This window comes from Gordionus sp. m RMFG-2023, chromosome 4 (genome assembly GCF_954871325.1).
Source record: "Gordionus sp. m RMFG-2023 chromosome 4, tfGorSpeb1-WG-v2, whole genome shotgun sequence".
NCBI lineage: Eukaryota > Metazoa > Nematomorpha > Gordioida > Chordodea > Parachordodidae > Gordionus > Gordionus sp. m RMFG-2023.
In genome coordinates this window covers 32,474,233-32,546,321 of record NC_088778.1, presented here as the reverse complement: position 1 = coordinate 32,546,321, position 72,089 = coordinate 32,474,233, and the positions used below count along the sequence as shown (strand labels likewise).

The 72,089-nt window shown below is 28.6% G+C and overlaps 3 protein-coding genes across 5 annotated transcripts; 2 read left to right on the top strand and 1 right to left on the bottom strand.

Moving 5' to 3' along the window:
• Window positions 1-25,649: 25,649 nt before the first annotated feature.
• LOC135928931 (sodium-independent sulfate anion transporter-like) lies at window positions 25,650-51,862 on the top strand. 3 transcript variants are annotated; one of them, XM_065465381.1, is made up of 21 exons: window positions 25,650-25,742; window positions 33,705-33,895; window positions 34,168-34,333; window positions 34,760-34,885; window positions 37,002-37,087; window positions 39,436-39,515; window positions 40,971-41,025; window positions 41,586-41,730; window positions 42,120-42,337; window positions 43,061-43,133; window positions 43,817-43,867; window positions 44,390-44,450; window positions 44,579-44,653; window positions 46,263-46,318; window positions 46,849-46,989; window positions 47,197-47,333; window positions 48,345-48,504; window positions 49,406-49,533; window positions 50,140-50,205; window positions 50,837-50,921; window positions 51,554-51,862. In XM_065465381.1, the coding sequence occupies exons 2-21, from the start codon at window positions 33,713-33,715 to the stop codon at window positions 51,622-51,624; spliced, it is 2,163 nt and encodes a 720-aa protein (XP_065321453.1). In that variant the 5' UTR covers window positions 25,650-25,742; window positions 33,705-33,712; the 3' UTR covers window positions 51,625-51,862. The 3 variants fall into 3 exon arrangements, with proteins under 3 accessions (XP_065321453.1, XP_065321452.1, XP_065321454.1); XM_065465380.1 differs by having other exon boundaries at window positions 48,345-48,513; XM_065465382.1 differs by lacking the exon at window positions 44,579-44,653 and having other exon boundaries at window positions 48,345-48,513.
• A 3,658-nt stretch (window positions 51,863-55,520) lies between these two features.
• On the bottom strand, window positions 55,521-62,577 carry LOC135928845 (carbonic anhydrase 7-like). The gene is made up of 8 exons (XM_065465309.1): window positions 62,565-62,577; window positions 61,411-61,611; window positions 59,896-60,014; window positions 59,173-59,268; window positions 56,853-56,967; window positions 56,665-56,781; window positions 56,042-56,115; window positions 55,521-55,646 (listed from the first exon to the last, which is right to left on the bottom strand). Exons 1-8 carry the CDS (start codon window positions 62,575-62,577, stop codon window positions 55,521-55,523), a joined length of 861 nt encoding a protein of 286 aa, XP_065321381.1.
• A 2,550-nt stretch (window positions 62,578-65,127) lies between these two features.
• LOC135928046 (WD repeat domain-containing protein 83-like) lies at window positions 65,128-71,121 on the top strand. Its single transcript, XM_065464370.1, has 7 exons — window positions 65,128-65,264; window positions 65,320-65,544; window positions 65,589-65,701; window positions 68,959-69,089; window positions 69,373-69,530; window positions 69,937-70,055; window positions 70,723-71,121. Exons 1-7 carry the CDS (start codon window positions 65,192-65,194, stop codon window positions 70,864-70,866), a joined length of 963 nt encoding a protein of 320 aa, XP_065320442.1. The 5' UTR covers window positions 65,128-65,191; the 3' UTR covers window positions 70,867-71,121.
• Window positions 71,122-72,089: the final 968 nt, after the last annotated feature.

Genomic DNA, 72,089 nt, shown 5'->3' with positions numbered 1-72,089 from the left:
GTATTAAGCACGATTACTTTCTTCTTTTTCATACCATTTGCCATAATCGCCATCTTCAAAGAGGAATATAAGCTCTGCTACATGAATTGCTATTCTACCTATTACATGTTCTCATTCACTTGTCTAATTCTTAAGCACATAATTTATCCCTAACCTAATATTATTCGGGAATTCAACACTCAGAAATTTGATAATCAGAAAAAGTTGATCTCTTTTAGACTTATAAAAATAATCTAAACCGCCAAATTAATTTCAAAAATACATTATATATTCATTGAATCTTGGTTTTCAAGAAGTATTCAACAACCACACTAATATGTATACATATATTTTGCTAATAAAAATAAAATAAAGAATTAATTTTTTTATATATATTTTGCTTAGAGTCTAAAATATTTCATCAGAAGATTTTAGAAAAACTAAGAAACTCATCAAAGACACTTTTTCAAGTTGATAAAATAACCCAATAAGATTTTAAACCACGAAGTGATAAGCCTCTATAAGTAGATGCTATAAGATATTTAATAATATTTATCGGTGTCAAAAGCAAACCTGGCCATGATATACATAAACTTAAAAAATAAATACATGGCAAACTATATCAATTATCGCTAGGTAAAAATTAAACCCAGTTCATTTTTTAATTCAGTTAAACGTACCATCAGATTACCACGATAACATAAGCGTTTAATATTATAAAGCATCTTTACTGATAAAAAGGTCAGCAAAAGGTTCTAAGGAGTGAAAGAAGTTATTTATTTTTTTATTCTTTACTTCTGTGAGATAATTGATTTTGTTTCAATCAAAAAAAACGTCTTGTCAATATTTGTATCCATAAAAACATAAAAAACACAACCAATTGTTAAATACATTTAATGTGCGATATTTTTATTTTATAACATATTCTGATTTATATACTTTTGGATACATCTTAAAAAAATATTAAATTGGTAAAAAATACGTATTTTATTCTGTCACACTAACGTTCTTAATAAAAAAGCTTAATAAAACTACAACCCTTATGGTTAATGCAATTGATTAAATAAGTCTCAATGATATCTCGGAAATATTTTCGTTCCTTTTAGGGTTGGGTTAGAATTTATTCAACCAGTATTTTTAGTCTATATGAATTGAACATTAAATGTTTATATATCTGGTATTTGGTATTTCTTATTGTTTTAATAGTAATTTTTTAAAATAAACTCTTTTCCTATATATAATGTTAAATAAACTTTATAATTAATCTAGCCAAATTGCTTCCAACTTAAAACTTTTATTTAATAGTGGGGGGGGGGGGGGGTTGTGGTGTAGAATAACTTTTTAAAATTTTTTTACATATATGGAGTTAATAACCCTGATGCGAACCATTAACTGCAACTTGTCAAGAGGATTAGTATAGTATCTTTCTGACACTCTTAAAAATTTCTACCCAAGTTTGATGAGCCAATCGTAACTCTTGTTTAATATACACAAAATAAAAAGGCAATGCGCTTAAAGGAAAGACGAATTCTTAATCGCATAGTTGAGACATCATATTTTGACCAAATTCTTTTTAGCTTATAAATAGACCTAGCTCCAGATAATATTCGCGAAATATTTTATATTGCAGATATGCCTTAGCCAATTGCGAGTTAACTATTTTGTGAATAAGGTATGGCGTCGTTAGCTATATGTTTTGGATGCTAACCCCCTACCCCCACATCCCTTTTTCAAAATTTGCATCAGTTAAATATGAATTAAGCAAATCCTATTTATCAGAGTTGTTAAAGTATCTAGATACAATCTAGATATAAAAATATGGTATCTGTATCTAGATAGATTTTTGATTAAAGTATCTGTATCTAGATATTATTTTAGAGGTATTTGTATCTATTTTTAGATACTTTAAGATACATTTTGTTATACTTTTATTTAACGCTTTTTTATATTATAAATAAATATACTTGAATGTAAAAATTATTTTATTTCATATGAGCTTATAACTTAATATTATATATATTAAAAAATTATATATATATATATGTAAAATATTAAAACTTGTATATAAAAAAGAATATAAAAATATTAATTAATTATTATGTCCGAGTTATCAATAACAAACAAATTCTGATATTACAATCCATCTCAAGGAATTTGCCATTTTTAATTGCAATGGAATTGGTATTTTATTTTATTCTATTATATTAATTTTTCAGATTAACATTGAGGACGAAAATGACGACATTCCATGGCCAATTTATAGACAATATTTTAAAATAATATCTTATAATAAAGAAAACAAATCTCTGTTAGTAAAATGTTTGCCATGTTTACCAAAAAATATACAAATTTCTGTTACCTAAACTTGCAACATTGTAAAACATTTAAGGGTATAGATACTAAATAAATGTTTACAATTTTAAATTTTAAGAGAAAACATCAAACACTCCTAATCCAAATAAAAAATGGGAAGGAGAAAAAATATATTAAGGAAAATATTGGACTAGGCTCATCGTCCATTGATTTCTTTTCCAAGAGACCTAAGATTTTAACCCAAGCCATTTTAGATGATTTAATAACCGATTTTATTATTGATAGCATTCAGCCATTTTCAGTTGTTGAAAATCCATCATTTATAAAAATGATCGAAACATTAGCTCCACAAAAAAATACAATTTGCAGACAGACAGTGGTGGCTAAAATTTCCCAAAAATGGTAAAATGAAAAGAAAGAAATTATTAAAAGTCAAATAGAACCATCGTTAATATCTACAACAGCACATTGTTGGAGTGCCTATCGCAGGTAAACATTTAAATTTGTATAATAATTTAATTACAAACAAATTATTTGAGCAGTTTTAAGAAATGTTAATTTTTAGTTCATACATAGGACTCACTGCACACTATATAGATCCAACAAGTTTGGAAAGAAAAAATGTAGCGTTGGCTTGTAAAATAATGACTGGTAGTTATTCATATGATAAAATAGCAAAAAATTTACAAGATATAGCAAAGGATTATTGCATACAAAATAAAATCTCAAAGACCATTATTGATAATGCCTAAAACTTTATCAAGTCATTTAGGTTTATTTTATAAGCCAATTGAAAATATTAGTGAATCCATTGATGATTTGGAAGATGAAGAAAAAGTTGCACCAATATCAATATCAGGTCTTTATACTACTGCTCAGGATTTTGAAATATCAGAATCATATATTTTACCTAATCATCAATGATGTGTCAGTCACATATTGAATCTTGTTGCCACTGTAGATGCAAAAAGAGCCTTGCAGTGTAAACAATATCAGAGGGTAAAACTATATTTTTAATTATAATATTTAATATTTTATTCCTTAGATGTATAGCACAACATTGTCTGAATGCCAAAATATATGGAATAGTCAAAATAAATCTCAAACTTCAGCTGAGATTATAAAAAACGATATTGGCCGATGTTTTATATGTCCCAATATAACTAGATGGAACTCCACTTATAATGCTTTACAATTAATGTCAGAAAATTATTAAGACTAAATTTGAAAAATTGGACAAGATTTGCGATGGAATAAAATTACCTAGATTTTTATCTAATTAATGTGATTTTATTCATGAATATTGTTTAGTTATAAATAAAATTTGTATATACAGAATTATTTTAAATTACTAGTTGTTGGCTCATGTAAATCAATTCGGGCAAAGGGATTTATTGCTATCAATAATCCTATATTTTTCAAGATAAATTACTTGAACGAAAAATTAAATTTTAGATGTCTATACTAAATGTCATCTCTAACTATGGGTGTCTTTTATAATGTCTCCTACCAGCCCTCATCTCTCCTAAAAAGTATATTTCTTGCTAAGAATGATCAAAAAATTTGAGATATATATTTCTTTAGGAATAACGAAATTTTTAAAACCCTTATTCAAGCTCCCTATATTTTTAATTTACAGACTTTGTACCTAAAATGTATACAAATCTTTTGCATCAAAATTTACTCCTATTGAATGGAAATCTGCAGATGAAGTATTGAGAGATGACCCTAAGTAAGAAAATAAGACAGCCTATTACTATTAAGCACAATAACTCTCTTTTCATCAATACCATTTGCCACATTAACATCATTCTTTATCCTTTTATAAGGGGTTATATATAAACTTTTCTATATAAGTGTTATTCCAACCCTTTCATTCCCCTTCTACACATTTCAATTTTTTAATTTCTTAAGCATTCGATTTATCCATGCTCATAATTACTCGGAAATCCAACAATTAGAAATTTGATATCAGAAAAAAAGTTAATTTCTTTTATGGCAGAAAGGTAGTCTCAGACTCTTACAGTCTTTATAATTTAATTCTAATAATTTAAAACACCTTCTTTGACCAAATACTGGATTTAAAATATCAAAAGAAAAAAGAACCAGTCAAAATAACTGTGTAAACTTTGAAGGGTCTTTCATATTTAAGTGTTGTTTAAAACATTTTTACTAATCGAAACGGCTGAACAAAGATACTAATCTTTCTGAAAATGTATATCCTTTTTTAAATGTTAATCTGTTATTTATTATTTAAACATTTTAAATAATGTTAATAATTAATTACGATTAAAGGTTAAATTTAACCCCATAAATATTATTTGGAAAATGGAATATTGTTTAATGATACTGTGCCTATCAATTTTATTACATATAAATATCTTTAATTAACTTTATTTTAATTTTAACGATATTTTATTCATGTTTATATTATTATATTATCAATTAATTTTTAATTATAAAAACGAAAATAATTATTTCATTTTTATTAAATATAGATTTCAGTAACTATGCTATATACGCCTAATAAAATTAATACCCGCCAAAGAAAACTAATTATTTTAAATTACAACATGCAATAGTGTTATTGGTTATATATATATTCTATTTTTTTATTTTATCTTAAAAATTTAGGGAATTTAAATCAAGATATCTTCCCTTATAATATATATATATATATATGTATATATCTAAAATTTTTAAAAAATGGATTACTTATTCGAAATATTTAGCAATGATAATGATACTATACCCGATTCACCTGTAAATTTAACGGAATTTGAAACTACGCATAGACTTTTTTTGCCCTTCTCAAAACAATTCAGTTACGGTATTTCTATTATTCTTAGCCTTTTGGTACCATTCGGCGTTTTTGGAAACTGTGTGGTCATCTACGCTTTGTTATCCGCTACGCAGAGTTCTTACGCCAAAGCGATGAAATCGATTTACAACCTCCAAAGCAGATATTACCTGATCTGGATTCATGTTATAAGTCTACTCGTTTGCGGGCTTACCGCTGTCTTGGCTTATTGGATCATAAAGTATCCCAATAACTGTTTTAACGGGGAAATGACACTTTTCGAGGTGATGTTGTTAGGTAAATCTCGTTCATTCATTACTTATAATCTCATGTTCCTATCCCACTGGTTCATGTGCGTCATGTCGGCCAGAGGATATATCGCAATCAAATATCCCATATTTTATAAGGCCAACTTCGTGGATGAAAAAAAAAACTTAGACGCCTTCATAATGTTAGCGTTGGCGGTGGTGTCCTTTATAAACTCTTTGCCGTCCCTCATGCCTAAGATTATTATTGTTGCTAAGAAAGATTACCGCATTTTGAAACACATATATTTTGTCAGGAATCGCGCATTTTCCGAACCCTTTTTCAATGTGTATTATTTCTCTACATTGGTGGTCCCTGTATTGTTACCTTGCATATTGATAATGGTTTTTAATTTACAGACTTGGCACCTGATGTATAAAAGGGATAAATCTTGCGCAACAAAGATTATTCCTGTCACAAGGAATTCTCCAGATAAAATTCCCAATGAATTTGAAATGACAATTAATAGCCCCCCACAGATTGATTTACAAGTTGACCCGTCGAGATATGATCAAGAGAAGGAGGTTAGTTTGAAAAGGACAAATAATTTTGTTAAAATTGCCAGCGTATTAAGTACAATAACTTTCCTCACCTCAATACCATTTGCCACGATGATATTCCTTAAAAATGATTATAAACTTTTCCACATAAATTGCTATTCCAACTATTACATGATCTGCTATACATTTGTAATTCTTAAACATGTAATTTATCCTTACCTAATATTATTCGGAAATCCTACACTTAGAACTTTGATAATCAGAAAAAGTTTTTTATTTTTTTAAATGGCAGATGTCCAGCGATAAGTAATTTTATAAAAAGAATTTATATTAAATTAATCGAGTCTCCTGGTCTAAAAATGATACTTATAAAATGTCATGGACCTATCAAATCAAAAATCATCAAAACTATATGGTATGTCTATATAATGAAATAAGGTTTTATTATATCTTATCATTTTAATTATTGCTTAATCTCGATGCTCAACATAAATATTATTTTAGCTAAAATCTTTTTCGGCACGTTTTGAAAAATCGACTACAAATCTGGCTTTTTAAACAACACTAATATTGATGACATTTTTTTTTGTGGGGTTTTGAAAAAAAACATATATTTAATAATATACTAATAAATTTATTAATTTTACTCATAATATTGAAAAAATGTAATATACAGTTTATATATACACTGGGGTTAGAATAATGATATTTTGAACTGAGCCTTTATATATTATTACACCATAATATCGTCATTTTAGTTTATTAGCTATTATAATTTTTAATTAAAAAAAAACTAAATAATCATTTTTTTTTAAACCTCCTGCCAAAATATTAATTAATATCGTAAATTACAACATTAAAGGTTGTTTTATTGCTTTCCATTATAAATTAATTGTCAAATTTAAATCATTCAAAATATCGCCGCAAAATATTAAATATTTTTAAAAAATGGATTACTTCTTCGAAATTTTTAATAATAATGATAACTATATTTTGACAGATGAATTCTGTAAATATTACAGAATACGAAAATACCCATAAAGTTCTGTTGCCCAACTCAAAACATATGACTTACATTTTTTATATTATTTTTATCCTTTTGGCATTCCTCGGGGTTATTGACAATAGCGTGATTATCTACGCTTTGTTATCCGCGACGCGGAGTTCGTGCGGAAAAGCGATGAAATTGACTTACAACCTTCATAGCAGATATTACCTGTTCTGGATACTCGTTATAAGTCTACTAGTTTGAGTGGTAACCGCTCTCATCACTCATTGGATCAAAAATTCTACCGATAACTGCTAACGGGGAAACGAATCTTGTCCAGGTTAAGTGGATAGGCAAGTTTCGTTTATTCATTAGTTGCAACCTCGTGTTTTTATCCCATTGGTTCATGTGTGTCATGTCGGCCAGAGGATATATCGCTACCCCTTTTCAACATGTATTATATATTTTCGATAGTGGTCCCTATCATGCTACCTTGCGTACTAATAATGATTTTCAATTTACAGACCTGGTACTTGTTATACGTCATAAAAAAAGTCTGGCGTATCAAAGATTAATCCCGTTGTTACGAGAAATTCTTCGGTTAAAGTTCCCGGCAAATTTGAAAGCATAATTAATAGCCCGCAGATTGGTTTCTCTGGATAGAGGGGCTAACAAGAGAAAGAAAGAAACGTGAAAAAGACCCATAATTTTATCAAGATCGCCAACGTATTAAGCACGATTACTTTCTTCTTTTTCATACCATTTGCCATAATCGCCATCTTCAAAGAGGAATATAAGCTCTGCTACATGAATTGCTATTCTACCTATTACATGTTCTCATTCACTTGTCTAATTCTTAAGCACATAATTTATCCCTAACCTAATATTATTCGGGAATTCAACACTCAGAAATTTGATAATCAGAAAAAGTTGATCTCTTTTAGACTTATAAAAATAATCTAAACCGCCAAATTAATTTCAAAAATACATTATATATTCATTGAATCTTGGTTTTCAAGAAGTATTCAACAACCACACTAATATGTATACATATATTTTGCTAATAAAAATAAAATAAAGAATTAATTTTTTTATATATATTTTGCTTAGAGTCTAAAATATTTCATCAGAAGATTTTAGAAAAACTAAGAAACTCATCAAAGACACTTTTTCAAGTTGATAAAATAACCCAATAAGATTTTAAACCACGAAGTGATAAGCCTCTATAAGTAGATGCTATAAGATATTTAATAATATTTATCGGTGTCAAAAGCAAACCTGGCCATGATATACATAAACTTAAAAAATAAATACATGGCAAACTATATCAATTATCGCTAGGTAAAAATTAAACCCAGTTCATTTTTTAATTCAGTTAAACGTACCATCAGATTACCACGATAACATAAGCGTTTAATATTATAAAGCATCTTTACTGATAAAAAGGTCAGCAAAAGGTTCTAAGGAGTGAAAGAAGTTATTTATTTTTTTATTCTTTACTTCTGTGAGATAATTGATTTTGTTTCAATCAAAAAAAACGTCTTGTCAATATTTGTATCCATAAAAACATAAAAAACACAACCAATTGTTAAATACATTTAATGTGCGATATTTTTATTTTATAACATATTCTGATTTATATACTTTTGGATACATCTTAAAAAAATATTAAATTGGTAAAAAATACGTATTTTATTCTGTCACACTAACGTTCTTAATAAAAAAGCTTAATAAAACTACAACCCTTATGGTTAATGCAATTGATTAAATAAGTCTCAATGATATCTCGGAAATATTTTCGTTCCTTTTAGGGTTGGGTTAGAATTTATTCAACCAGTATTTTTAGTCTATATGAATTGAACATTAAATGTTTATATATCTGGTATTTGGTATTTCTTATTGTTTTAATAGTAATTTTTTAAAATAAACTCTTTTCCTATATATAATGTTAAATAAACTTTATAATTAATCTAGCCAAATTGCTTCCAACTTAAAACTTTTATTTAATAGTGGGGGGGGGGGGGGGTTGTGGTGTAGAATAACTTTTTAAAATTTTTTTACATATATGGAGTTAATAACCCTGATGCGAACCATTAACTGCAACTTGTCAAGAGGATTAGTATAGTATCTTTCTGACACTCTTAAAAATTTCTACCCAAGTTTGATGAGCCAATCGTAACTCTTGTTTAATATACACAAAATAAAAAGGCAATGCGCTTAAAGGAAAGACGAATTCTTAATCGCATAGTTGAGACATCATATTTTGACCAAATTCTTTTTAGCTTATAAATAGACCTAGCTCCAGATAATATTCGCGAAATATTTTATATTGCAGATATGCCTTAGCCAATTGCGAGTTAACTATTTTGTGAATAAGGTATGGCGTCGTTAGCTATATGTTTTGGATGCTAACCCCCTACCCCCACATCCCTTTTTCAAAATTTGCATCAGTTAAATATGAATTAAGCAAATCCTATTTATCAGAGTTGTTAAAGTATCTAGATACAATCTAGATATAAAAATATGGTATCTGTATCTAGATAGATTTTTGATTAAAGTATCTGTATCTAGATATTATTTTAGAGGTATTTGTATCTATTTTTAGATACTTTAAGATACATTTTGATATACTTTTATTTAACGCTTTTTTATATTATAAATAAATATACTTGAATGTAAAAATTATTTTATTTCATATGAGCTTATAACTTAATATTATATATATTAAAAAATTATATATATATGTAAAATATTAAAACTTATATATAAAAAATAATATAAAAATATTAATTAATTATTATGTCCGAGTTATCAATAACAAACAAATTCTGATATTACAATCCATCTCAAGGAATTTGCCATTTTTAATTGCAATGGAATTGGTATTTTATTTTATTCTATTATATTAATTTTTCAGATTAACATTGAGGACGAAAATGACGACATTCCATGGCCAATTTATAGACAATATTTTAAAATAATATCTTATAATAAAGAAAACAAATCTCTGTTAGTAAAATGTTTGCCATGTTTACCAAAAAATATACAAATTTCTGTTACCTAAACTTGCAACATTGTAAAACATTTAAGGGTATAGATACTAAATAAATGTTTACAATTTTAAATTTTAAGAGAAAACATCAAACACTCCTAATCCAAATAAAAAATGGGAAGGAGAAAAAATATATTAAGGAAAATATTGGACTAGGCTCATCGTCCATTGATTTCTTTTCCAAGAGACCTAAGATTTTAACCCAAGCCATTTTAGATGATTTAATAACCGATTTTATTATTGATAGCATTCAGCCATTTTCAGTTGTTGAAAATCCATCATTTATAAAAATGATCGAAACATTAGCTCCACAAAAAAATACAATTTGCAGACAGACAGTGGTGGCTAAAATTTCCCAAAAATGGTAAAATGAAAAGAAAGAAATTATTAAAAGTCAAATAGAACCATCGTTAATATCTACAACAGCACATTGTTGGAGTGCCTATCGCAGGTAAACATTTAAATTTGTATAATAATTTAATTACAAACAAATTATTTGAGCAGTTTTAAGAAATGTTAATTTTTAGTTCATACATAGGACTCACTGCACACTATATAGATCCAACAAGTTTGGAAAGAAAAAATGTAGCGTTGGCTTGTAAAATAATGACTGGTAGTTATTCATATGATAAAATAGCAAAAAATTTACAAGATATAGCAAAGGATTATTGCATACAAAATAAAATCTCAAAGACCATTATTGATAATGCCTAAAACTTTATCAAGTCATTTAGGTTTATTTTATAAGCCAATTGAAAATATTAGTGAATCCATTGATGATTTGGAAGATGAAGAAAAAGTTGCACCAATATCAATATCAGGTCTTTATACTACTGCTCAGGATTTTGAAATATCAGAATCATATATTTTACCTAATCATCAATGATGTGTCAGTCACATATTGAATCTTGTTGCCACTGTAGATGCAAAAAGAGCCTTGCAGTGTAAACAATATCAGAGGGTAAAACTATATTTTTAATTATAATATTTAATATTTTATTCCTTAGATGTATAGCACAACATTGTCTAAATGCCAAAATATATCGAATAGTCAAAATAAATCTCAAACTTCAGCTGAGATTATAAAAAACAATATTGGCCGATGTTTTATATGTCCCAATATAACTAGATGGAACTCCACTTATAATGCTTTACAATTAATGTCAGAAAATTATTAAGACTAAATTTGAAAAATTGGACAAGATTTGCGATGGAATAAAATTACCTAGATTTTTATCTAATTAATGTGATTTTATTCATGAATATTGTTTAGTTTTTAAAATTTGTATATACAGAATTATTTTAAATTACTAGTTGTTGCTCATGTAAATAAATTCGGCCAAAGGGATTTATTGCTATCAATAATCCCATATTTTTCAAGATAAATTACTGATGTCTATACTAAATGTCATCTCTAACTATGGGTGTCTTTTATAATGTCTCCTACCAGCCCTCATCTCTCCTAAAAAGTATATTTCTTGCTAAGAATGATCAAAAAATTTGAGATATATATTTCTTTAGGAATAACGAAATTTTTAAAACCCTTATTCAAGCTCCCTATATTTTTAATTTACAGACTTTGTACCTAAAATGTATACAAATCTTTTGCATCAAAATTTACTCCTATTGAATGGAAATCTGCAGATGAAGTATTGAGAGATGACCCTAAGTAAGAAAATAAGACAGCCTATTACTATTAAGCACAATAACTCTCTTTTCATCAATACCATTTGCCACATTAACATCATTCTTTATCCTTTTATAAGGGGTTATATATAAACTTTTCTATATAAGTGTTATTCCAACCCTTTCATTCCCCTTCTACACATTTCAATTTTTTAATTTCTTAAGCATTCGATTTATCCATGCTCATAATTACTCGGAAATCCAACAATTAGAAATTTGATATCAGAAAAAAGTTAATTTCTTTTATGGCAGAAAGGTAGTCTCAGACTCTTACAGTCTTTATAATTTAATTCTAATAATTTAAAACACCTTCTTTGACCAAATACTGGATTTAAAATATCAAAAGAAAAAAGAACCAGTCAAAATAACTGTGTAAACTTTGAAGGGTCTTTCATATTTAAGTGTTGTTTAAAACATTTTTACTAATCGAAACGGCTGAACAAAGATACTAATCTTTCTGAAAATGTATATCCTTTTTTAAATGTTAATCTGTTATTTATTATTTAAACATTTTAAATAATGTTAATAATTAATTACGATTAAAGGTTAAATTTAACCCCATAAATATTATTTGGAAAATGGAATATTGTTTAATGATACTGTGCCTATCAATTTTATTACATATAAATATCTTTAATTAACTTTATTTTAATTTTAACGATATTTTATTCATGTTTATATTATTATATTATCAATTAATTTTTAATTATAAAAACGAAAATAATTATTTCATTTTTATTAAATATAGATTTCAGTAACTATGCTATATACGCCTAATAAAATTAATACCCGCCAAAGAAAACTAATTATTTTAAATTACAACATGCAATAGTGTTATTGGTTATATATATATTCTATTTTTTTATTTTATCTTAAAAATTTAGGGAATTTAAATCAAGATATCTTCCCTTATAATATATATATATATATATGTATATATCTAAAATTTTTAAAAAATGGATTACTTATTCGAAATATTTAGCAATGATAATGATACTATACCCGATTCACCTGTAAATTTAACGGAATTTGAAAGTACGCATAGACTTTTTTTGCCCTTCTCAAAACAATTCAGTTACGGTATTTCTATTATTCTTAGCCTTTTGGTACCATTCGGCGTTTTTGGAAACTGTGTGGTCATCTACGCTTTGTTATCCGCTACGCAGAGTTCTTACGCCAAAGCGATGAAATCGATTTACAACCTCCAAAGCAGATATTACCTGATCTGGATTCATGTTATAAGTCTACTCGTTTGCGGGCTTACCGCTGTCTTGGCTTATTGGATCATAAAGTATCCCAATAACTGTTTTAACGGGGAAATGACACTTTTCGAGGTGATGTTGCTAGGTAAATCTCGTTCATTTATTACTTATAATCTCATGTTCTTATCTCACTGGTTCATGTGCGTCATGTCGGCCAGAGGATTTATTGGTATCAAATATCCCATATTTTATAAGGCCAACTTCGTGGATGAAAAAAAAAACTTAGACGCCTTCATAATGTTAGCGTTGGCGGTGGTGTCCTTTATAAACTCTTTGCCGTCCCTCATGCCTAAGATTATTATTGTTGCTAAGAAAGATTACCGCATTTTGAAACACATATATTTTGTCAGGAATCGCGCATTTTCCGAACCCTTTTTCAATGTGTATTATTTCTCTACATTGGTGGTCCCTGTATTGTTACCTTGCATATTGATAATGGTTTTTAATTTAGAGACTTGGCACCTGATGTATAAAAAAGATAAATCTTGCGCAACAAAGATTATTCCTGTCACAAGGAATTCTCCAGATAAAATTCCCAATGAATTTGAAATGACAATTAATAGCCCCCCACAGATTGATTTACAAGTTGACACGGCGAGAGATGATCAAGAGAAAGAAATTAGTTTGAAAAAGTCACATAATTTTGTTAAAATTGCCAGCGTATTAAGTACAATAACTTTCCTCACCTCAATACCATTTGCCACAATGGTATTCCTTAGAAATGATTATAAACTTTTTCACATAAATTGCTATTCTAGCTATTACATGATCTCCTATACATTTTTGATTCTCAAACATTTAATTTATCCTTACCTAATATTATTCGGAAATCCTACACTTAGAACCTTGATATCAGAAAAAGTTTATTTTTGTTAAATGGCAGATGTATTATGAACTTAAAATATTTTGCGATAGTAAATTTAAAAAAAATAAAATAAAATATTAAATTAATCGAGTCTTATTAGTCTAAAATATACCTTATTATAAAATGTCATGAACATATCAATCAAAAATCAGAATCATATGTACGTATATTCAGAAAAAGTTAAAAAAATTTTGAATGGCAGATGTATTATTAATTTAAAGTATCCAGCGATAATAAATTTTTAAAAAAAAGATAAATTAAGTATTAAATTAAACGAGTCCTATCGGTCTTATATATACCTTATTATCCTATCAATCAATAATCAGCACCATATATACATATATATCTTTGCTACATAATTTTGCTCTATATCTTAAAATCTTGACAAGTTGATGAAAATAAATATTATAAAGTTTTGTGATAGAAATTTCTAAGGTATAAAGCACAGTAAAGTCTTTAGAAGGAAAGAGGATGTAGAGGGGGGAGCTCTAGATCCCCTAAACATTTTTGATTTTATTTTTTTATTGTTACCTAAAAATGGATGATGGAAATTTTGAAAATGTCAGTTTACAAAATGGTTTTTAGTCACCCGAGATTATAATGACTATTTAAGTTTCCTGATAACACCGATGCCTTCATAAGATATGATAAAATAAAAATGATATAACTGAGGATATAACCATAGATAATCCATGATATTCCTAAAGCTAACACGATGTCATGAGCAAATTATCGTTGCCCAGTTTTCAGTTGAAATATCATAATAGGATCCCTCAATTTCGTATAACATCACAAACTTCAACCTACAAATAAAAACTGGCATCATTATATATATATTTTTTAATTCATAACAATTCCATCTACTTAGAATTTAACATAGCAGGAATGATAAACTGTTAGTGGCTAACAAAAATTTAACTGATAATATAAATATATAAAAAACTAGTGTTGCAGTCAAACCAATATTTTAATAAATACTATCTATGAGCATGCGTTATATTTTTTAGAACTGAAAATTATTATATTTTTAAATAAATAGAAGCCTTTTAACCACACTAATTACAAATCTTTCGCCCTGTTTTCTATAGTATATTCATGAATTTAATTATTTTATTTTTTTTAAACTGACTCTTATGGATATATGTTATATTAACTTATTAACTTTTTAATGATTTATTAATAAATTTATTTATTAATGTATAATTATTATTGTAACAAATATCGCTAAGTTTTTTATTATATATAAAGAAGTATGATAAATTAGGTTATACGCTTATAAACAGTATATACAAAATCTCTCAAAGACTTTAGTATAAAAAAATTTTTTGATAAATATTACATATTTAATTAAATATGTAATAGAATTAACTATAAAACTTCTTTTACAGAAAATGGATACCTAACAGTTTTAATGCGTAAAAAGAATCTTTCATAGTATAATGCTATTTGCTTTGTTTTAAAAGTGTGTAAGAGAAATTCAATCTAATTCTAATAAGGAAAATTATATTAATTGAATTAAAAACTTGATATGTCTCATCATTATTATTATTATTATTTATAATCATATATATGTTAAAAAGAGTGTTTTTTTTTGAGGTTTATATTTTTGAGCGTGTTTTTTAAAAAATTTAAAAATCTGATTTTTGTCGGAAATGTGTGCCGACATGTTTGGAATACCTAACCCTATGAATTTCAGACAATATTTCCACTAACTTTTCAACTTAATATAATTTATATTATATTTTCTATATATTATTTTTAACATTGATTTATAAATGACTCAATGGTTTACAGCAAATTTGTCTACAATTCAAAAGATAGGTTATATCAAACATGAATAGAACGTATTTCCGGTAAAATCAGATTTTTAAATTTAAAAAAAATACGCGCTCAAAAAAATGATTTAAAGTTCAATAAGACATTGCCGGAAAAAATACATTGATGCTAACATATATAATCAAATTTTCGATTAATTTTATTAATATTAGCTGAACCCCTTAATATTATTTAAAATCGGATGTATGGTAATTTAGAGTGTTTATTAATTAGGGTTGTTATGTGCTTCTTTTGAATCGAATAAAAGAATATTTAGGCCAAAGAAGTCTTGTTCTATTCTTGGAAAGAAAGTCTTTGTAAATATCTTGATTTAGTAAACCTAAAAATTCGATTATAAGTTTTTAACTAATTAAGGTATTTAATATTAATAATGTTTTTTTTTTATTTAAATGGTTTATAATATATAAATATTTATATTTTGGATTATATTAATATTAATATTAACTGAAACTCGTAATATTATTTAAAATTGGAATATAGTTTGATGGACTGGGTTAGATAAGTATATTAAAACTGATATTTTTAGCATTAACATCAGAGACCATTATGGTCCTTGATTTTTTAACAAGGCAGCTTCACAACCCCCCAGTAAAAATATTTATCAGGCGGCTCGGTTCATATTTAATATTTTTTTAAAAAAAATTCTCAAGCCTGGCACAAGCTCATAATAAGTTTTGAGAATTTTACCCAAGGCCGGCCTAAGTCTTAATCCAAAAAATTTCATTTATTTGCATTTAATAAAAAATATACAACATTTCAATGCATTTAGGCAATCATTTTGTTTTGCAATACTAAAATTTGTTATTATTAGAAGAAAGCAATATTTATATAAGTCAATATGACGTTTTTAAATAAGCTAAATTTAAATTAAAAATATTTAGGCCCAAGCTTCATTATAAAAAATAAATTTAAAAAAAACCTTGCCTAGCCCAGGCCCACAAAATACCAATTTAATAAAAATTTTATCCATGTAATAACATATGTCAAAAATGGATAACTTAGTAGAAATTAAAAATTATTATAATAACACTTTACCCGATTTATCAGTAAATTTAACTGTATTTGAACCTACCCATGAACATTTGGTGTCCTTCTTCAAGAAATTGTGCTATATTATTTCTATTATTCTTGTCCTGTTTGGTACCCTTCAAAATTTTTGGTAACGGTCTGATTATCTACGTTTTGTTATCCAAGACCCAGAGCTCTTATAGAAAAGCTAAAGCAATTTAGAGAACCCTCAAAGTCGATATTATCTGATATAGATACGTGTTATAAGTATACTTATTTGAATGCATTACCGCTGTCTTCGCTCATTGGATCATAAAATATCCAAATAACTGTTTCAATAATAAAATAAATTTTTTACGGCTGCTGATAGGTAAATTTCGTTCATTTATTACTTACTTCTCATGTTTTTACCTCATTGTTTCCTATTGGTATCAAATATTCCATATATTTCACGATCAAATTCTTGAATGAAGAATCAAATTAAGATTGTTTTATAATGTTAAATTTAACGATGGTATCCTTTATTATGCTTTACCGACCATTCTTAAGAGTATATTTCTTACTATTAATGATCAAAAGATTATTCCAACGAGAGAAGCTACCTGTTGTAAATATATATATTTTTTTTTTGGAATTATTACAAGTCATTAAGTATATTTTTTTTTATCAATATTATTTTATTATTTTTTTTGGCAATATTATTTTTCTTATTAATATTTATTTTTGTCAATATTATAATTTTGTCATTATTTTTTGGGAGATATAAAAACCTGAAAAAGGTTAAAAAATATTATTATTATAATTATATTTTTTTTTATATATTGTTTTTTTGTAAAATCCTTCTTTCTTTTATAAAAATAATAAAGACGAGATATTAATCCTTGTTGTGAAATTAATAAAAAAAAAAGGTAAAAAAAAATAAAGACTTTGCGTTTTGAAATAATAAGAACTGCTAAGTTAAACGTTTCTGTGCATTGAAACTTTGTAATTGGCTGGGTTAAACGTTTCTGTGCATTGAAACTTTGAAATTGGTGCCGTGTTTATACAAAACAACCTGGTTAGTGCGGTTGTCGTAATATCATATAGTGGTATTTGAGTCTACATCTACGGTAAAATATCATATAGTGGTATTTGAGTATTCGAGTGAAAAATATCATATAGTGGTATTTGAGTATTCGAGTGAAAAATATCATATAGTGGTATTTGAGTCTTGAAGTGAATTGTACATCGTCTTCATCATCTACATCTACGGTAAAAATATCATATAGTGGTATTTAAGTCTACATCTACGGTAAAATATCATATAGTGGTATTTAAGTCTTCGAGTGAAAAATATCATATAGTGGTATTTGAGTCTTGAAGTGAATTGTACATCGTCTTCATCATCTACATCTACGGTAAAATATCATATAGTGGTATTTGAGTCTTCGAGTGAAAAATATCATATAGTGGTATTTGAGTCTTGAAGTGAATTGTACATCGTCTTCATCATCTACATCTACGGTAAAATATCATATAGTGGTATTTGAGTCTTCGATAGCAAATTATCAGATAGTGGTATTGTAGCCTTTACCTGAATTCGACATCGTCTTCATCATCGACATCAGCTGTCCATTTATTTAATTAATTTATTTTTTTCTTCTCTTCTCTTTCAAAATTAAAAAAAAAAAGTCTTATCGTACGGAAGTGCTGTCCGAATTTTACGAGTTGTAAATCTGTTACACAAAATTTGCCCAAATTTTTGTCGTATCTTTAGACTTATTAACTGTAGATGTACATGTGTATTATTGGGTTGTTTACACTATTAATAATATCATATCTATTAACATTACAAATAACCAAAATTTTTATTTTGAAATTAATTATAAATTTTTTATAAGGTCGGAATGAAAAGTTTAAAATTTGTAAAATACTGGGAAATACAGTATAATATTTTTGGGGCATTGGTTATATTAGTAATATGGATGTGTAGCTTAATATGGGGAAGAAAGTTGAGAAGAAGTCGAAGTGTGAAAATAAAGGGGCAGACATTGACGATAGAAGGACATAATGGGGAAGAGGATGTTATGGGAAAGGTAATATATTTCCCAGTGCAGGAGTTAATTAATGGGTGGACGGATAGCGAATTAGATAAATTAACCTATAGGCCTGAAAGGAGAGATTCATATACTAATCAGAGATTGGGGACATATAGGGGACCTAGAGAAAGTTCTCAGGGAAGGAGAGGAGAAATGAGACCCAACTTTGATTCTAGAGTAAGGGGGAGAATGAATTGTTATAATTGCGGAAGACCGGGACATATGGTCAGAGATTGCGAAGAAACGAAATGTTTTGAATGTGGAAAATATGGACATATAGCCACGTTTTGTCCAGGAAGACGTGATAAGCTACGATGTGCAGGTTCTGGTCGATTTGGTCACAATAGGGAAGAATGCAATGTGGGTAATTTCAAAACTAGAGGCGGTTTTCCACATAGGGACATGGGGCAAAGTGCTCCAAATGTTAGAATTATAGAAAGTGAAAAAAATAAAGAGGTAGAAATACCATTTTTGGCTGTGAATAAAGAGCAGAATAGAATCTGTTTCCGTTGCCGGAAGGAAGGACATGGGGCGAGAGATTGCGAGTATTTGTGACTATATGATGCAAAGAGCATGCCGCAAAGGTGGGGCGCTTTGGGCGAAAGAGATGGAAAGATTAGATTATAGTGAGAAAGATTGGGTATCAAAGGGCATAAATATGATACAAGAGGAAAGGATACATGATCCTTGCCCTAGAGTTAGGATAAATTTAAATGGAAATATGATATCCATATTATTTGATACCGGGGCAGCCATATCCGTGATGGGATATGAGAAATATCAGAGTATTTGGTCGGAAGGGATAATTAAACGGGAGGACATCAAGATCCGTCAGTTGGATGGATCAGAAGTCGCAGTGATGGGAAGGGTGGAGTTAAAGGTGGTATTAGAGAATAGAGTGGAGATTTTGGACTTATGGATAGTAGATCGAAAAGTAGAGTCAGTAGTGGGATGGGATTGGACCACCCGAATTGGTCCAGATTGTGGTTTTTGGGGGGTATTCGCATGGTGTGGTGTATTTTTACCTGTTGCAAGATGTGAAGAAAATAGAGATATGAATTTGTGGTATGGAGAAAGTTTGCCAGGAATTGAAACCTTTTTGGAAGGGGAAAGGAGAGGAGAGGATAATAGGGTTGTTAGAGACTGTAGGGGAGGTTTTGGGGGGAACTATAGGGGAGATATCGGGGGGAATTATAGGGGAGGTTTTGGGGGGAACTATAGGGGAGATATCGGGGGAAATTATAGGGGAGGTTTTGGGGGAACTATAGGGGAGATATCGGGGGGAATTTTAGGGGAGGTATTGGGGAGAATTATAGGCGAGGTATCGGGGGGAATTATAGGCGAGGTATCGGGGGGAATTATAGGGGAGGTATCGGGGGGAATTATAGGGGTGGTATCGGGGGGAATTATAGGGGAGGTATTGGGGGGAATTATAGGCGAGGTATCGGGGGGAATTATAGGGGAGGTATTGGGGGAATTATAGGGGAGGTATTGGGGGGAATTTTAGGAGTTGTCGCAACTTTGGGAGAAAGGAAGAAAGAAATGATACCGAAGAACAGAAAGAAATTCATGATCAAGGAAAGTTTGAAGCGGAGCTGGAAGAATTGGCAGATGGGAAAATAATGTTGCCAGAAGAAGAAACTAGAGAAGATGATGATTGGGAACAAGGAAATACTAAGGGAACACATAGCCAACAAATGGAAATGGATGGAAAGAAAACGAGACGACGGGAAGAGAGGGAATTGCGGAATAGAGAGATAGAATTGGGTATGATCAAAGTACAAGAGGGAGTGCGAAACTTGATGAAAAATTACAAAGAGATTTTTGATGAGAAGTTGGGTTGTCTCCGAGATTATGAAGTGGATATCAAATTAAAGGAGGGATATGTGCCCAAGTTTTGTGCATTACGTCGGATACCGTTCGAATGGCGAAATGAAGTAGACAAGGAATTGGAACAGTGGGTGCAGAAGGGCATTGTTTGTCCAGTGGAATATAGCGAATGGGCAACACCGTTAGTACCCGTGAAGAAGGCCAATGGAAAGCTTCGTTTATGCGCTGATTTTCGGGTCACGCTAAACCCGTGGGTTGTGGAGATAAAATATCCGTTACCTCGGATTGAAGAAATATTAGCTAATTTGAAGGGTAGCATATATTTTTCAAAGGTGGACTTTTCGAACGCTTACTTACAATCGAAGGTGAAACCCGAGGTACAAAAGCTATTAACGATCACGACTCCGAAGGGATTGTATGCCTTCTGTAGATTGCCATTTGGACTTAGCGTGTCGGCTCCAATTTTCCAACGAACGATGGCGGCAGTTTTTCAAGGACTAGAGGGAGTATTTTACTACATGGATGACGTATTAGTGATGGAAAAGACTCCCGAGCAACACAAACGAAGATTGGAGGAGGTGTTCAAAAGGATCAAAGATAAAGGATTGCGGGCAAGCGTTGAAAAAAGTGTGCTGGGAGTTTCAAAAATCGTATATTTGGGGCATAAAATCAATGGGAAAGAGGTCAGACCTTTAGACAAAAATATGGCAAATATAACAAGCATGTTGAAGCCTAATAATAAAGTGGAAGTACAAGCTTTCTTGGGAATGGTGAATTATTATCACCGTTTTGTGGAAGGTTTCGCGCAGATAGCGGCGCCGTTGTATAAATTGTTAAAGAAAGGAGAAAGATTTGAATGGAAGTTTGAACAGGAGGAGGCTTTTTAGGAGTTGAAATTGAGGATTGGAAGGGAACCAGTACTAGTGTGTTTTGATAACGATGTGCCAGTGATATTGGCCGTTGACGCTTCGAATAGGGGTGTGGGTGGAGCGCTATTACATTGTATAGACGAATTGGAGAGACCTACTTTATTTTTCTCAAGAATCTTTAGAGAGACCGAGACAAGATATTCAGTGATCGAGCAAGAAGCGCTAGCGGTTATATTTGGATTGACTAAATGTCGGGAATACTTGATCGGACGTCGATTTGTCATATATACGGATCACAAGCCCTTGGTTCATCTTTTCAGGAAGGACAACAAGGAGCTCATGTTGTCGCCTAGGTTGCAACAATGGCTATTGCTGGTAGGCAGTTTCGACGTGCAAGTGAAATACCGGCGAGGAAGAGAAAATTACTTACCGGATATTCTTTCTAGATGTGGAGCGGGAGAGGATTGCGAAACGAGTAGGTCGAAAGATATGGATGAAGAGGATGAGCACGGGTTGATTAGAGCGATAGTCGGAATATCTAAAGGAGGACCAGTTGCATGGGAACAACTCAAAAATGCTACTTTAAAAGATCGCGAGTTGACGAGAATCAAAGCATGCATATTGGGTCGGAAGCAATGGCGAGATGGGGACAAAAAGTTCAAGCAAGTGGAGAAAGAGCTAACGATAGTGGACGAGTGTGTGGTACGAGGAAGTCGGGGAGTGGTGCCGTCCAGATTAAGGGAGGCAGTAAAGGCAATGATCCATGCTGGACATCAGGGTATGGAACGAATGAAACAATGGGGGCGGGAATACGTATGGTGGCCTGGCATGAATAAAGAAATCGAGAATATGGTGAGAAGTTGTGAAATGTGTAATTCATTGGCAAGTATGCCTCGAAAGGACAAGAAAAGTATTTGGCCTAGGGCTACTCAACCATGGGAAAGAGTGCACTTAGACTTTTTCGACTTCGAAAATAAGATATATCTCCTCGTGGTGGACGCTTACTCAAAATGGGTAGAGTATCAAGAAGTAAAGGGGTTAACAACGCAAGTAGTAATTAAGACGTTAAAAGATCTTTGGGCAAAATTTGGGGTAGCGGAAATAGTCGTGTTGGATGGAGGACCCGCTTTTATAAATAAACAATTTAAAGTTTTTTGTACTGAAACTGGGGCGAGACACATTTTGGCGCCTCCTTACCACCCAAGCTCAAATGGGCAGGCGGAAAGGATGGTGGCGGTGGTAAAGAGTTGGTTGAGGAAGTCGAAATATGGGGGTGGAGAGATTTGGACAGCGGTTGCATACTATAACAATAGTCGAAAGGGAGAGGAATTGTCCCCAGCAGAAAAGTTTTTGGACCGTAGAACTCGTATTCAGTTGGTTCAAGGCCCAAACCGGCACAGGAGGAGAATTCAATGGATAATCAGTGTGAATTTGTGGTTGGTCAGACCATATGGGCGAGAATTTTGGAGGTACCCGAAAATGGGAGTCCGGAGTAATTATACAGAACGTGGGGCATAAAATGGTGAGAGTGAAATTCGTCGACGGAAGGGAAGGAGTTAGACATGTAGAACAGATACGGAAGAGAGTAGAGTCTGAAAGGTTAAGGTCCAGCCATGACGCGGCGAGAAGAAAGGGGGTAGATATCTGAAGAATTCCGGGATTAAATCAAATTTAATTTTTAAAAAAAATCGATAATGATAATTAACACAGGATAGTAATACCTACGCAATTACGGGATTAAATCACATTTTAAAAAAAAAAGGATCAATAATGATAATGATAACCGGTGGTAATAATGTTGGGAGCCAAAATTGGACATACATTAAGTCGAGTAAAATTAGGCATCGGGACCAACTAAAAGGGGGTCTGGAGCCAGGAAGATTACGATCAGGTGTTTGAGGCGGAATGATATTATATGGCATATTATATGAAATTAAAAAGAAATGTATTTGTCTATGTAATAATACCGTGAAATATCTATGTATATATATTATTATTTAACGATTTTTTTTAAATATCATGATTAATATATCCGAAATTAATCATAGGAAATTCATATATAACATTGTTGAAATCCCATTTTGGGATAATATGTATCGTAAAGTAGCAGTATAATAATGTCCCAATCATATGATGATTAATAAATACGATTGATATATTTTTTTTCTGTTTCCCTCTCGTAATGTTATTTTTTTTAGTTATCATGTTTTTTTTATGGGGGGCGTGTTGTAAATATATATATTTTTTTTTTGGAATTATTACAAGTCATTAAGCATATTTTTTTTTATCAATATTATTTTATTATTTTTTTTGGCAATATTATTTTTCTTATTAATATTTATTTTTGTCAATATGATAATTTTGTCATTTTTTGAGAGATATAAAAACCTGAAAAAGGTTAAAAAATATTATGATTATAATTATATTTTTTTTTTATATATTGTTTTTTTGTAAAATCCTTCTTTCTTTTAAAAAAATAATAAAGACGAGATATTAATCCTTGTTGTGAAATTAATAAAAAAAAAAGGTAAAAAAAAATAAAGACTTTGGGTTTTAAAATAATAAGAACTGCTAAGTTAAACGTTTCTGTGCATTGAAACTTTGTAATTGGCTAAGTTAAACGTTTCTGTGCATTGAAACTTTGAAACTACCCTCTCTAGAGGATGCCCCTAAAAATAATAAAAATAATTAACTCACTTTATATCATCAATTAACGAGACTCTATAAACGAACATTTTATATTTGGGATACATTTTAAACTAACCTTTGCCTACCCCCTAAAAAAGTACCACCACCTTCGGCTGCGATGTCTCTTTATCATTATTTTCACCTATTTATTTATTGATACTCTTTTCAAATAATTTATAAAGGATAACTTAAATTAATCTATTTCTACTACCAACTATCGATATTTTGTGAATATAAAGAATTTATTTTTTAGATAATAAATTTAATTAAAACCTCCATTATTTACAACGAATTAATTATTATGGCATTATGAGCTTGCTGAAATATCAACCTTTTAAATTATATTTAAAAGGATAGTTTATTTGGAAAACAATGTGTATGATTGTTTGCAATATATAGATTTCGTCGATGAATTGTATTATAATAATACTATAATAAAGTATTAATTTTTACAGCAATAAATTTTCTCTTATTTAATCTCAAAATTTAATAGATAACCCCCCAAAAAATATTTATCCTACCCCCATTAGCAACTTACCCTCTAACCCCTCAAAAAAATAGGATGCAAACTGTTCCTACCCCTTAGACGCTGTATTTATCCAACAAAAATATACGATATTCAAATATAACAACAATCTATATAAATTATAATGTGTGTGTTTATATTCCAAAATAACACAATTTAACGGTAAGAAAAAAAATATAACGCAAATAGAGTTAATTTAAATACAATAAAATATAACGTTAAGAAAAATATTATAATGTGAATAGAATTAATTCAAATATAATTAAACTGAAATAATATTTCATCTAACTTGGATATATCTTATTTAAATATAATATCTTTTCCTTTATAGAGATCTTCCATGCGTAGAGAGAATCTTTCATTAAATATAACCCCTTCTTGCTTCCTAATGTGTTATTTTATAATGCGTTCGATATAAATTTTTAACATAATAATTAATTATACTTAAATATTTTATTAAATAATTTTGATTTTAAAAATGATACAGTTTACAATAAAAGATATAAACTATATATTATATTAAAAAATAATATAATGTATTAAAAAAAGGGATGATGTGGAGGTGCCTCTAGGTTATGTTTGCATCGTGAACTGATTTACTATGTGACCTACAAATTTTCATTAAAATTTGTTGACGTAGGTAAAACCTTTCTGAAGATCACCAGCAATTAAGCGCTTTTTTGGCCATATGCTTTCAAGAAATCTTTGGTTATGGGTCCAAAACACCGATTGTATCAAAAGCAATGGGAGTTGTAGTGATATTAGTTAATAAAAGAATAGGAGCTACAGAATTAACGGGATCCCACTGTTCCATATAAGTGTCATTCCGTCAGGCCTGATATTGTTCCCAAGATGATGACATAAGGTTCCAAAGTTTATGAAATATTGTTAACGGATAATTATTGTAATAATTGAATTTTTACTTGGGGGAATTTAATGTTAAAAATATTTTAATAAATTTATTACTTTGTAATAATATCTAAAATAATCAGAAAAATAATAAATTTAGTTAATTCTTACATATAATCAGATGTGTCATGTTTTGTTTTAACAAATTAGTGATAGATGACACATATACGTATTAGTCTACTTTTTTTTTGGGAGAGATCAGCTGACTTTCGCCACAAAATTTATTCAATATTCTTACCTGTAAAATGTAAAAATGCTTTTATTTATTATATATTCTCAAATAAATTTTTTTAAACAAATTGGCAATTATTTTAATCTATCTGCAGATAATATTGTTAATCTGCAAAATTTATTAAAAAAAACATTTATAACTAGGCTTAATAATTTTTACCCACTTAATTTTATTTGTAAATAAATTAAAATATATAATATACTGATTTTTTAATCTTATGTATATATTTTAAATATGCATATTTAAAATATTTTGAATTAATATAGTGCTACCCAAAGGGAGTTCATAACTGGGAGGTGGGTGGGGGCTCATCACAAATTTGCCTGTTCTCATAAACATCATGTTAGTTAATAAGATGTTCCCCTTACACCCTTCCCCCCATTAAAATATATACAATATATCTAATGAGGAATTTGAAAGAAAAATTTATAAAAGTTAATAACTTTTTAAAGTAGTGATAATTCAAGATTTTTAGAAGAAAAGCATTTTTATAAAAAAAATATCTGAAAACTCAAAATTATTTTTATAAAAATGTAATATAGCCAAAGGTTTACAATAAGTTAGTCAGTAAATATTATGGCCAAAAACTACCCTCAGTAAACCTATGACCTGAAGAAAAGTTATAAGCCAAATGGGCATCATTTGTTGGGGATCAAATGGGTGGTTAATCTTTAATTTAAAAAAAAATGGTGCCTAAAGATTTACATTATTAGCAGGACTCTAGCCTAGTCTGGACTATCCCCTCCCTATTTGATGACACTGATACTAAATACCAAGATATTTTAATAATTTTTTTATTTCCCAATAATTATTTTAATTTTGCTTTTTAAAAAACCTCATCTTAAAATTGGCTGAATAATCAGAATCAAAAATCTAAGATGTATACTAATGTTTTTTAGCTTTATTAGTGCCTATGAATATACAATTTTTTTATTACCAACTAGATTTTATGTAACCTTATGATCTTTATTCTAAAAATTTTATCAATGCCTTACTTTAATTGTATATTAATTTAATCCATTTGGTTTGGTGTTGTTTAAAATTGCAAGATTTTAGCTAAACAAATAACTGATTCTGAAACTTATAACAAGCACTTAATATGAATTGACTTTAAAATTTGATTGGTAGGTTAGGTGAAAAAAAAGGGAATTAATAGGATGAATAATATAGAAGCTCAAATTATCTGGCTTTCTTTATATTTAGTGGATTATAAATTCTTTAATCAATTTCACAAAATACCAAAAATAATATAAATATTAATAATAGATTTCATGCTTTAAACACAGCCCTGTGAATTTAGAATATTTCAAACTTCAACCTGTTTGGTAGAAATATGCATCATTCTCAAAATTAGAAATCTTGGCATCATGCTAAAACAAGAATTGTAATGCCTGATATATACTTACTAATTTGTCAATCAGTATTTCCAGTCAGTTAACACCAATTACTTGCAAAATACAATCCAATAAAATGCCTTAATATTTTATTTTCGGTTTTTTTTAAAAATGGATTAGACATAGAGAAGGAAAAAAATGATAATCTCATATTTTGTTGAATCAAGTTATATTTTCAGAAATTTGATATAAATTTGAAGTCTCATATTGAGGTGAAGTTTGAAAACACTAATACTAGAGCTTAGGCCAATACATAGTAGACATTTTATTTAAGACTTAAAAACGTTTGTTAGTATTAGACAATATAAATAAAAATTTGCAGTATAAGAACATTTTCTAAAATTGGTAACAAAATTCTAGACGATACTTGATATCTCTAGCTGAGATTGATAACTTCAATTAAATTTGTGCAATCTTTGGAAAATGTTAATAAAAAATGGATTGATTGGTTACAGTGAGATTGGAATAGATGATCTGTTATCCTCAATTACTAAAGTTGGACTAATACTTATATGAGTTGTATGAACTGAATTATGAATGTGCTTAATTATTTATATAGTTATCAAAATATGAATTCTTGTTGATAATTTTTATAACAATATAAATTAAGTTTTATTGATTAAAAAGTATTGAGGTAAATGTAAAATTTATTGACGAATAAAATGTCTGAATCAATTGTCAATCTTTTATGGTTTTCTAACGACAGCTTATAAACGATTACCGATTGATTCTAATCCTTTACAATTACGTGTTGCTTCGAATGACGCCCTGTTAATTACTAAAAATTGATGCCAATCTTTTGCCCAATATGTCCTAGGTCATTTCATCAAATCCTAACTTTAAAAAAAAATATCTTAAAATTCAACTCTCGCTCATTCATCCGAAATATTTTATTCAAATTTATAGTATAAAACAAAAATACAACCAAAAAATAATTATGTAAATTTTATTAATCAGCATTGGCATGACCACTATCCCAATTGAACCAACTACCTATTATCGTCCATTTAACTTTCAGTCTCTCTTCCGTTACGACAGCTGGTAAATCGTTAACTATTGATCCACCACATCTAATGCCATTTCCTAAATTTTCCCATTTCAAAAAAAAATCAACCATTCCACACTTATGATAAAATCAATCAGAATTTACCGTAATTTATGAAATCATTGCACACACACGTTTTTTAAATTACGTCATCGTGCTTTAGGGGATTTTCGCGCGTTTTTAAATTTTAAAAAATTTATCTTATTTTTGTCATCATCCCGATCTGGCACCACGTTTTTAAAGAATATTTGTTCTCATCACCCTTTAGGCAATGACGCAAGCGCACATTTTAACCAATCAACAATTCTTTTACCACCTTTTTTAAACCATATCAAATTTTTTTCGAAATTATTTTTTTAAAAATTTTTCTTACTTTTTAAAACAAAATCTTCTACGTTTTCAGACAAATCTTCTCCGTATATCTTAATATTAGCAATTATTATTTCAATATATTTGTGATTTTATATATATGAATCTTCGTCCATTCTCAAAGCCAGGTCTTTAGAAATTTTGCTTTGATAATTCTCAACAATTAACTTTTTAAAAATAAATATCTTTTACAATTTTCTTTTTTTAAAAAAAATTATGTCACATTATATTTTTTTTATCGCTTTTAAAAACTTAACTTATTTAACAGCCAAGATTATAAATAAATATAATATAATTTTTTAATTTTATTTTATTGCAATTGAAATACTTTTATCAACTTATTTTTTTAAAAAAACATATGTCTTTATTCATTCTTATCAGCATTTTTGTTTTGAACTTAGATCCGTAAAAACCGGGTTCGGTCCTTGTAGCCCGGCCCGTTATTTAAATGTTTGTCCTGCCCACCCAGACCCGATAATATTTTTTTTCTTACTAATTTTCCGGTTCGGTGCAGTTGATTGTGTTTTTTAGACGAATTTTTTGGCCAGCACATTTTCCCTAGTGTCAATTAATAATCTCTACTCTATGGATATCTTATTTCTATAATAATCGTTTTATGAAATAACTAGTTAGATTATAATCGTGATTATAACGTTAAATTTTTTATTGTGAATTTATTACTATTTTTTTCATTTATAAGATTTAATATTTTAGTTAAACAGTTTTTATAATTGTAAAGAAATGGGCATAATATTGAAATTTATTTTCAAATAGTTTTAATCAAAATCAATTTATAATATATTAGCTTATATCAGTATTGCCCTGCTCGATTATTTTACGAAAGATCAAAAAATTTTCGAGTTCTAACCCGGTTTTTAATGTATGAATTATCCGGCCCGGACTGTTAAATTTTTTGGCGGGGAAGTTTCGGACTGGCCAGGCTACACAGATCTTTAATCTATATCTCTAATGGTTTACCTAAGATTTGATAATTATTCTTTCTATCCTTAATTAAACACCTTCTCAAGAACATTATAAAAATATTTAATTCTAATATATATTCTTATACCCCCTTCCCCCCCCCCTCCTAACATTTTTTTACAAAAATTTCCGAATTATAGTAACGCTCACTGGCATATCCAGGATTTTTTCTATGAAGTAGGGGGAAGGGGTGATAGGCACTATTAACTCAATTTTTTCCCCATAAATTTTGTTGGAGATCTTTAGGTCCCTGTCTAAGATCACTAGGACCAGACCGTTGGCCTTCACTATTAGGAATTTGTAAAAAAAAAATTCATTAAAACATTATTTTAGGTATACTTATTTTTGGGTTAAATATTTAAAATGCGATCTTACAAATTGAGCAAAAATTACTTGTTAAATTGATATATAAATGGTTATATAAAAATTTAATTTAATATCAAAAAAAAATTATCTTATGATATGTAAATTTTGTATTTTTTTTTGGCATGAGAATTGAGAGTATAATATTATTAAATAATCAATTACCTAAATGACACGTATAAAAAGGTTTACCTATTTGACGTAGATAAAATAAAATTTATTTAATCTTGAAGGGATAGTGTGAATAACAAATTGATAAATAAAATATGCAAATTTTTTTATATAATACAACTAAAGTAAGCCAATTTTGCAACGCTCGATTTTTGGCAGTACATCTTCTATGGCCTTAGCTATTTGATTTATTTTTTGAATTTAAGTTTGTGTAAGGAATTTTTTATTCTAGTGTTTGCAACGGTCCGGTCCGGTCTTTTTTTTCTAAAATGGGACCGGACCGATAGACCGTTGAATCAAAAAGACCGGACCGTGGGAGCGTTATCCGGTCCGGTCCAGGCTGTCCGGTCCCACTTAAAAAATTTTCTATGAAGCTACAAAAGTTTTATTCTGCATTTAAATTTATTAAAAATGAATAGTTAAACTCCCTATTAATATTTCAATTATATCATCAATTCATTTTTATTATATTATACACAAAGGCCTAATCAAAAGAATATTAAAATACAAATTTATTTAATATAAATTATATCAATATGAATATGATTTACATATTTAATTAATTTTTTTGATATATATATTTGGGGTTAAAATAAATTGTATATAAATAATATAATTATTTTCTAAAAAATCAAAAATGATTCCATTTTTTATCCATGATTCAAGTGCCATCATAGATTGAACCATCTTTGGATTCATTCTATTGCGTTTTTTAGTTATTTTATCATTAGCTTTAGAAAATTGAATTTAATTGAATGAAACGGGAGAATATAAAAAGTAAACTATGAATATTGAATTTAATGAAACGGAAGAATATAAAAAGTAAACGATGAATTAGATATTATAAAGTGTTAGGCATTAAATAATCATATTTTATATGTTCATGTACATACACATTAACTATAAAGCGATTTATAGTAAACTTTTATATTCTTAAATCGGTCTTCGGTCGAACCGGACCGTGGGACCGTGTTGTTGGACGGGACCGTCTTTAGGACCGAAAGACCGGACCGTTACAAACACTAAAGTCAATCAAATTTTCGACTTAAGGTGTAAGTACTAATTTTGCTTTTAAAAATGGCATAAAAAAAATTTTAGCCTCGAGGAAACATTTATTAGCACTAGCAAATTTTTTTTTTATTTAAGGCTATGTTCAAAATCTTTTTTTCAATTTCGAAAAGTTTTAAAACTTTCAGAAGTTTAAAAATTTAAGTGAAATAGTTTGTTAAATCTTTTTAAATTTGAAAAATTTTTTTAGAGTTTTATTTTGGACGTTTTTATTCTTAGATTTTTTTTAAAAAAAAAACAACTTATTTCTTCTTTTTTTACATAAAGTTTCTAAAAGTTTTATCGAATCTAATTTTTCGATATTTTGGACGCAGTCTTTAATATTATTTACTTTTTTAAATTTTCTATTGTAACCAGTGAAATATAATAATACCTAGACTGACGATGCATTTATTAAAAATGTATATCAATGAAAAACAGCTGGGGACGCCATTTTGATTACTCAAAATTTTAAACGAGAGGCCAATTTATTCCTATGTCTGACGCAAACTTTATTAAAGAATATGCCTTATCATCAATTTAATAGTAGTTTTTAACATGAGAATAATTATTATATAATAGGTTACCAAAATGGCGGGTCCAGCTGATTTGCATTCAACGACGCTTTTCAAATGCATTATTATGAATGCATCCGATTAGCGCGAATTCGCGACGAAGTATACAAAAATATGCAGGGTTAATAGTGCACACAACGTTTTGTCGTAATTTTTAAATAGTAAAAACAACGTAACGCTTCCCTATGTTTAAATTGAGGTCATCCATTCAAAATTTTAAATCAAGTTTCTTAACAAAAAAGGGACTTGTCTTTGAAAATTAATATTATCGTCTGCCTTCTTATTTCTTTAATTTTCTAAATATTCCTTTTTTTTTAGGATTATAAGTAAGTTGTTTTAGATTACATTTTACATAATATTACAAAGCGAAGAATAAAATCAAGTAAAAGCAAACCTGTTTGCGTATTTTTTTAAAAAACATGGTTGCTAACGCCAAACGGTAGATTTGCCATGCACGAGGCCATATTTGAGATGCATTTATTTGCGCTTGCAATGCAACCGTTTGTGCGCACTTATGCCAGTTTAATCGGCTAAATATTCCTGATTCGGACAAAATATTATTCGATCTTTTTTAAGAAATGGGAAAATGACACTCATTATTTAGGGCAATATAAAAATAATTTGATACGTATTTAAAATTTTTGACAAGTTTTTAATTAATTTGGGGCAAGATTGAAAATAATTTGATAAGCATTTAAAAATTTTTTTGGCAAGCTTATTGATAATTAATTTTTTAGGCTTTTATTGACTTGTTTTCTAATTTTCCTGAAGTTGTCAATTTTAAGAAAAGAATTCGATGATAATTTCATTTAATTATTGTTTGGTCCGTTAGGGTTAGGGTTAAAACGATCGCCAAATATGGGGTATGGTTAAATACAGTTCAAAAAAAAACTTGGTTTAATCGAATTGGTTTGTTGTTTGGTAATTTCTTATTTAACTGATTATATAATTAACCTTCAATGTTTTTGGTTACAAATATAAAAAACAATAGATGCTACCTTGCGGATTAAATATTATAATATTATATTCTCCTTTATCTAATTATTTTATAAAAAACATGCTACCTTGCGGATTAAATATTATAATATTATATTCTCCTTATTCTAATTATTTTAAACAATAATTAATATTTAAATGATTTATTATTTAAACCATATATATTAATTAGAGTAAAATGAACCGAAACATGATTATTTAATTTATAATCATTTTTTAAATACGTCCAATAGTTTAATTTTTAGAGGCTTGTTTAATATTATATATAATAATAGAGAAAAATCTTTGATTTAATTAAAAATATATGCAAATAAGATGTACGTACGTCATTTTGCAGTTTACCTAAGTATTCGCAGTTTCAAACAAACAAACAAATATTTGGAATTTTAAAGAATAAATATTTATTTTAAAAAAAATGAGAAAAGTTAAAAAAAATTGATTTATTTTATATCATCTGATTGATTAATTTAAAAAATATTTTTCTTTCTCTAAAACTGTCTGATAGGTATTATATAAATAAAAAACACATTAATTATTTGATTAATGTCCACTTTGATTAATTTTACCTTCCAAAATTTTTATATACTTGCCGTAAACATTAATACCACTCATTCAATGACATGCAATAATACCTAGACTGACGATGTCATTCATTAAAAGTGTACATCAATGAAAAACAGCTGGTGACGCCATTTTTGGTTACCCATTCTTTTTTAAAAATAACGTCAATTCGGATCATAAAATTAGGATAATTTATATATTTGTTGTTTTTAAAAAATATATAGTACTTTATAACATGAGAATAATTACTATTTGGGTTACCAAAATGGCGGGTCCAGCTGACTGCATTCAACGAACGCTTTAAAATATTATGAATGCATCGTCAGTCTATGTATTATTATATGTCATTGCACTCATTATTTTAATCTAAATACTAAAATGTATCTTTTGTATCTAATATTCAAATATCCGTTACAATGCTAAAGTCTCAAACCTATTCGTTACATTAAAATACTTGTCTTCTGAAATTATATAGAAATTGGAATGTTATCTAAGCTAAAAAAGCCTCTTAAATCCAGACTTAAACGGTTTTTTCCCTTTGTGAGATGGGCCAAGAAGTACTCCAAGCTGGATTTGGTTTACGACGTGATCGCGGGTTTAACGGTTGGCATGACCGTTATTCCACAAAGCTTAGCCTACGCCACTATAGCTGGACTCCCTATCCAAGTGAGCCATATTAAATTAATATTATATTATTTAGCCAGACACACCGGAAGGCTTGCCTCGAGATGGGACTAATAAATAGTATGATTTAAAAAAACCGGTCAAGATTTAAAAATTGAAAATCCGGGTCGGGTTTTTCGGGCCTGGTATAATATTTGACCTCTACTTGTCTCTGATATTTAGGGGGAGGGGGTTACCTTTTTCTTTTAGTTTATTCTCATCTCTATTATATAATATTCTTCAACGTCAGTTTCCTAATCGAAAGTATATTTTAGTATGGCTTGTACTCTTCTTTCATGGGTCTCTTCATGTATTCCATATTCGGGACTTCCAAAGATGTCACTTATGGACCAACAGCTGTTATGTCATTACTGGTCTATCAATACACTCATTTGACGCGTTACGACAAAATCGACAACATTAGCCAAATAACATCTATAAGTGAGTGAAATTGTCATGTAAAATATGCCATTGAATAATAATGATGAGATTATCCTTAACTCTTGAGTTCATATTCTGAGGCATAGCAACGCCCCAGAGATTTTTAAATTGTTATTACACAAATAAAAACCTATGGATATTTTGACACAGCCTTCTGTTTTTAATTCTAAACTGTTAATATTTATAATTAATTTAATGATTGAGATTTCTAAAATGTCAAAGCTTTATACCGAAATTTGAATGACATATAACATTTTTAAAATGGGGGAAGGGGGTGGGGTAAGTTATGCCCCAACCAATCGCTTTATTTATTTTTATCCACCTCGCCACTCAAGGGTTAGGAAAAGGGTGAGAATGATCGAGGGAAGTAAATAAAACGAAGATTAGAGATGTATTATAAAGGTATCAAACTAATATTTTTGATAGACAGCACAACGAATATAAGTGTCACCGACTTTAAAGAGATGAGAAATATGTTGCACATGCATTACGCTATCATTCTAACGTTCGTGAGTGGAATCATGCAAGCTGTCATGGGATTTGTACATTTAGGTATTTATTTATTTTTCTAAAAAAAAAATTAATACTAATATCGAAAAATATGAGTAAGACCTGTGTGCCAAGATTTAAATCTCGGAATACGCCGCCGCCCAATAAAATTAGGGACGCGTTTAAGTTATTTGGGCACCTTTAGTTTCGTCGTTCTTATTTTTTTTGCTCCAAAATCTTTCCCCACTTGGTCCAACCCCTATATATGAATGCGTATTTCTCTATGATACTCAGTCTTTTTATCGATTTAACAGTAAAATGTGTTAGGAGGACAAAATTTGATGGTTAAACGGAATCAAAAATCGAATTTAGTTTCGATTTACGTGAAATTTTAATGAATATATACGACTTTAATCTAGAATTGGTATAAAATGGAAGTTGAAGGTGTTTTAATTCAGCAAATAAAAGATTATATCGCTGATTTAACTTGTTCGCAGTTGCGCTTAATAACGAGCTTAATTAGCTCATTTTTTTCTCCCCTTGAAAAGGATAGATGCGCACCTCGTTCTGGGCACAGTATTTTTTGACTGAGTAAAATATGACGTTCTCGTTCCAGATTGTTAACGATAATAGAATCTTTGCTTTGCCTCTTTGGCGGAATGCTTTCCAGCGATTCTCGCAAATATGCGAAATCGATGTTTGATTGAAGCCTCGTTCAAACAATTCGAAGCTCATTTTTTGCCTTTTCAAATCATTCTCAGCAAGTTTTGGATGCTTAAAAATTGAAAGCGTTTTCGCAAAAATTTCTATCAAAATAATTCGGAATCAAATTTTTTTAGATTTTGAATTCTTGGATCAAGTTAATCTTAATAATTCATTTTTTTTTCTCGATAATTTTTAAGGCAAGATTGTCAATAATCATATTTTCGTCAATTTTAAATTATAAGTTTCTTTTTGCTAAAATAATATTACGCCAAGCCTCGAAATTTTTTTTGATAGATGTCACTTATGAACGAAATCTCCAGGCATGCTTAGTAAATTTTTTTTGTGTTGATATTGAATATATCGCTTCTAAAAAAAACGAGCCGTTTAATAACACTGCACCCATTCACGCGTAACTGGTTTTGTTATTATCAGAGAGCGTTTGTTATTTTTATAGTTATACGCATTAGCATAGTAGACGACATAATCATCAAGTTCATATTTTTATCTTATTAATTTTAATATTTAAATGTAAGAAAAAAAAATAAATAATTTAATGTATAAAATGAAGTAGGGTGCGATAAACTTATTAAATTTAATATAATAAACATGATATTAAAATGATATTAAAATACGATTTAATAAGCACGCTATTGGTGACATTTACTTTTTCACGCCGAGCTGATACCATTATTAGAAATAGGCGGCGAGCGTGTTGGCGTTTTAACTTAATCAGCGGTCCGTAGCACAGGTCTCAAATGTAGGCGTTAGATCTCCGCAGGGGGTTGAAACACTCTTGTAATCTGAATATAGAAAACTTTTTGTGATTGATGGGTTTTTTATATATTAATACGATCCAAAATGTTCACCTTATATATATATATATGCATTTTGATATTTCTTCACTATTAAATAATTTCTTCTTTTATCCTTTTTTTTAATTTAAAAAGGCTCTTCTTATTATTCTTTTTAGTTGTTTAACAAAAAAAAATATTTTATCTTACGTTTATTAGCTTAAATTTTTTGGGGGAAGAAAAATTTAATATTCGCAATTGATTTCTTAATTCTTACACTTATCATCACGAATGATTGTCCCACGCGTTTATTAAAGTTTTTACTTTAAAAACAACGATATAAGAGATTGATAGTGTTGTTAAAAAAGTCCGATTCGGATCGATTCTTTAAAACGGTTCCAATTAAGATTTTAGCAGGGTGGAGATTTGGCAAATAGATGTCCAAGCATTTCTTTTGCCAGCTAAGAGCCAAAAATCTTTAGGCTTACATAATGTTATAATCTTAATCGTTACGTTTAACATAATATTTGATGGATGATTATCTCCAAAATCAGGACAATAATAATTTACTTCAAAAATGTATATATTACAATATAACTTAGATGAGGAGAACTTAAATTTTTTTTTTTTAACGACGATCATCATCATCCATTTTCATTGATATTTTACTCTTAAAAAATAAGGATTTCTGATCAGTTTTATATCTCACCCCGTTTTGAACGGATTTACGAACGCTGCCGCTATTATCATAGCCATCGGACAAATTAAAGTATATTATATAATATGAGTGAGATAAGTATTAAAAAATGAAAACATAGGAAAGAAATTTGTACTTGATCTTTGAAGTCCAACATTTCGTTTCAGGATTTAGTCTGAACATTTTTTTTTACAATCAAATATTTTCTAAGATTTTTTGACAATGTGTTTTTTCCGGAAATGAGTTTTTTTTTGCATCTTTTAATCATTTTTTTGGGCTCGTTTTATTAAAATTTAAAAATCCTATTTTTACCAGAAATATATTCTACCATGTTTGGAATACCTATCTTTATGAATTGTAGACAATTTTGCTTTTAACCTTTGAGAATCAGTTATAATTTGTAATACAAATTATATTAAGTGTAAAAATTAATGGGAAATTTTTTTGAAATTCATAGGGGTAGGCATAATTCCAAGCATGACGGCATACATTTCCTATAAATATCATATTTTTAAATTTTTTTTAAAAAAAACGCGGTCAAAAAATGATTCAAAGTTGAAAAAATAACACATTTGCTGCGAAAAAGGCACTTTGACGCTTAACAGACATATATATATTTTTTATAAAAAATTATTTATATCAATTATCAAGTATTAAAATTTATTATTTTTTTTGTTAAAAATCTAACTGATGACTGACTTTGGGTGGAATTCTATTGAATTTTTGCGAATTGATCTAAATATACCAAAGATAACAATTTGATGTCCTAAGTAACACTAAAACAACCTTCAGATTTTTTTTTTGTTTAAAAAAAATAATATTTTAATTGTGGAGTGATAGCGCATATATCTATATTAAAACAATTACGTGAAATAAAAATAGTTTTAAATATCCTCCAGGGGGTCTGAGATATTCTTTGTCTCACTCAAATGCAATTAATTTATATCCAAATTATTTTACTTAATCTCTGAAAGTGATTGGGCTTAAAAATTCATTCATTCATTGAAAAAATCGATCAACAAAAATATGAGGGATCTAAGCGAGAAGTTGCTATTAAAATGAATCAGCCATTTAAAAAAAAAAAATTTGTTACGGATTTTTTGGAACTGCGAATCACATAGACTGGCAATGCATTAAAAGTGTACATCTATGAAAACAGCTGGGGACGCCATTTTGGTTACCCGTATCATTGTTAAAAATTTTGAACGAGATGCCAATTTATTTCTATGCCTGACGCAAACTTTATTAAAGAATTTCCTGATCTTCGAGATACTAAGGAAGCAAATTATCTATTTAAAGATAGTTTTTAACATGAGAATAATTAACTCTATGGGTCACCAAAAATGGCGGGTCCAGCTGATATGCTTTCAACGACGCTTTTCAAATGCATTATTATGAATGCATCTATTGTCAGTATAGGTATTATTATATGTCATTGGACGATTTCACGCCTTAGAAATATAAATCAAGATATTTAATTTAGTAAGATTTGTGGATCCACTGTATTATTTTTAAATTTAATTTAAAGGTTGAGATATATATATATATTAAAAATAATAATATGTGTTTGAATAAGTGAATAAATTAAACACATTACACCATAATCAAAAAAAACAATTTTAATATAATAATAAATAAATGATAGTAAAGAATTTATTTTTTAAAATTTAAGCGTATACTCTCGGATAATGAATAACGAAATCTACATTTCGACCTTGTAACTTTTTTGTTTTCAAAAACAAAAATATAAAGAATTAATGAATTACACTCATTTCATTTACTGCGTCGCATTGTTCGCAGCGATAAAAGTTTACTATTCGCAACTAGGAGGGCACAATTATCCAATAAGAAATTCATATAATCATCTGATTGATTTGTAAACATTCTACGTCTTGCCACGACTCGTTTCTGGGTCGTCTTGGGCCTATTACTAAGATGGGAGTACATGGGCTTTACCAGTGGCGTCACAAACCTTTTACAATCCAAGGGGCTCAAAAATTATTTACAAAATAACCCTTTGATGAGCTAATATACTCGCCCCACCATATGGGAGGGGCATGTCTATAACTCCTAATTTGACTGACCCCTGCAGCTAATCATTAAGGGGGGGGGTTAAAGCTACAATTTATATTTTACTTAGTATTTAACAAAATATAGGTGTAAAAAAATATATATATAAGGGGGCAAAGGCTGATTTAATTGATTTATGATAGATCAATTAATTAATATATTTACCGATACTTTTTAACGATACATTCTTATATTATATTACGGTAATATATATATAAAAAAATAAATATATATATGATTAATTTATCTCTAAAAGCAAACAGACTAATTAATGTAAAAATGTTGTAGAAGGAAAATAATAGCCATCGGATATTTCATTTTAAAGTACACGTATATATATTTTTTTTCAGAATATTCTAGGGATCAAAGTTGCCAAAAGCCATTTTTTACTGGAAACCATTCACACTTTCAGGGATATCGGGAAGACGAAGTATTCTTTTTCATCTAAAATTATTTATACAAATTTTAACATTTATTTTAAATTCAATTAGTGATTTTATTTTTTGAAAGATTAGTTCCCTTTTTCAAACTCTTTTTGAAATCGATAACCTTAGAAAAATAAATGGATGTCACTCCTTCGTTGGGTGGCTCGGGTCACCCTAGTTGGTCAACTTTTCCTCTAATTTTATTTTTCCACTTTCCGCGATCCCGAGTATATCGCTACCGGTCAAATCTATCATTCCCGTGTCATTATCTGACATCATCTCTTTGGTCACCTTTTGGATCCTGTTCCCGCCACTTTCAACTAACGGCATCTACTCATACAATCGTTTTTTTTGTAGTTCTCTCATCCATCGAATCGATCTCATCTCCGTTCCTTGTAACTTGGCTTCATGTGTCACCTTAATTGTCAATATTTCGCTACATGGCTACTATAACCATTTCCGCAGCGTCGATATTTATTCGCCTTCTAATTTTTGCACCGGTTCCCTTCCATCCACTATCTTGTATGGAGCACCGATCTATCCTCTTTCTGTATTGCGCCTCAACCACTTCTCCCTCTCTTCTTGACATGCTCTCAGCATTCCACTTAGCGACACCCTTACATTATCCTTAATCAGACCGGTCCCCACAGAATCATCTTTTATGACCGTTATAAGTCTAGCTTTCACAATTTTAGGTCTATTAGGTTCCTTTCTTTGTTGTAAGGAGGTTGCCAAAGAATAGCTCGGGCTTTACCCCATCTTTATTCCTTTTACTCTAGATAAACGGATATGGAGTTATTTTTTATGATCGGGTTATCTTCTTGACATCAATCTTCTTGCTATTTTTACGAGTCATTTAGCAGATGATGATCCTATTCCACCCCCGATCACGCGAAAATTTCTAATCCTCATTAGCCATCCGAAATCTTTGTCACTCCCCGTCGCCTTGAAGCAGCTGATAGGATTTTTTTGGGGGAGAAGAATGCCATTAATTTTAGAAAGAATAGAAATAAATTTTGATAAACGAAATGGAAATGAAAATAAAAATAAACCTAAAAGAAATTTGAGAGAAAAAAAAAACAAACTTCATATAGTTCAAATGGAATTGATTCATGTTATTTTGTGAAAGTCATAATTGGACTTGGCGCCCACTACGTAGTGTAAGTAATGTTTGTCAACAACTTCTATTTTAGCCGATTATTTAAAAATGGGCGACAAGATTTTCGCCAAAAATGAGAGATTTTGCAAATAGACGACAGGAAAGTTTTACCCTCTCTTGACCGAACCTCGAGGGTTAGGGAATATTTTTTTTGACTAAAATCCTGTTTTTTCGACAACACTAATGTAAAACCATTCCAAAAAACTTTTTAAACGTGTATATTTTCATATTTGAAGTCCTTCAAATTTTAACATTGTTCTCTTTACACAACCCCATTTTTTTTTTATAATTTTTAAAATAGCCCTTGGGATTGCGCTTTGGGAATATGCAGCTTGATCCTTTTGCTCATCATGAAGGTTTGCGAACTTTTTAAGTATCGAAATAATCTTTTTTTTAGGAAATAATGTCTCTATTTAGATACATTTGAAGAGTATCTTTTTAACAACTTTGTTTTATACATGTATGTTAGCGGCGATGTGTTATTTTTTTTTTCAACTTTAAAATCAATCATTTTTTTGAGCGCGTTTTTTTTAAATTTAGGAATCTGATTTTACCGGAAATGTATTTCAGCATGTTTAGAATACCTATCTCATGAATTGTAGACAATTTTGTCTTTAACCCTTGAGTCGTATATCATTTATAATTTAAAAAAAAATCTATGTAAAAACTAATATAAATTATATTAATTTCAAAAGTTCTTAGCAAAAATTGTGTGAAATTCGTGGGGTAGTTATTTCTAAGCATGATCGCGCTCAAAAAATGATTTAAGGTTGAAAATTAACAACACATTGCCGGAAAAAAAAACATATTGACACTAGCTATAACATATATATACTATATTATTATTATATATATTTCTTTAAATTTCAAAGATTTTAAATCAAACAAATTGTTATTTTTCTTTTTTATCGCATAGAAATTAAATAGGAGTCAATGGTTAGAGCGAAAACTTTTCAGTGCTAATGGGAATAACTCCTCCAACGATTCCAATCGATACGCCAATAAGTTATGGCAAATTCTCAAGATATTGATTCATAAATCGGTCTGGCTTTTGTTGACAGGTTCACAACTTACCTTTCGAAAACATTGAATTGTCATATTGTTATTATTTATTTTGAAAAAAAATTAGTAAATTTAAACTGATAAAATATTTTTTATTTTAGCTATATTTGTAATTAACACTTTTAATAATTTTAAAAAGATATATAATCATCTTTTTATTCATCGAAAAATATCTTAATATAAAAATAATTTTTCTACCAATCAAAAATGTGAAATATTGTTGATTGACGTTTTCTTTATAAATAATCTATTTAGCAATTATGCGAGGTTATGACAAAAAATATAAAGTTAAGTTAGAAAGGACAATGATAGGTTTGGAACAAATTTTTTTTTGTTTTAAGGATAACGGCTAAAATTAATGATAATAAAAAAAAAACATTTTGAACAGGTAGGAATGCCGCAGTGATAGCCCTTTCAGCCATAGTAGCCTATTGGCTTAATCAAACGGATCGCAAGGTCAATCTGACCCCGTCTGTTCAAGGAGGACTCCCGCCCTGGACCTTCCCCCCTCGTTTTAACTTTCGCTACGATGGGACTTCCTTGAACGCTTCTTCGAATAATATTTCTTCTAACACCATATTCGTTAGCGCCAAGGAAGTCTTTCAGGTTAGTTTTTATCTAATTATTCATTAATTTTTTTTTTAAAAAAAAATAAATATCATGGTTATGCCCAATTCCGATACAGCTTCGCCCTTTAGCCCTAAAACAATTGGCTTATATTCCCGAGTTGAGCCTCAGCTTGGGATTTAGTAGCGTTGGGTATATCTAGTATGATTTGATAACAGTTAAGGTAAGAACCGAGGATGAAAATTTTTATTGTTTCATTTAATATTTAGTTTGCCTTTGCCCTTGTTTAATGCTTTTATAAAATGTTTCGAAAAGCTATTATTCGAACCATTGCAACTAGTGTTGTTAAAAACGGTTGGTTTTGGGCAGATTTTTAAAAACGGTTCACTCAATACTTCATCCAGAAAAATAAGCATGAAGATTTTGCTCATAGAAAGAACAAAGGTCTTATTTTCAAAATCTTGAGGCTTAAGGAATATTTTTCCGGCGAAAATATTGAGTTAGCCATTTTTAAAAATCGGCTCAATATGAGCCGTTTGACAACACTAATTACAACATTTAGTTCTAATTAATATATTTTAACCAGTTATGATGGTTTCATATTTATGCACAAAGATTCCATCTTTATCTAATATCAAAAACTTGAGAAGGTGTTCGCCACATACGACTTGCTGTCTAGCTTCCATTTACATAATTCGAAAGTGTAAAGGCCATATTAATTTTTTTCTTTCTTTTAAAATTAAATCTAATTGATTCAAAAAGGATATCAGTTTCGGCTTTCTAACCATATCGCTCATTGGTATATTGGAAAGTTTAGCCATAGCCAAATCTTTCGGTAAAATAATCTGTTTTTATTATAACTTATAAATATAAAACGAGCCGTCAGTTTATCAAATATCGGGTCATATGGTAGCGCATTTTAACGCCATTTTTAAGAAGAGTTTATATCAAGAGCTTTATTTATGAGGTCATTAGAGGATTTGGTAATTTTGAATAACTTTTAAGTTCGTTAAATTCAAACTTATAGGAAAAAATACCAGAGTTGTGTAAAATATCTTAGATGCTAGTAATCTGCTCGGGTCTAGGTGTATCTTTTTTATTTGTATCGGATTAGCGAATCATCTTTCCGTCACAATAATATTTAAATTTTACCTAAAGGAATTGTGGATGATAGTGAGGTATTTTTCTATTCATTTAAATTTTTTTTACTTATTGGGATTATGATAGTGAAGATACTTATACTCGGGCATACTTGCGGAGCTCTAGCATCCGTATCGATATCAAGATACATTTTAAAAGTTACTTTTAACAACTTTTTTTATATGTGGGGATTACGAGAGGAATTTAAAATAAAATCTGTTTTTTTTTATTCTCCAGCCAAACGATGACATTCCCTTATGTCATTTTTATAAAATAAAAACACCAACATATGCCACTTTTTTATTATATTATAGTAAAGTATAACCTATTTACGCATTTATAATCGGCATATCGTAATATTTTATTTATTTATTTTAGCCAGGAAACATAAGTATACCATAGATCCAACTCAGGAATTCGTGGCCTTAGGTAAATTAATAATAAATAAATTTTACAAAAATTTTTTCCCTTCAAAAATAATTTTTTTTTTAACGAACTCGTACCTCATCGATTTAAATCAATTTGATTTAATCATGCCACCCCCCCCCCCCCCCCAACTCCCACCTTCTCCCGACTAAATTTTATAATAATAATAAATGATGAAAATAAATAAAAAATAAGATAATATTGATGAATTTTATCTTTACTTTTCCTCCCCCCTCCCCCAAGGAACACTAGTGATCTGCATTGGGCCTAATTTTTCAAGCCCGGCCCGGCTCGAATTTTTTTGAAAAAATTTATCCGGCCCGAAACTGAACAAATTTTTTATATTTGTCCCGAAAAGCTCGGTCCAAGATAAAAATTATTTGTTTTTTAAAATAAACCCGGATCGGGCTGGGCCGTAATTTGCGAATCTAAAATGAACACTACATGCATTAATAATAAATGTATCGAGTATCGTCCGATATATTATCGGTATCTATATTAAGTATACAAACAAATTTTTAATAGGAATCTCAAACGTGATGAGCTCATTCGTATCTTCTTACCCCATCACCGCCAGTTTTTCCAGGTTATTTCAGAATCGTAAATATGCTTTTATAATGTTGCGAGGGGCCTTTAGAAACTGTATTTTTTTTTATCAAATTTTGAAAAAAAATCATTTTGTAAGTACGCGTTTTTTTAATTTTTTTTTGAAAGGCTCAATTATGCCCGGATCGTTTTCACTAATAGAGTATCTACTCTCTTTGAATGTAAGACCGTTTGGCCTTCAATGTAAATTTTAAATATTAAACGAAAACAAAGATTTCTGGCGAAGTCGTCTAAAATTCACTCACAGGGTAAGGTAAAACTATAAATGTTTGAGAAGTCCGTGGGGCAAAATTAGGTGTTTAGAATTATTTGATTTTTTTTAAAAAAAAGGCGCGATTATATACGATATTTAAGTTTTTAAAAATTTGCTAAAAAACCCGGGGTCTACGTAGCTTACCTCTGAATTTTCAAAACCCCGAATTACGACTAGGTGTTGTTAAAAAGCCCGATTCGGGAGCGGTCCGATTTAAAAAAATTGGTCCGATTTTAAAAAACCGGTCCGATTTAAAACCGGTTCGATTAAGATTATAACCAAAATATTATTATAGTGCGCACAAATTGAGCGTTTACGTTTTGCCCTAATTTTTTAAATAAAAAAAACGTAAAAGCGTCCTTTGTTAAAATTGAGGTTGTCTTTTTTTATTATATCCGTCGATTAAAAATTTTGAATAATTTCTAAAAAATAAAAAGAAGGATTTGTCATATTGAAAATTATATTATTGTCTGCTTTCGTTTTTTCTTTAATTTCTATAAATTTATTCCTTCTTTTTAGGATATACATAAGTAAGTTATTTATAATTACATTTTTATATAATACTCTTCTCTTCTCTTCTCTTCTCTTCTCTTCTCTTCTCTTCTCTTCTCTTCTCTCTCTCTTTCTCTTCTCTTCTCTTCTCTTCTCTTCTCTTCTCTTCTTCTTCTCTTCTCTTCTCTTCTCTTCTCTTCTCTTCTCTTCTCTTCTCTTCTCTTCTCTTCTCTTCTCTTCTCTTCTCTTCTCTTCTCTTCTCTTCTAAGAAGAATTAAAAAAATAATAATGCAAAAGCAAACCTAATTGCGTTTTTTTAAAAATGGTTTGTTTAACGCCAAACGGTAATTTTACCAATTTGACACGAGGACCACCTGAAAGGCATTAATGGCGCTTGCAACGCAACGTTTGAAAGGGCACAATTTGTTCGCACTATTGGGCAAACCTGAAGATTTTACTCGTTAGATGGGCAGGAAAGGTTTGGATATCTATTTACCAAATCTTGATGCTTACATAATATTTATTTTGGTCAAGATCTTAATCCGGCCATTTTTAGAAACCGATCCCGAATGCACGAAAATAAACTGCTATTTTTTTATTTTTTGAATTGCTAATTTTGCAATGTAGTCATTTGTAGAAAAATTAAATTCTTACAGTAATATCAGAGAACCCGTAGGTCGGTCCAGCCCGCATTTTTTTAAAAGAGTTTCCGGCCCGGATTTTTTAGCCCGACACGGCCCGGGTTTTATATTTTCGGGCCCGGCCCGTTTATTTTAAAATATACGGTCTTGCCAGGAAATTATTAGGCCCGCTGGTATTTAAAACAAAATTTTTTTATAGGCCAGGCCTGGATATATTTAAAAAAAAATTAAAATACGGCCCGACCCATGTACCCGGTCTGAGAAATATTGCGCGTTCAAACTCCTATTTAGTTTAGAAAAATAAAATTAGTTAGAATATTATAGGAGATCCAATTAATTTTTTGTGAATCTTTTTTTGTTTGAACGAGTTCCGATTTACTAATGATATTTTCAATGATTTTTCCAGAACCGCTATAAATTCTCAAACTGGCGTCAGGACCCAAGCTGGAGGAATTTTCACAGGTTTTTTTTTTTATTAAAAATTAATTAGTATGTTGCCCATTACTTCTTTGATTCTTTGCTTCTTTTAAGAGCAATTATATATTCGTCAGCTGAGTATTATAATGTTCCATATCCATTTATAAAATAGTCAAGGAGAGCATTTTGAAAGAAAAATATACATATATTTATTGCAAATAGTAAATCACGATGCAAAAATAATGATAAAAGGATAATTCTCAAATTAAATTTTAACATTTATATTGTGTAATAGCTTCAATGTGTTTTTTCCGGCAATGTGTTTTTTTTTCAACTTTAAATCATTTTTTGAGCGCGTTTTTTTTAAAAATCTGATTATACCAGGTCATGTTTGGAATACCTAACCCTGTAAACTTCAGAAAAATTTTTCCATAAACTTTTTAACTTAATATTAATTTATACTAAATTTTAAAATATATTATGGCGCTTGATTGGGCTAAAATGAATGGCAAAACCCTATCTTAGATTATTATTATTATTTATAATATTTTTTTTGTACCTATAATGGGTGACAGGTCTATTGGTGCTACTAGCCTTAAGGTATCTAACAAGCTATTTCAGATTCATACCCAAGGCATCCTTAGCCGCTATGATCATATCGGCCGTGTTAAATTTGATCGAATACAAAATATTCGTCAAAATTTGGAAAGTCAAAAGTTTTCATTATTTTCCATTATTCACTATATTTTATAAAAAAATTTAAATTATTTTTAGGTGATTATACTATTTTTTATATTTTCCCTTTTTTATTACATTTATATTTACCAATTGAGGTTGAGATTTTACCTCCGCCAATGAGAAAATTATTTTTGAATATTGATATCAATTTCAAAAAAAAATTTAAACCTTTAAAATATTGAAAGAAATGGATTTTGTGGTCGCTATTACTACGTTGATAGCTTGCTTCTTTGTGGGAGTCGAATTTGGCATCATACTCGGGATCGTTTTAGCCATGGCTTTCCTAGTTTATCCCATCTCCAAACCACATTTATATATTGAAGTAAGTTAACATTTCTTATATATTCTTATTACATATATATATATGTATATATATAAAACAAACTATTAATAAAAAACTGGTTTTATTTAAAATGTAAGGGGAAAAAAACAGGGAAAAAAATATGCTTTAAATTATATTTTGGCCAAATTTTGAAACACCAAGACATTTAAATTTATAAAATTTAAATCAACCAGATTTAATAAAATGAGCGAGTTATATAAAATTGATTGTTTATATTGAAAAACTTCCACCCAGGGATGGACATAATTATTCAGAAATTGTAATTGGTTCCTAATTTTCAATCACAAAATTTTTTGTATTTAATTATAATTAAATTATTAATTTTATTTCTAAAAACGGTAATTAATTACATGTAATCGTATTAATTATAATTACAATCCATTTTATGGTAATAAAATTAACAATTACAGTAGGATTTATTAAAAACCATAAAAAAAAATAACGAGAAACTTTATTAAAATTGCATATGATATGTAATAATATTTTATTCTTTTTACAACAATTTTCTTATGTTTGAAAAAATGTGTAAAGATTTTACTCGTTCAATGTAAAGTACAATATCATAAGGACATTTGCATAAATTTATAATTATAAACATTATATTTATATATTTGATGTTAAGAAATGCAATCGTATATGGGTTTTAACATTTTGAAGCTCTTTTTCTACCACAATTAACACAACATTTGTCATACACTTCACACCCATCCATATCCTGTCTATCTTTCACCAAGGTAGCAGAATCTCCAACGCCCAAAAAAAATGCACCATTTCAAAATCAATTACTCTTAAAATTTAGATTTTGAATGTTTACAAACATTAAAAAAAAAATTATCGTCTGCTTGCTTAATTAGTTGTATTTATACCGAATAATTTTCATAATTTAAAATATAATAAAAATGAATATATATTATAATTAATGCTTAATTTTTTTTAAACATTCTGGTGTGTACTTCTTACCTAAAGACAGCTTTTTTTTTATTTAAAAAGTTAGATGAAAATGATGCCAATGGCCTCAAATATTACATTATAAAACCGAATCAATCACTTTTCTACCCTAGCGGTGAATATTTCACGGAGACTTTAATCTCGGAATGCTTGCTGGAACCATTATTGGAACAAGAAGAGGATGAACCCAGTGAGACTAACGGTTTTATCAGTAAATACATTTTCCTAGATATTATTTTCTAACCTTTACAAAAGAAGGAGTTTCTTTCTTTTATTCTCAATCAATGTTTCTTCATTCTTTAATTATCCATGTTTTTTTTTAACAAAGATTTCTTCTCCTTTAGTAATTTTAAAAAAATATATGTTATAGTATTTTAAGGAAAAATTGAAATTTACAACAACAAAAAAAAATCCAATTTATGATATTTAAACCAGAGACCTATAGAGGTGCCATTTGCACGACCTGGTTCGAATTTTATATTTTTATGTCAGACCTGGGATTTTTTTCAAATATAATATAGTGTGCACAAATTGAGCGTTTGCGTTTTGCCGTAATTTTTTAATAAAAAAAAAGGTGTTGCCTTTTTATATATATACTCCATTCAAAATTTTTAAATAAGTTCTTAAAAATAAAAGGATTTGTCTTTGAAAATTATTATATTATCGTCTGCCTACTTATTTCTTTAATTTTCTAAATATTCCTTTTTTAGGATAATAAGTAAATTTATTTATATTATATTTTTTAATATAATTTTACAAAGCGAAGAGTAAAATAAAAAATGAAAAAGCTAACCTATTTGCGTTTTTTTTTTAAAAATGGTGGCTAACGCCAAACGATAATTTTACCAATTTGCACGAGGCCATTTGAAATGCGTTATTTGCGCTTTACAACGCAACGTATGAAACGTTCAATTTGTGCGCATGCGCACTATTAGATTTATTTATAATCTTTATAGCTAATAATCGTGATTTTAAAAATACATCTCGATCGAAGTGTGCCCGGCCCGGGAATATTTAAAATAGGGCCCGGGCCCACAGGTCCCTGATTTAAACGCTTTAATTAATTTACCATTTATTGATAATTAAATTATATATGTATAAAGGTGAAATCAAAGCTAACGGCACTATCGGTTCCTCCATTCCCACCAAGAACAAAAAATTATCCAAAATATTGGCCGACGTGATCATCGATTGTTCTCACATACAAGATTTCGATTTTACCATTATCCAAGTTCATTTTTTAAGCCCATTCGTATTTAGGTGTTGTTAAAAAAAACCCGATTTAAGATTATTAACCAAAAATAACATTAGGACAAAGCCTAATGATTTTGCACATAACTGGCTGAAATGCTTGGACACCTATTTGCCTAATCTCGATGCTTAACATAAATATCGTTTTAGCTAAAATCTTAATCGGACCATTTTGAAAAATCGGTCCAAATAGGGGGGCTTTTATTAACAACACAATTTGTATTATCATAAATCGGTAGCGTCGTTAGGAAGAGATCCTAGGAGCTCAACCCCCCCCCCCTAAAAATCTTGGTAAGCCCCCCAACCCCTCTGAGAAATATTGATTTTTTAGATGTGGCCTTTTTTAAAATTTATTTTAAGGTTTAGAATTATATATTTTTTTGTTGTGCTAATTCTATATAGAATTTCCTTTTTTTTTTGCTAATGTTAAAAAAATTTAGAAAAATGAGCCCCACCTCCCTCCACCCTTTTTAAAGTTTAAAAAGTTAACCTCACCCCATGGCTAAAAAAAAGTATAGTAAGAATATCTTATCTTGTGACAATTATCTAATAATTAATTTTATTTATTAATATTTAATTTTATCAGGAGCTCAAAGAATTGAACAAAGAGTTTAAAGCCATGAACAAACAACTTGTCTTATGCAATATCAATGTAAACAAAAATAAATAAAAAAAATTTTAATTCAAAAATTATGAAACAGATATGAGAGAAGAAAAAAAAATATATTAAATAAACAGAATGGAGAAGAATATTAGATTTATTCATTCATCACTTCTCAAAATTGCATAATTGCAATATTTCATCATTTCTGAAAGGGCTTGCGGCACATATTTTCACTAATCAATATAGATCTTATCCATGACTCCTACTATATTGAATTATAGAAAGTTGGAAAATAGCTAAAAAAAATAAGTGATCTATTAGTATTTTCTATTAAGTTCAAAGATAGTAAAGTATATCTGTCAGATGTAAATATAATAGATTAATATATTGTAATGATTTTTACACACTCCTTGTCTAGGGCATATCATCTTGGCATTTAATTGTTTGCTTTGTCTCGTTATCATTTGTCCTAAAAAATAATTCCCTTTGTATTGAACCCATCTTGGATAATTTCGTGCCGTAACCCTTACTTATTATTAGATGTGTGTCTATTATTATCACTATTTTTATTAACGTTATTTATTTATCATCCATTATTTGTTATCATTTAACGTGTCATTATTATTATTTATTTCATCATTATTTTGTTTATTTTATTTTTTTTAAATTTATTTATCAGGAAATATTGGGAGCAAACATTATGGATAATCTCAAAGACATCAAAACGTTTAAGTCATTGAACGACGCTAAGTTATATTTTTCAGGTAGATTTTTTAAAAGTATATCAAAGAAAAATTTTACATCTTCTTTACATTGTGAACCCCCCCCCCCCTTCTCATTTTAAACTAAAATTTTCTCGACTATTTCACTAAATGACCGATAGCTAGTGATGAAAAATCGGCTGATAACCTCCAGTTTCAAGTAGATATTTATGGCTCACACTCCTGAGTCATATAAGCCATAAAAATGTGCTTTAGCCTCGAGGTTGAGGCTAAAATAATTGGCTTGAAACTCCGCTAAGCCGTCATGGAGTCAGCTTGATTTGCCAATACACAAAAAAAAAACACAATTTTAAATTTTAAGTTGTTCACAAAAAAAATGGAACCACTTATATATATGTATATCAGAGACCTGCAGGCCCGGGTACACGGGCCGTATTTTTATTTTTTTAAATATACCCAGGCCGAACCGGTTATTTAAACACTCATGCTGGGCTTGAAATTTTTTATAAATAAATATCCGGGCCGAGCCATATATTTTAAAAAAATACGGGCCGAAGCCTTGCAAATGGTACCTCCGCGGGTCTCTGATATATATTTTTTTTAAAGAATGTCTTTATTTTTGATGGAACACAACGAAATTTATCATTATATTATTAATCTCTATGATATTTTAGAAATAATAGCTCCCAGTAGTATGCCTTTGCTGGTTGTGCGAAAGGAATGTGATAACGCTAACTTATGTTAGCAAACGATTTTGCCCACAAGATATATATATATATATAACCAACTTCTAGTCAATCCCAAATTATTTATTATTAGAATTTTATTATAATTTGTAAAAAAAAATTTTTATTCCTAATTTCATCTTCTTTTCATTTCCTTTAAAAAATGGAGAGAAATTTTTTTTTTATTTTTTCATTTACCAATATTTAATATATTATTGTATGAAGATATGTTAATAAATTTTGTCATATAGATATTAATTTAGAATATTTTTTTTTTTTAAATTTTTCGAATTACGCCTTAGTGACAGCATTAGCCAATGTTTTTTTCGCGGGAATTATTTTGGCATTAAAATTTTATTTTTTTTAAGATAGAAATATACCGTTTTTATATCTCCATATCTCCCAAAATATCATGAACACATAATGATAAACCTATAAACAAAATGGAAAATGAACAACCCCCTCAAAAAAAGGAGGAAAATCGTTTTGAGCTAGTTTTTTTATATTTTATAGTATATCAAACTTGAATTTTAAAATTACTCTCATTTAACTAGGCGTGATTTTATACGACCCCATATCTGGTGTCGTTAAACGGTTCGATTTGAGCCGGTTTTTAAATATGGTTAATCCGATATTTTAGCCAGAAATATAATGGATATCCAAAACTTCGTACCATCTGCTACTAAAATCTTCAGGGCTTGCGTAATATTTTTCTGGATAAAATATTGAATTCGCCGTTTTTAAAAATTGGCCTCGAATCGTGCCGTTTAACAACATTACCCATATTCTTTAAAATTTTGATTAATATCAGTTATTTTGATCAGTTGTTTTTTTAATAATAGCTATATAATTTTGCCTAAACAAATATTTAAACAAAATTTTGCATTATTTTTGATCAGATTAGTTATCATATCACTGATGATTGATAAACCTTTTTCTTGGTAAAATCAGGAATTTTTGAAGTGCACTATTTCAATAAGAATCAATATTTTTTGTTAACTATAATAAAAATTATTTTTTTTACTAATGTTAAAAATAAATTTTGTCATATATTTGGTTATTAAAATAATATTAAATTAAGATAAATTCTGTTTCTTTTTTGATAACCTGTGTAGGTATACATTTAGGGTGCTTGGATATTTTTAAGATGCTTGAGTTAGGTAGGAGTGGATTTATTAAATTACTAATGAATATGTAAATAAAGATTAGATTTAATTGCCGATATTAGAAGAACTGTCAATTTTGTGCTTTGTTTTCATAATTTTTTGCTGAAAAAATTATCAATTATATATTGGCCATGATTTTTTTTATACAGTTAATATAATTAATTGAAATTAAATAAAGATTGTGTATCTACAAATATATAATTTGATTATTAATAGAATTTAATTACTTAATAAATTTTAATTTTATAATAAATAAATTTTGTAATGAAAATAATTCATTTCATCAATTCATTGCATTTTGGTAAAAATCTGATATATAATATAAGTTTCGCCCTATATTTGAATCTAAATAAGATTGTTTTTTCCCAGTTTCAATAATTTTCAGGTGGATCAATCCAATTATAGATTAGATTGGATTGAATAAAGTTTTATAGTTTTTCAAAAAACTCCACGAGGGCAATTTTTTTTTCATGGTTAACGAAGGGCTCAGTTTGCCATTTTGACATTTCTTCATTTCTATTAATTCATGTTATTCATTCTATTTTTTAATTTGAAACATGGAATATCATTCTATCTCTGCCTGTCTGCAAATGGCAAAATTCTCAAACCCGGCCCAGTGTTAATTTGGTTTTGGTCCGGCCCGGCAAATTTTTTATAAGGGTGCCCGAACAGATTAAAGTTTCTCGGGCCGGATTTTTATAATTCGAACGGTTTTTTTAAAAAAAATATGCCTAATTATGAAATATTTGTAGTCGAAATAAATAAAATAAACAACTATTTACAATATTGGAGAGTGGTAAAATTTAAAAAAAACACTAAGCTTTATGAATTATTGTTTTCTATTGTCAGAATTCATCAAGTGAGTTCTGTTACATTACGATATGTCCTATTTCTGTCAATATATTATTAATTGTTTTTAACTTAATGACATGGAGAAAAAAAAGAAATATTGAATATTGGTTTTGATATTGATTAAAAATATTGTTTAAATTTTATATAAAAAAATAACGTAATAATAAGTATAATCACTTTATAATTATAAGCCAATACAAAAAATAATATTATTTCTAACAAAATTTAAACTTTAGAACAATTTTTTTATATTCTCAAATCTCTTATTAAGCGGGCCGGGCATCTCTACTTTTAGGTCCGGTTTAAAAAATAGTTTTCAAACCTTACCCGGGTAGGGTAGTCATGTATTGAAGCCACTAATATCCACATCAAAAAAAAAAATTTGTGTTAAGTTTTCTCTCTGGAAAAAACTCAATGACATATAATAATACCTAGACTGACGATGCATTCATAATAATGCATTTAAAAAGCAGCGTTGACTGCGAGTCAGCTGGATCCGCCATTTTGGTAACTCATATATAGTTAATTATTCTCATGTTAAAAATAACTATTAAATTGATAACTTTGCTTCCTTATTATCTCCATGATCAGGCAGTTCTTTAATAAAGCTTGCGTCAGACATAGGAATAAATTAGCCTCTCGTTTAAAATTTTTGATAATGATATGGGTAAACAAAATGGAGTCCCCAGCTGTTTTCTTTGCTGTACACTTTTAATGAATGCATCGTCAGTCTAGGTATAATTTTATGTCAATGAGAAAACTATAATTCTGTTTTGTTTGATAAATGCTTACTTATTATTCACCCCGATAATATTTTATGATAAAAAAAAAATTACTATCTTCTACTTCTTTGTTTTTTAAGATGACTGTTTTTTCGAAACTCTGTTTAAAAGCAAGTCAAAAAAAAATATTTCAACAATAAATATAACCCCCCCCCCTTATTTAATAATGAAATCACCGTTTCAAACAATATTATAAACACTTTTGCTAAATCCCTATTTTTCGGAAATGATCTCCTGAGTAATGTTTTTAAACGACTTGTTTTGAGCCGATTTTTAAAAACAACTCAGTATTTTATCCATAAAAATTATAGGCAACCCTGAAGATTTTGCTCGTAGAAGGAATAAAAGTTTAGACATATATTATTCTTCAGGCTTAAGCAAATTCTGGCTAAAAAATTGAAACAACACAACTCCTGACAATTATTAAAATATAGGGAATGAAATTAATCGCGAAAAACAATTTAATTTTTTTTTAGTGACAAATATATTATCTATATACTTATATATATAATATAAAGTTTAAAAAAATATATATATAAATATCGTAATTTACAGTTTTTCATGCATCGTTATGAAATATAAAAAATGGTGTGTTTTCTACTAAGTTATAATTGGTTATATAAATTATTTGGGTTATTATAAATAAATGTACAAAATATATATAAAACAATAGGTTTTTTGTTGAAATAGCTGATATTAATTTTATCAGGGTAAAGGGATAAGTCCCAGAAGGAAGAATCACAATAATTTGTTCAATGATAAGAAATTTTAAGGCTTTCTATGTCTAATAAGTGAATTATAACAATTACAAACACAGATTAAGCACAATGATGGGTTATTTTTTATAACGAGCCAAAATCTTTTTCTTAAAATTAATAAGAAAAAAATGATAATGAAAAACAAAACAAGGGATTGAATCGTGATTTAGAATATAAATATTCGATGAATTAAAATTTGATCATTTTATAGTTCAAAAAAAATCTAATAAAATATTTGATATTTTTGTGACAATTTTCCACTAATCATGTTCGGTTCTGTAGAAGGAAAAAAGAGTTGATATTTCTAATGCATTTTTGTGTACGCACTCCCTTCTTAGAATCCTACATTTTTTTTTCTTCAGTGGAACGATTTCCTCACTATTCGACCATTCATGGGCTGTGGATCTCGGAATATGTTGCGCATATGATGGCAGAGACCTTCGTGACTCATATCGCCCGAGTATAGATTAAATAATTCACCGAGCTTTTATTTTTTTTTTAAAAAAATAAGGATTTGGAGTTAAACTAGAGATCCGCAAATCGCCGCCCGGCCCGTACCCGACCCGAACTCAATTTTATAATTAAATAAATTCGGACCGGCTCGGGCGGACAAATAAAAAAAGAAATTCGAGATGGGGCTAAACGGAACAAATTTTTGTGCCGGACCGGACTTGAAAAATTAGTCTCAATGCAGATCACTACAGTAAACTATATAAAGGTTGCCAGATAAGAATTTTTTTTTTGCTAAAGATATAAGTAATATAGAAGTTAATTAGTTTTTTTTTAAAAAAAAAACGCTATTATTTTATATATACATTTTTATAAAATTTAAAAGTTTTAATAAAATTGTTGTTGATTTTATATTAAAGTAGGCCATACATAGATGGTTAGCATTCGCATGCCCAAGTTTTGGTAAAAGGAGGAGGTAGCATCATTTGCGTTAGGTTTTTTCCCTATAAATTTTATTGGAGAACATTAAGTTCACCCAGTGCAAACCTTTAGGCTATGTTACATTTTTTTAAAATAATAATGAGTTCTCACTTTCTTAAGAGTCCGCACAAATTGAACGTTTCAACGCAGCGTTTTAAAACGCGAATGCGAAATAACGTAAACGCAGCTATGTTTAAATTGAAACGTTAATTTTTATTTATTTTTATAAATATGAAATCTCTAAATTTAAAACAAAAAACAAAATGCTGTCCAATTTAAACGAATTCATTTTAAAACGGATTATTTGCGTTTTTAAACGGAAGTAATTGGCTCCGCCTCCTTCATTGCCCCAGCACGTTTGTACGATCCCGGAGCTGATATACTAGATTATTTTTCGAAATTACCATACAGCACCACTATTAAATAACTCTGATGTCTGAAGATATATAAATTTCGTAAAAACGCAAATTATATTTTATCAAATCCCCACCCCACCCCTCTATTCCGGGTAGCCAGATAAATCTTCTAGTAAAAAATTTTAGTGTTTTAAAATATAATAATCATATTCATACCCCTGACCTGAGAACGAGATATTTCGATGGCGTTTTTTAACAATATCCACGTTACCGTTTCCAAGAAAGGCGGTGTTGTTAGGGACCCTGGATAAGTCCAATACTGAGTTAAATCTTCTTACATTTAAAAAAATTATATATTTTTTATTGATGTTATTCCTTAGTTACTAGTTTATAAATTGTAGTACTTGGAAGATATTTGAAAATGTCCAGATCTTGTTTCACCAATTTGTGTTCTCTGTAATTTCTAACGAATTTTAAATTATTGATAATTTTATCGAATTCTTGTCCCTTTTCACCTATCTATAAATTAGAGTTTTATTTTTAGGAAAAAAAAGAGATTTATTATCATATAAAAGCATCAATTGATTAAAAGTATCTAACAATATAAGTATCGACCCGATAATTTTAAACAAGATACAAATAGCCGAGAAAATTAACTTTCCTAAGTTCAAATAAAAAAAAATATATATCAAAGTTTGTGAATATTTATTTTTAAAAAAAAATAAATTTATCTAACAAAATTTCCAAAACCATTAATAAAAAACAATTTTTTTAAAAACGATGTTTTTTAAATTATTTTTTTCCAATTTCTTTTTTTTTTGCTTTTAATTTCAATTTTCAAATAAATTTTAAAAAAATTTTGTAAAAATATTAATTTAAAAAAAAAATAATTAAATTATCTTTCCTTATTTTTAAAAACTTGTTTTTCATTTTTGCAGAGTTGTTAAAAGATACTTTTTAAATGGATCTAGATACAGATACAACGTCTAAAATAATATCTAGATACAGATTATTTAATCAAAAATCTATCTAGATACAGAAACAGATACATTTTTATATCTAGATACAGGATTTAGATACTTGTATCTAGATCCTTTAACAACTCTGCATTTTTGCATCATTTATAATATCAAAAATTAAAATAGTAACAGATAATGAATATATATGAACGTATAAATAAAGTAGTTTGATTTTAATCGGCTCATTTAAAAACATCTAACTCAATATTTTGAAGAAACATTATGAAAGTCTAGAGATTTTGCTCATAGATGGCACATAGTATTGAACATCTATTGGCGGAATCTCAACGCTTAGGCAATATTTTCCTGGCTTTAATGTTGAGTTAGCCGTTTTTAAAAATCGTAACAACACTAAAATAAAGTCTATAATAAAATGGGAACAAAGGGAATATGTATGAAAAATTTTAAAAAATAACAAGTAGAAAGGGTCTAGGATAGCTCTTTGGCTACTAGACTACCATTTGAAGCTGATGTAATTGGCTTTAGTGTAACTCAATATATTAGCCAGAAAAATATTGCCTAATCCTCGAGATTTCGATACTTATATGTCTAGACTTTCGTTCCTTCTATGAGCAAAATCTTCGGGCTTGCGAACTATTTTTCTGGATGAAATATTGAAGTTAGTCGTTTTTTTTAAATAGGCTCAAAACGAGCCGTTTAACAACACTAATTGGCTTTATGTTATATTTTATTTTTTTTAAAAAAAAGAATTATTTATATTTAAATTTAAAAAAAAAAAATAGGAAAAACTTGGAATATGGTTTAGAAAACTACGACATTATTTTTTTACTGCCATCTATATTTATTTTTAGGATTATGTTGGATTATTTGATTATTAATTTGTTCTTTATTTTTATATATTTATGTTTATAATTAGAAATATAATATTTGAATATGTAGCTCTCCTTAACTAGTGTGCCGTTAAAGGGCTCGTTTTGAGCCGATTTTAAACGACTAACTCGACATTTTAGCCAGAAAAATATAGCCTGAGCCTCAAGATTTCGCTATTAGATTGTTTAGACATTCGATGCAGGTATGAGCAAAATTTTTAGGCTTGCGTAATATTCATCTGGATAAGCAGTTTTTAAAAATCTGTCAAATGGAGCCGTTTAACACATTACTACTAACCAGAGTTGTTAAAGGATCTAGATACAAGTATCTATATCCTGTATCTAGATATAAAAATGTGGTATCTGTATCTAGATAGATTTTTGATTAAAATATCTGTATCTAGATATTATTTTAGACGATGTATCTGTGATCCATTTAAAAAGTATCTTTTAACAACTCTGCTCCTAACTAATCTTTTTCTTTAAAATTTTTTATATTGTACCGTAACCATTCAAATTCTGACGAGAGATATTTTATTATATAAACTATATAAATATTTCTTTATGTCTACATTTCTTATTAGCAAATACGTTTCGTTTAAGTAATGAATAACCTTTTTTAAATACTAGACATAATCATAATGGTGCTCTACATGGCACCATGACACTATATTATTTTTTTTTTAATATACGCGTTATCCCTCATTCATAGTTAACCGCTAATTCACGGCAAAGAAGGCAATTTGTAGAAATCGCGAAATCTCGCTAACTTGTTATTATACGGCTTTAAATTCATATCATAATATAGAAATCGGTCTTAAGATTACTCCGAATTTGTAAAATTGAATGATAGATGCTGAAAATTAAGTTCATACCTTTATGAAAACGCCAACTACTGCTAAACCTTGATAATAATTGCTGGCCTCTTCTATAGTTTCTGACTCTGTATGATTCCAATGAACGTAGTGCATCTGAAGAAGAAGAAAAAAAACAAAATAACCGTATATATATGTCGTATTTGGGATACGAAATTCATTGGGATTTAGTGATCCATCAATTTTGAATCATTTATATAAAGTAATTTTTTAAATCCAGAAAATGCCCGCACTATGAATTTTAAACAATTTTGTGTAGAACTATAAAAATACTTTAAATATGTATCCCTTTTTATATAAATTTTTTATAAAAAAATACTCAAAGGTTTATGGGCAAAGATTATTTGAAATTTTTTATAAAGGTATTTTATACATGATGGAATACTTTTCAGGATCAAATAAGATTTTTAAAATTTTTAAAATATGGCCTTTGTAAAAATGATGTAAAATTGAGAAATTCTGAATACATATGGATTCCATATCCCAATACGACACATATGTATATATATATTATAGGGCAAATGTGTGTAAGCAATATGTGCTATATCTTATCAAATTGTCTGAATTTAAAGGGTAAGATCATGCACAAAACTCCTATCATAAGGTACATTGCCAGCATAATGATATTATAACATTATATTCCTTATGATGGGCGTTTACTCCGAGAAGTAAGCCCTAATCATCTCAGTTATGCCCAAAAATATTTTGCATAATTAATATAACCTCCGCATCGTAAGACTTTCCATTGATTCGGTGTTCTGAGCCCTTGCCATTTTCGTAACCCCAATGAAAGTGGAAATGATGCAGTTGATATTTATTGAGCAATGGACCCCCGGCTATTTCTGTCAATAACAACAAAAGTTTAATTAATCCATATAAGATAATGAAAATTTTTTTTTATTAATTGCCAGAGTTGTTAAAAGATACTTTTTAAATGGATCTAGATACAGATACAACGTCTAAAATAATATCTAGATACAGATTATTTAATCAAAAATCTCTCTAGATACAGATACAGATACCACATTTTTATATCTAGATACAGGATCTAGATACTTGTATCTAGATCCTTTAACAACTCTGTTAATTACAAATAATTTTCCATATTTATAAAGATATTTTTTAACAGAATTATCTGGAAGAACACCCCTATCCCCCCCTACAACTCATTTTAATAAAGACGGAAATGGTTTTTCAAAATATATTTACCAATATTAATATTATTTAAGTTAAACGTACCTTGGAATAGGCTCTCAACTAAAAAAAAAAAAATTACTAAAATAATAGATGGATCATAACTTGGGATCCATTTTTTCTTTCAAATTTTCGCTAGAAAATATAATTTTTATGATATTTATTCCACAAGGTGGCGCACATGTAATACGATAACTATATGGGGGATAAGGATGTGTTAAAAAGAATCAATTGTAAATTCCCTTTTAAAATATAAAAATTGAGTTTTTTTTCCCCCCTTGGCAAAAGCTTGTGTATTATAAATAAGATTTTATTTTATATGAACGCCGTTGCTGTGCCTAAAATAATATTTGCCTGGATTGTTCTTGTAATGAAATAATCTCGGAATTATTCTTAAAGGAATTAATTTCAAATATTATTATTTTTAATATAAAAAAAAACAACGTAAAATAAATTATATTCAAATGTATTTTAAAGAGTATAGAAAAAGGCACCTCTAAGATAGTAACTAGATACATATCAGAATATATAAATTTATCCAGATAACGATGCTACATATTCGTATCTTGATATACAAAGGTTTTTTATCTCATTATTTTTAAATATGCTACATATTCGTAACGAATTATTTTTTATTGTGTTTAATATACCTTTTCATTTTAGATAATGAAGGTTTAAGGCGATCGTGTGATATATTAAATTAAACTTTTGTATTGTGTAAATTGGATATAGAAAACGTTATTTTATATGATATATATTTACATAAAAAGAGATCTTATATTATAAAATACAATCAGTTTACCTTTTACATTATAAAATTTGTTATTTCAATAGTTAACAATAAAAGACTTTGTTCACATTCCAAAATATTATTACAATACTACCGACGACAAGAGAGACTACTATCAAGTCCATTCTCAGGGCAAGAGTTTCCCCGCTTGTCATTAAAATACATTTTTTTTGAAAATTTTCCCAACCCTTAAAATATATAGGATTTATATATAAAGTAGAAAATTTTATGAGCAAGATATTAAAAAATTATACCTAGATCCTTGATAATAGGGTTCACTTTCAACGTCGTTCCGTCATTCAGAATGTCGAAATTGCGAAGTTTTCTGTAGGAAAACGTCAAAGGATTCTCCTTGTCCAAGTAAGGATCGTATTGAGCCTTATTGGTGATTATGTTGATTGGGGACTGGAATCTACCGTTAGATAGGGGGTAGCGTTTTTCCCACATAGTTTCACCTTTAAAAAAAAAATTATTAGTTATATTTTCATACTAGAAAAAAAAAGGTTTTATTTTCAAATTTATAGATTTAATTTAGCATAAAATAATAAAATATAATGATCATAAAAATTAGCCATATATCATAAAAAAAAATTGGTTTTTTTATAGGGTCTATTAAAATATTATGACTGAATTTTCTCAATCCTGCACTGAAACACACGTGACTAGTCTAGATTTTGAAAAATTTTCGTAACTTTAAACGGTTAGTCTTTCCTTATAGTTATATAAGTTTTCAAACTTTAAAAAAAAATACAAATTTTGGACACATTTATTTATAAATTACTATAGACCTTTAGGCCCGGTCCGATAGAAAGATCTAAAAAAGTCAAAGGCCTGGATTAAAAAATAGGAAAAAAAATGCTAACCCAGAGCTCTAAACACATGTTTTTAAATAAGCTCGTGGGTTTTTCCCCCGCCATATTATTTGACAAAATAATACCTCACTAGATTAATAATAAATTTTGACAAAGGATATTCTCCTTATTAGATAAATGGTGACGTTGGTAGTTAGGACGCCATTTTTTATGGAGAAAATGATTATTGTAGCGAATTCTATATATATTTTGTAATTATCTTAAGTAACAGCGATTAGCGTTGTTAAACGGCTAGAATTTTTTAAAAAAATGTCTAATTCAATATTTTTAGTCAAAAAAATAAGTAAGAGATTTCGTTAATAGATTCGCAAGCCATTCTGCTATCTATGAGCAAGATGCCCATGCTGGCATAACATCTTTGGTTAAAATATCCGGTTAGCCGTTTAACCACCAATCGCGATAGTGTGTAGTTTTTTTTCCGGTTTTTTATGCATTCAAGACTTAACATTATTTTTTTCAGCAAATATTTTAATATGAGTATTGATACTTACTACGGTGTATTGAATGTAGCGCACTTCCAGAGAATTTTTTTTTACCATTACCACTCATGAACAAGGAACATAGATTTTTCCCCAAAAGTATAAACTTGGAATTAGAATAATAACGAATGCTATTCACTTTTGGATTCGAGGCAAATTCTAAGTGATATCATCTGCAGATAGTGATTGAGAAATATTTCTTCATCTCTAAAAAATAGTAAATAAAAATTCAGTATTTTTAGAATAGTTTATTCTATATATTTTTAAATGTATAATTATTTACATAAAATTTTTTTTTAAATAACACTTTTAAAGATATAAACGATAATTTATTTCTTTTATAATTTAAAATTTACAGCTCGTATTTTATCTTTTACCCATTTTTATAAAAATACAATATTAAATTTTTTTCTAACACCACAAGATCTTGTCCTTACTTTTATATGATTCATTTTTTTAAATATGGTAGACAAGTCATCTACTTCCGGAAAGTTTCCGCCTTACCTGCTTCTTAAAATTTAAAAGGGGATTAAGAAAACGATTTCCCCTACACATAGAAACCGTAAAGTAAAATAGCAATAATTTAAAAGACTTAATGCTAAAATAATCATAGTTTTAAAAATCAAAAAATGAGCTTAAGTAGCATTTTTATCGCCGATATATCTTTTTATGATGATATCAATGCAATGCATCTCTCCAGTTATTTAAACCGAAATTCCATGTTTACATCTAAATAGTTTAACATATGATACTATTAAAATAGAAGACTAACCATTATAATTTCAAAATCGTCAAATCAGAATAGTTGATTCTTTTAGATCATAGTATTTTTAATTTAAAAATATTTGATTTGACCCAAAACTGAGTAGTTAAAATAGTTTAATATTTTCCTTTGTGGTAAATAATAGCAGGCTGATTCAAGAAAAAAATTGAACTTAATCGAAATAGTAAAAACCAGACTTTTTGACAACGAAATATTTGATTTGACACAAAATTGAGTAGTTAAAATAGTTTAATATTTTCCTTAGCGGTAAATAATAGCAGGCTGATTCAAGAAAAAAAATTGAACTTAATCGAAATAGTAAAAACCAGACTTTTTGACAACGAAATATTTGATTTGACACAAAATTGAGTAGTTAAAATAGTTTAATATATTCCTTAGTGGTAAATAATAGCAGGCTGATTTACTTAATCGAAATAGTAAAAATTAGATTTTGACAACGCTTGAACTGAGCTTTATAATTATTTAAAATAATATATTTAATTCATTTTAAGGGAAGATGTGGGTTTAAGAATACAGAAGGGATAATTTTTTGGTCTAGAATTATATTTAAAAAAATTAAATCCCTACCAATGACATATATATTACCTAGACTGAAGCTTTATTCATTAAAATGTATTTTTAAGCGTCGTTAAAAGCAAATCAGCTGAACCCGCCATCTTGGTAACACATATAGTAATTATTCTCATGTTAAAAACTACTATTAATTTGATAACTTGCTTTCTTATTATCTCGAGGATCCGGTAATTCTTTAATAAAGTTTGCATCAGATATAGGAATAAATTAGGCCCTCGTTTAAAATTTTAATAATGATTAGTGTAACCAAAATGGCGTCTCGTCTCCAGCTGGTTTGCATTTATGTACACTTTTAATGAATGAATTGTCAGTCTAGGTATTATATATGTCATTGATCCCTACACACTACAGACTATCCTAATATTTGGCGGCGCCTACGAGAAAAGCAAAATTTTAGATTCAAAAAATAATTATAAATAAATGTTTTGAAAATAATAATTTAACTTATCTATTAATCATCCCTCCTAGATGTAGGTATAATAACTGAATATAATTTAATATTTAGGAATAATTTTATTTTATTTATTATATTAATTTTAAAAGAATATTCTACAATTTCATAAAAGGTTGGGAAGCACTATTTCGGATATATCTTATATTGTTTTTTGTCTTATAGTATTTCGCAATATGTATTTTTTTCATTAAGAACTGGATAATATTTTTAAATGATTAAACTTATTATTTCGAGAAGTGTTTTCTCTAGACTGGGTCGAATTATATGTTTTTGAAAATTATCGTCAAGATTTGTGATATCCCACTCGTTCTTTCTCAATCCCTTATTAAAAGAGTTGTTTTTATAGAATGAAAGCCTATCTAAATTTTATAATATTCAGTTGTTCTAGGGGTTCAGAAATGATTTGTTTTTATAATAAAAACGGTTGTAATATTAAATATATTAAAAAATATTTAGAATTCTATAATTAATTATAAAAATTAGTAAAAACCAAAAATAATCTAATAATTCCTTGAATAATCAAATAGTGGCTATTGAAAAAAAACCTAAAAAAAATATAGACAGGAACATTGCAATTTAATATGACAAAAAATTATAATTCTTCTAAAGATGGATGTTGCCTAGTGATGCAAATATACCAATCCCACGAACAAATCAGAATTAGTTTATATGTCACCAATTAATGAAAAAAATGAAAAATTTTTTATATACAATTAATTATATTTCAACTTTATTTGATTCTGATTATAGTTACTTATAAATTATATGTCCATGTGTGATTGACATCTATCATATATTAGGTATTATGTATTACAACACCATAGAATTTTTCAACAATTATATTTTTTAAATTGGCATATACTTTGAAAAATAATGACTGCCCCTGATAAATTGTTTACATCTATCGAGTGTCAACAAGGATTAGTTAGAGCTGTTAGATATAGTGGTAAGATTAATATTATTTTATGAAATCACTAATTATTAAAGTGATTTTTGAACAGCTGATGGTAATTATTGTTTAACTTCTGGTAGTGATAAAACTATTGCATTATGGAATCCTTACAAGAATTTAAAAATTAAAACTTATGAAGGCCAGGGTTTTGAATCACTAGATGTTCGAGCGTCTCAAGATAATAGTAAATTTGCGTGCTGTGGAATGGATAAAAACGTTAGATGTATTGATGTAGCAACAGGAAAAGTGTTAAGAAAATTTAGAGGGCATGCAGGTTTTGATAAATATAATGTATCTAACTAAATCTTTAAATTTTAGGGAGAGTAAACTGTGTTACATTTAATGATGATTCTTCTGTTTTACTATCTGGTTCAATTGATTCTTCTGTCAGAATATGGGATATTAAGAGCTATAATAAATCTGAGATCCAAGTTAAATATATTCTTATATTCGCTTAATAATTCAAACAAAATATAAGAATATAATCTTTATATATAATTTTATCTGGAATTTATTTTAGTGCCCCATACCTCTAAAGTTGAGAATTGTAATTTAAATTTGTTATTTTTCCCAAAAATATTTATTCTAAAATATCAACTTACATACTATTTTGTAGCCCTTAAAATTCTATGTAATAATGAGTATCCAATGTTCAATATTTGATATTAACTCACAATTTTGGGAAACCAACTTTTAAGTCTGGTATATAATTCTTTTAAATTGTTTAAATTTAATCTTTTTATATTTAGCAGTATTAAAAATTTCCAATCATTTAGCTGATAAAACAATGGAAAAATTCTAATATACTAACCCTTTCTTGATCAATTATTATACTAGTTTTTTTTTTTATTATTTTCTTACTTAATTTTTAGCTTTGAACTCCATTTCAATTTTCTTAAATGGTCCAAGCTAGTGGCAACAGTCAAATGGATGATTTTTTTTCTTTTGAAATAGTTGGAAAATTTTATTTTTTAATTACATCATTTTTTTTAACATATTCAGGCATCATCATATAATATATGTTCACATAATGCTTTCATATTGTTTTGTTTGAGATTACATTTTTTTCTCTAATTTTCTTCTTATTTTTGTTAGGAATCAGCCCAAATCTTTCATTGATACATTTTTCATATCTAGTGATGAGCAGTATGGGTGGGGTTGGTTTGAATTCTTCAATGTCATGGTATTACTTAAATTGAGAACAATAATCATGTAAAACTATTAATAAAAATATTATTATAAATTAAAAATATAACATATATCTGTTTATTCATTAATTTATCATCGATAAATTACTTGATACACCCTACCCCCCCCCCCCCCCCACCCTCCTCCCCTTTAATTCTACTATCATACTAAACTTTCACGCAAAAAATAAGATAAATTTAGAGGAGATTGTGTACTATCATATAATCAAAAAGATTTTGACTCTCAATTTAATAACAGTTACCTATTGTAGACATATCGAAATTGCTATATACCTATATTATTTAAAAAGGGAATACTACAAATAAATATTTTATTAGAAAGGAGTTTTATGAAAGTTTTTTTAATGAAAAATATTTATGCCAAGATCTAAAAATTTAGTAAATAACAAAAAAGAAATCTTAGGATCCTTTTAAAATCAAGTCTACTATGTCATATTTTATTGATTTCATTAGATTTTCAGTTATTATTTTGCTTTTCTGGACATGATACTTTTTTCTATATTCGTTTTCAGCACTTTTATATGTTTCTACTGTAAATACATCATATTATTTTCATAATTTTTATTTTCGGAGTTGGCTTGAATTTTCAGATTGAACTTGGATGGTTGGAGTGAAGTTTAATAAGATTGTTCATACAATATATATTTGAATAAATGTTGAATCGGAGTAGATCCTATGCCAGGTGATGATATTGAAATTTGGGTTGGATGGAACAGGTTGATCCACAAACAATATTATGCCAAAATAAAATTAAAATTTGCAATTATTTTTAGACATAGTGCTATCTATATTGATATTTTTTTACTTAAAAAAAATGAATAATGGCTATCGATTTGCTTAATTATACAGCTCTATATTATAATTCCTAGTGAGTTGAGAAGGAGGATTAGAATTTTTTTTAAGATACCGGTTTGACCATCTGAAATACCCAGCAATTGCAGAAACTTATTACACACTTTATATATAATATATAAAAAATTTAAAGCTACTATTTAATTATCAGACCAAACCTCATATGTATTAAATTTCAATCCAACCTTCTAATGATGACCTTTTTTTTTCCAACTATTTATTTTTAATATTTGTGTACTCATACTCCTTATCAAATATGATATCCGAAGTTTTGTCTTATCTTTCTATATTTTACATTTTAACAAAAATATTAATATAAATATATCAGAATTCCCTAAGAAACAAAAACCATATTATTATTTTTTAAACCTTAAACTTATCATGACACCTAGTGATGTTAATAAGCCCGGTCGATTTTTCAGAACGGACCACTTAAGATTTTAGCTAAACTAGTCATTCATGTTATGCATCGAGACTTGGCAAGTAGATGTCAGAGTATTTCTGCTTGCTATATTGCAAAATCTTCAGGCTTACATGAGGTTATCTTGGTTACTGAAGTATTTTGAGAACGAGTCGTAGACATTATTGTTTAATTTATCGTTTTATTAATATCATGAAATTATTTTACAAAAAGAAAAATCAGATATATATAAACTATAAAAAAATCAACATTATTTTAAACATAAAAAGGATTAATAAAGATTTTCAAAATTATTTTACAGGAAAAAATAAAGTATCCCTAAACTATAAAAAATTCGTCCCTTTTATAGGGAAAATAAAAGGCGCAATTATAAATTAAAATTAAATTGGCGCAAAGTGAAAAAAAGAACGTTTTTGTGGAATCGAGTTGTGTTAGTTTTATCGTACATAATTGGGGATAAAACCTACCCCCCTAAACTTCCCGAAACTCAAAATATACCTTGGGATGCAGGGTGGTCTCCCGGACCCAACGGTCTAACTCATATTTTCGGATCACCTTACTGAGGACTCCTAAAGTAAGAAATCCAGTAAAGTGAGAGAAAACACAAAAGCCATATGTGTTAATCTCACTGTGTTTAACTTAAAACAAAAATTACCAAAAAAAAGAAAAACATTTTTTTAACTTTCATTTTATGGTACACAAAGGAGATGGATAAAAAAAAACTTTAATTAATTTTAACATAAACAAAAGAGGGGGATAAAAAAACTTTTACATCTTACACATAATAAAAGAGGGGGTTTAAAGAAAAACTTTTTTTTATCTTTAACAGTTACAATCTTGATCGAGCCGTTTTTTTAAATAGACCCGAATCTATACCTACAAAAATACTATTCGAATCTATTAAAATTCGTTTAAATCGAATAATTCGTTATTCGTTTAAGAATAATTCGTTATTCGTTTAAATAGAATAATTCGTTATTCGTATTCGTTATTGAATAATTCATTATACTTATTCGTACCGAATCGAATAACAAATAATTCGTTTTAGGTATACCCGAATCGGACAAACACTATCATGAACCTTTTTATTTTGAGCACCACCGTTAATCGAATCGCTCAAGTTGTTAAAAAGGGAACGTTCAATTGATTTAAAATTGAAATTATCTAATTATTATCTCCAAATTTATTTTTTTAAATATATATATAGATACTCAAAGAGGCCCGCGATAGCGTAACGGCCATAAAAGTGAGCCGTTACGAAATTTTTACCGCCTCCGCTGACGGTTGTCTACGTCGTTACGATATAAGGAACGGTCGGGTAGAAACCGATTCCTTAAGGTTAGTTAAAAAAAAACTAAAGATTTAAAAAAGATAAACCCAATAATTCTCTCTCTCTCCATTTATAAAAATTAAAAGAGAAATATTGATTAGGAATTTTTTTGGTAATTTTAGCAAATATTACGCCTCTTTTCGTCTAGAATTTTCTTAATTAATAGAGAAGAAAAGAAGAGAAGAGAAGAAGGAAAGGAAATTCAAGAATTTTACAAAATATCTAGAATTTTTTTTTAATATCCCACAATAATCGCCCATACCCTAACAATTTTATTCTCCCTGAAATTAGCGTTCAAGGTATTTCCAGCATCGACCACACCAACAAAACGGACGTAAAGGGCGAAAATTTCAAGTGCGTTTTGGTGTCCGTCCTGGAAGGAAAACATTTCTTGATAGATACGACCGACGGAAAATTGTTGGCGGAGTACTTTACCCACGGAAAGGAAGGTGATTTCGCTTCGAGAATAACATAATTATTGTTCATCGAACTAGCTACTTATGTTAGATGATATTTGACCCTTTCTTATGTATTCATGCTTAGCTACCTTCCTCTATCCCCCCCACCCTCCCAAGAAGTTGAGTTGGGATTAAAATCAGATTTAAAATAAAGTTTACGATTAGGTTTAAAGCTAAATAATAACATGAAGTTGATATGGGCAAGAAAATAAAATTGAAAGGGAATGGTGATATATTATATAATATACATATATCTGCTTGATTATTATAGAGTTCTAACTCCACTCACATCAATTTTTACAGGAGTGAGTGTTTTTTTAAAGAAAAACATCTCTCTCTCTCTGGCGAAAACGATAATTAGTTATTATTCTTATTAATAATAATAAAAAAAAATTAGATTCTAAAGCAGTTCCTAAGGGCTCTCAATTTCAGATAGATAATTGTTTGAGCTTCGACGATGAATTAGCTTTTTCGGGCAGCCAAGAAGGCTACGTTTATTGCTGGGATCTTTTGGAAGTAAATCCTTTACACTAATAAAATTTTGAGCAGAGCTTGAAACTGAAACCCTCGAAGCGACATTAAATCTGAGTATCCGAACCGATTAAAAAAAATTATTTATATTCAGAATCATTACTTTCCTTATAAGGTCTATGCTTAAACTAAGATTTTGATACCATTTTTTTTCTTTTCCGGATTATCAAATTTATACTCATTTAAAAGGCCATGATAAGGTGCAAGGACTCTATTTGTAATGATCTCGTGATCGAATGATTCCCATGAGATATAGGAAATTCTCTTATTAATATCAGAGAGCTGTAGACCCTGGCCCGGCCATTTTAATTTTTTTTAGATATACCCGGGCCGTTATTTTATATCGCCATTTTTAGCTATGAGAATAAAAAAAATACACGTAATATAATTTTTAAAAAAAACCGGATTGGTCCAAAAAGGATCTGAGCCGTGCCTGAAATTATAATACTCGGGCCGGACTGGAAATAATTTTTTTTTTTAAAAACTGGACCGGACCATGAAAATAGTATCACTATCTCTTCAGGTCTCTGATTAATATAAGGTTATTGTGCATGCCCAATTTTTTAAATTGATGTTAAATATTCTCAATTGCTTGAATCTTATGAAATATTGGCTAAACTTTATATTTACTTTTTTTTTATTCTCCTTTAAGTCGACACTGAAAGCTAAACTGGATCACGGGGCAACAGATAATTTTAAGGCAAATAAGGTCGTAGCCTCCCTTTCGGCTCATCCCACCAAAAACCATTTACTGACAGCTTCGAGCAATTCTATCTATCTATGGACTACGGAATAATAATTATTGTTTTTGTATTTAAGATTTCAGAATTAGCGACGATTAAAGTTCATGTAAAATTTACTACTTTGAAGGAAAATTTCGGAAAATCCACCTTTTTTTTAAAAAAAAACTATCTGAATTGAATCATTAAAATGTAATTTTATATTATGTATTTATAGACTCGGCTTAATTCTATCTAATGTCGTTAAACGGCAACTCAGTATTTTAGCCAGAAAAATATTGCCTAACCCTCAAGATTTTGTTAATAGATGTCCAAACCTTTGTTTCCTTCTACAAACAAAATCTTCAGGCTCGCGTAATATTATTCTAGATGAAATATTGAGTTAGCCGTTTAACAACATTAATTTTATCTAATCATGAAGGGCTTGTCTAATTTTAATTGGATTATATTTTAATTTTATGAAAAAAAAAATAGCTATTTTATTTTTTATATTGTGAGTAAATTCTCAATATATAAAGTTTAAAGTTCTCCAATAGTAAATTTGATAATTTTAATATCAACCAATTAGTGTCGTTATAAACGGCTAACTCCGTATTTAGCCATAAAAATATTTGCCGATATCTTGAGATTTCGCTAATAGATGTCCAAACCTCGTAATATTATTCTAGGTGAAATATTGAGTTAGCCGTTTAACAACATTAATTTTATCTAATCATGAAGGGCTTGTCTAATTTTAATTGGATTATATTTTAATTTTATGAAAAAAAAAATAGCTATTTTATTTTTTATATTGTGAGTAAATTCTCAATATATAAAGTTTAAAGTTCTCCAATAGTAAATTTGATAATTTTAATATCAACCAATTAGTGTCGTTATAAACGGCTAACTCCGTATTTAGCCAGAAAAATATTTGCCGATATCTTGAGATTTCGCTAATAGATGTCCAAACCTTTTGTGTGCCATCCACGGAGCAAAATATTCAGACTTTGTGCAATTTTTTTCTGAAATAATATATTGAGTTAGCCGTTTTTTTATAAAATTCGGCTCAAATCGAGTCCTTTAACAACACTATCCACAATATAAGGTGATAGTAAATTTTAAAAACATGTGTTAAATATTTATGAATATTAGTTCGCTCATAATTTTTATGATGATAATAAGTGCTATAAAAGTTATATTAATAATTTAAAGTTCCTTTTTTTTAAGTTACTGTCCGAAAAATGTAACTTCCTTACCTTACTCGTTACTTTCTAAAAAAAAATGAAACGCGATATATCTC

Coding starts and splice junctions, on each gene's coding strand:
- LOC135928845 (XM_065465309.1), bottom strand. Junction 60,015..61,410: donor CCCTATTATCAAGGATCTAG/GTATAATTTTTT, acceptor TGTTATTGACAG/AAATAGCCGGGGGTCCATTG. Junction 59,269..59,895: donor GAAAGTCTTACGATGCGGAG/GTTATATTAATT, acceptor CTTCTTCTTCAG/ATGCACTACGTTCATTGGAA.
- LOC135928046 (XM_065464370.1), top strand. CDS start 65,192: ATGACTGCCCCTGATAAATTGTTTACATCTATCGAGTGTCAACAAGGA. Junction 65,545..65,588: donor AAAATTTAGAGGGCATGCAG/GTTTTGATAAAT, acceptor TTTAAATTTTAG/GGAGAGTAAACTGTGTTACA. Junction 70,056..70,722: donor ATTGCTGGGATCTTTTGGAA/GTAAATCCTTTA, acceptor TTCTCCTTTAAG/TCGACACTGAAAGCTAAACT.
- LOC135928931 (XM_065465380.1), top strand. CDS start 33,713: ATGTTATCTAAGCTAAAAAAGCCTCTTAAATCCAGACTTAAACGGTTT. Junction 34,334..34,759: donor TAGCCAAATAACATCTATAA/GTGAGTGAAATT, acceptor TATTTTTGATAG/ACAGCACAACGAATATAAGT. Junction 43,134..43,816: donor AGCCATAGCCAAATCTTTCG/GTAAAATAATCT, acceptor TATTTATTTTAG/CCAGGAAACATAAGTATACC.